Source organism: Pygocentrus nattereri, chromosome 13 (genome assembly GCF_015220715.1).
Source record: "Pygocentrus nattereri isolate fPygNat1 chromosome 13, fPygNat1.pri, whole genome shotgun sequence".
Taxonomy (NCBI): Eukaryota; Metazoa; Chordata; class Actinopteri; order Characiformes; family Serrasalmidae; genus Pygocentrus; species Pygocentrus nattereri.
Window position 1 is genome coordinate 10019090 of NC_051223.1, and position 53799 is coordinate 10072888.

The 53799-nt window shown below is 40.7% G+C and overlaps 2 protein-coding genes across 2 annotated transcripts; both read left to right on the forward strand.

Annotated features, from left to right (window-relative positions):
* The first annotated feature begins 2740 nt into the window (after positions 1-2740).
* On the forward strand, positions 2741-34214 carry si:ch211-180a12.2. Its single transcript, XM_017695026.2, has 13 exons — positions 2741-2891; positions 14091-14387; positions 15880-16179; positions 16854-17159; positions 18348-18458; positions 19364-19525; positions 23172-23462; positions 25222-25272; positions 26161-26418; positions 28710-29072; positions 30034-30303; positions 33032-33289; positions 33962-34214. The coding sequence occupies exons 1-13, from the start codon at positions 2840-2842 to the stop codon at positions 33985-33987; spliced, it is 2745 nt and encodes a 914-aa protein (XP_017550515.1). The 5' UTR covers positions 2741-2839; the 3' UTR covers positions 33988-34214.
* A 293-nt stretch (positions 34215-34507) lies between these two features.
* On the forward strand, positions 34508-53595 carry si:ch211-136m16.8 (titin). Its single transcript, XM_017695140.2, has 7 exons — positions 34508-35139; positions 39342-39788; positions 44130-48851; positions 50569-50776; positions 51900-51994; positions 53156-53247; positions 53387-53595. Exons 2-7 carry the CDS (start codon positions 39732-39734, stop codon positions 53448-53450), a joined length of 5238 nt encoding a protein of 1745 aa, XP_017550629.1. The 5' UTR covers positions 34508-35139; positions 39342-39731; the 3' UTR covers positions 53451-53595.
* The last annotated feature ends 204 nt before the right edge of the window (positions 53596-53799 follow it).

Sequence of the window (53799 nt, forward strand, 5' to 3'; positions counted from 1 at the left end):
CATTTTCCATTCACATTATATCATTTTACATCATCAGCATCCCATATAAACTCAGGAGACTCGTGTAGGTTCTCTGGTGGTTCTGGACGGTAAATAAAATGTCGATATCTGTGATGTAGTCATGGTGAGGTCTGGTTCCTATCACCACCACTGTAAAGACGTCTAATATGAATTTAAAATGAACTGTGTGCGTCTTTATTGGAGCATTCTGTCATAGAACCTATCAACAGTTGTTAAAAAAAGAACCTATTTGTGGATGGTCTATAAATTGCTCAGTTAACCACTGGCAAAATAAACATCGACATAGCTCTCAGCCAAGCCCAGCCTCCAGTCACTCGAAGGGGCAGCGTTGGCCAACATTCCTATCTTATCCATTCTCAAATATTTATATCGAACATCTTGTAAAGCCGACAGTAAAAAGTTTAAAATTTAGTTTTCTGTGTTTTTCTAAACGTCGCTTTGTGCTGAACTTTCTTGTGTGTTAGCACAGGTGCTACCGACGCTACCAGGCCGAGGTCGCTGCCTCATCATTTTTCTAAAACAGTCGATTGTTTGCTGACTGTAACTTTCATATCTGTCCGTGAGCAGCTAATAAAGTTCCTGAATATTTGATGAAACTGTAAATACTTTATGGTGCTGCTGCAGCCTCTCCAGCTGGTTAATGTTCCACCACAATAAGGTCAAAAGCAAGAAACACACACACACACACACACATTTTCTAAGCCGCGATGGACTGGGGACCTGTCCAGGGTGTATCCTGCCTTCCGCCCAATGACCACTGGAATAGGCTCCAGCAACCCCCCGCGACCCTGAGAAGCAAGAAACAGAGGGAGATTATTAAAGGTGTGAAAGTGTGAAGGCACTCCTCCTCCTTTTCCTCCTCCTCCTCCTCCTTCCGCTATTCATAATGGAAGTACAGCTGTTTTCTCTATTCCGCTGAAACTGGACATGTGATTGATCCACATGAGATCAGCAGTGAGCCCCTGATTTCAGCTGGGTCGCTATACAGCATGAATATAAAGTAGCCTAAAACCCTGGACACCAGCCAGGCTGAATTTTAAGTGACCACTGCTCTCCTAATTGTGACTGTGTACATGTCTCTCTCTCTCTTTCTCTCTCTCTCTCTCTCTCTCTCTCTCTCTCACTGTTTCTCTCTCTTTCTCATTGTTTTTATCTCTCTTTCTCTCTCTCTCTTTCTCACTGTTTCTCTCTTTCTCTCTCTCTCTCTCACTGTTTCTCTCTGTTTCTCTCTTTCTTTCTCACTGTTTCTCTCTTTCTCTCTCTCTCTCACTGTTTCTTTCTCTCTCTCACTCTTTCTCACTGTTTCTTTCTCACTGTTTCTCGCTTTCTCTCTTTTTCTCTCTCTTTCTCACTGTTTCTCTTTCTCTCTCTCTCTTTCTCAGTTTCTCTCCCTATCTCTCGCTCTCTCTTTCTCACTTTTTCTCTTTCTTTCTCACTGTTTCTCTCTTTCTCTCTTTCTTTCTCACTGTTTCTCTCTTTCTCTCTTTCTTTCTCACTGTTTCTCTCTTTCTCTTTCTCTCTTTCACTCTCTCTCTCTCTTTGTCACTGTTTCTATTACTGATATTCTCTGTCTTTCTATCAATCGATCTCTGTCTCTTTATCATTCTGTCTCATTCTCGGCCCCTCTTTCTTTGTCCTCTCTTCCTCTCCACTCCTCTTTTCTTTCTCTTTTTCTATCTCTCTTTTTCTATTTCTCTTCTCTTTCTTTTTCTTCTTCTTCTATATTTTCTCTTTGACTTTCTTCTATCTGTCTTTCTCACTTTCTTTAGTTCTTTCTCTTGTCTCTTCTCTCCCTTCTTCCATCTCCTTTTCTTTGTATATATATTTCTCCTGCTCTGTTGTTTCCTTCTATTTTTCTCTTTTCTTGCATTCCTTCTCTCTATCTCTCTCTCTTTCTGTCTCTCTCCTCCTCTATTTTCTCTCTTCTTTCTCTCTATCCTTCTCTCTCCCTGTTTACCCCCTCTTTCTTTCCTCCCTTATCTCTCTTTACCCTTCACTCTCCCTTTTTCTCTTCTATCTCGATTTTTCTCTCTTGATTCACTCTCTTTCTTCCTTCTTGCATTCCTTCCCTTTCTCTTTCCATCTGTATCTTTTTCTTTGTATCTGTATCTCCTTGTCCTTTCTCTTTCTCTCTCTCCATCTTTCTCTTTCTCTCTCCATCTTTCTCTTTCTCTCTCTCTCTATCTTTCTCTTCGTATTTCTGTCTCTCTCTCTCACTCTCTCTCTCTGTCTTTCTCTCTCTCTCTCTCTGTCTTTGTCTCTCTGTCTTTCTCTCTCTCTGTCTCTCTGTTTTTCTCTTTCTCTCTCTCTTCATTTTTCTCTTTTATTTCAATCTCTCCTTCTTCTCACTTCTTGCATTCCTTTTCTCTCTATTTTCTCTCTCCTTCATTTTCTCTCCCTGTTTATCCTTCACTCTCTCTTCTCTCTCCCCACTTATCTCTATTTAGCCTTCACTCTCCTTTATTCTCTTCTCTCTCTCCATTTCTCTTTTTGTCTTTTTTCTCTGTTCTTGCATTCCTTTTCTTGTTCTGTCTCTTTCCCTCTTCTTCTTTCTCTCTCTCCTTCTCTCTTCCCCCTCTGTTTGTGCTTCACTCTCCCTTTTTCTCTCCCCTCTCTCTCTCTCTCTGGTTAAGTGACCATTATGTGTGCAGCTCACTCGTCCCTCTTGTTGGCCTGTTGGGCCGTGTTTCTGATCGCCTGCCTGTTTCGAACCCGCCCACCATGCACTCTGTATATAAGAGTGTGTGCCACTATCTAAGAGTGTGAGAGAAAACAAAAGGGCTTGATAAGGCCTGCCTGCTGAGATCAGTTAAAGACCATGAGGTTTAAAGTCCTGCTCTGTTTGTGTCTCCTGAGCCCAATAAAGCTGGGTGAGTATCGGAATTAAATGCTTTTTTTTTTGTGGTTAAGTGGAAAAGGTGAGACGCTGGTGTGATTATCGGCCTCATCCTCATGCAAGCGCGTCAATAAACCTGTATCTTTATCCTTATTTGAGAGCCAGATTGCATCAGGGTGACGATTGAACGCTAATTCAATCGTCAATAAGGTCAATTGCTGTCAGTGCAGCTGCATTTCAGCACAGATTTCAGCTGTATAATCAGCCATTCTGAGCAGCAGAACCTGCAGAACTGTCAGACGTTTTACTGGCTGTATTTATACTATAGACTGTAGATGTGAGAGAGATACAGCTTTAACTTTACCACTTTCTGTGAGAGCTCGCATTTTGCTGCTGTCAGAACAAAACCTTGTGTCTCTAAAATGACAACTTTACAGGAGAAGGAAAAAAACCTACTCTACTTTTAATGGAAGTCAATGGAACCAGAATTTTTTCCAAGTTATTCTGGGTCATTTCTCTTGATCCGTTCATCATGATATTTACACATTATGTGAAACGAAACACGCATTTTCATCAAATTACATCAAAAAGTGAAAAACAACAGAAATGGAGGTATAAGGTTTTGTTCTGACAGAAGCGATATGTTTGTTTGTTTGTTTGTTTATAACGTTTATGTGGTGTATGAGAGCAGAGATTGTAATCTACTGTGTCTTTCCCTCAGCTGTGCTTACTCTGCATAATCTGAAACCACAACTGAAGAGAAAAACACTGTTCATGCGGAAAGTTCGGACGTCCAGCTCAGTTTACCCTCTGTGAGATGAGAGGGTGCCAACACTTTTGTTCGGGCTAATGTCACTGATTTCTCATGATTTCTGCAAAATTCAGTGTTAAGCTGGGATCTTGTCAAGTGAAATGATCTGAAATCTAGTCGATGATTCTCATATTTGCCATTTTTGAGATGCTTGCTCACTTATAATAAGATTATCTATTTTATTTTTAGATATTTTTCACTTGTTTTCAGTAATTTTATTAAGTAAAATTATCTCAAAATAGTGGCATATAGTTTTGCTGGTTTCAAGCACATTTCTTAAAACAAGCGAAATTATTTGCCAGCATAGTTTGATGATTTAATTAGAAAAAAATGACTTAAAACTAGTAAAAAATGTCTATAAGGTAAATCATTTTAAATTAAGCTTACAATAGTCTCAACAGGAGAAGCATTAGATTTATTGACTGTTTTTAAGATGATTTTGCTTAACAAGATGCCATTTTTTGGTAAACGGAGTGATTCAAAGTGGTTTGGTATGTAATGGTTCAAATTTCTTTACAGTGGTGGTGATGGGAACCAGGGGTCGCCATGACTGCAGCACAAACATAGACATTTTATTTACCATCCAGAACCACCAGTGAACCTACACGAGTCTTCTGAGTTCATATGTTGATGTTGATGATGGAAAATATTGAAAAATAAATCTGAAATAATATGTTTTCTTTGAGGACGACCCCTCCACCACAACTGTACGTTAAAAATACATTTAAGGACCAAAACCTTCTCAAAATTACACAACCATTTCATGTAGGAACTTTCTGTGAGGGAGCTTTTAGAGGTGGACATCTGGTTCCTATCACCACCACTGTGAACAGTTCTGACTGTAAGTTTCTCTAGAACAGAGCATTTCACACCAAACCATTCTGACTCTGTTCACATCTAAACCTCTTAATTAAGCTTAAATTTTGGAAATGAGTGGAATTTCCCTTTGATAAAATAAAGGTAAGATAGGATAAAACTAAGATAATGTTCAACCCCAAACATACATATTAAATATGATCGTGCAGACAGCATATCATAGGAAAACGCTGTATCTCAGAAATCATCAACAGTCTTAACTGCACTTTAATATAAGAAGATTTGTTTTAGATCTGATGTGTCAAACGCAAGGCCTGTGCGCCACGTCAGGCCCGTGGGCCACCTCAGGCCCATGGCTCAGTCCCATTTGGCCCATGAAATTATTTAAATGTTCTATTCTTATTAGCTGCATTACAGTCCCCAGCATGCACTGCAACAGTGTGCATTCTAACCCACTTCCCTCAACAACAACCTAAGGGCCAGCTGAAAAAAGATGGGGTCCAGTTCAAACAAACAGGCAGTTTTAAAAAAACTAAAGCAATTTATTTTTATTTAGATTTATTTTTTAATATGTATTTAGTGCCTAGATTGCTGTCATAGTTTTGCCATATTTTGAATAAACAATGGCCAGTTTGGGTTATGGCAAAAATTTTAAATAAGATAAAAACACATCTGGTCCACAGATCTGCTGAGATTTTTTAATACGGCCCTTTTAGTGGATGATCTGACGCCCCTGTTTCTGCTAGAAGTGTTGATATGACATAAAGGGCAGCTGGAGGTTTTGAATGGACACTGCTCACAAGAGTTGAATCACTTTTGAATCACTTTACTAGGAGCAGTCATGGGCTGGAGGTTAGGGAACCGGCTTTGTGACCGGAAGGTCGCCAGTTTGATCCCCAGAGCTGATGGTACATGACTGAAGTGCCCTTGAGCAAGACACCAAACCCCCAATTGCTCCCTGGGTGTTGTGGATAGGGCTGCCCACTGCTCTGGGAAAGTGTGCCCACTGCCCCTTAGTGTGTTTATTGTTGTGTATGTGGTGTTTCACTGCACGGATGGGTTAAATGTGGACGTGAGATTTTCCTGCTGTGGTACTATAAGGGTCAGTCTTTATACACAGTGGGGTCCAAAAGTCTAAGACTGGACCAAAAATCTGGGATTTTTGCTGAATCCTGGAACTAAAAAACAGAAAGTTTTACATTTTTGACAAATTTTAAAACAAAGAAAAGTTGCAACACCGAAAATGAAGAAATATTTAATATTCTGCACTGTGTAAGCAAATGTGTGAATGTTTAAATGTTATTATTTATGGTAGTACAGCTGTGTGCAAAAGTTTGGGTGCGCAGTTAGATTCCTTGTGCTGTTGATTTTGTGTAAACTGGTGAAAACATCCTCTACAGAGGCACATGCTGCACATTTTAATTACTGTTTATTTGCTGAATTATTACATTTTTTTTATTTGCTGGCCTGTGCAAAAGTTTTGGCACATTTTATATTTCTTGCTTATTTCAGTTTCAGTTTAATTTTTACACTCTAGAATTACACTAGAATTTGTGGGAAAGTGTCACATTTAAGCTTGTTCCCTGTAGAGGACGTTAAATTATTTTCAGTTCCCTGTTGAAAAGGACCATTAGAAACCATGTAAAACCTAGTAGTTTTTCTGTCTAATAGAAACCGGCTCAATAGTTTCCAATAAAGACCAACAGTTTTCTGTGGAAAACTGGGTAAACGGTCAAGCGCACTCTTTAAATAGAGGATTCTTTAAGGGTTCTTTAGTAAAGACAGTAGCTCTATATGTGAAAACAAATAGTGAAATAGTTCTTCGGATTGGTGGAGAATGTGCTCTATGTGCTTCTACATTGAAGCTGTTTGAAAAGGGTCAGTTACTAATTGCCGTAAATTTACAGTACTTTACCAGCAACTCTGCTGCAAAACAGTAAATTACTGTAAATTACATTGTCTGGTATGTTACTATAAACCAGTGCACTACTCTAAATACCCAATATTTTACAGTATCATCCTGTAAAAAAAAAAAAAAACTAATATTTTATTATAAAATAAAAACTGTAAATTTAGATCTCATTAGCCGTTGGTCATCTGTTAAACCATTAGGATCCTTTACATTGTGCTATAAACCCATTAAAAAGCCAAAACACATTACAAAACCTTCAGGAACCAACAGAAAATGGTTTCTATGGTTTCTTTCAGAAGGGTTAGAAAATTGATAACATGTCTAGAACTATTTTTCATGTTAGCCTCCCTGAAAAATAAGGCATTATGGATGTTTTATTAACTTCAAGCAGTCGTTTTAGAACCTTCTGCAGCTCCTTTCATCGTTCTGGACACAGCCAATATTTCTGCATTTGATTTATTTAATTTTACAGCTTCAGGACTTTCATACTAGAATCTTATACATTTATAGCCACCACAGCTGCTTTTATATTACTGAAAACATTGGTTCAAAACTTTTGAACAGTTGGTTCTTCATAGGTTCTTTAGTAAAGGTAACAAAGAACCATGACAACTCAAGTGTTTTTTTAAGATGGAGAAACCATTATAGAGGCTTTCTTTAGAGAACCTTTTAAAACTGGTGCACTCTTAAAATACATGATTCTTCAAGGGTTCTTTAGTAAAGACAATGGTTCTATATAGAATCATGAGCACTCAAAGAACCATTTGCAATAGGGAAATGGTTCTTCAGATTGATGAAGATCTAGATGGTTCTATGTAGCTCCAAAAAGGGTCCTTTTATTGTAACAAGATGAATATTGTAACAATAGCAGAACCTTTCTTTGGTATGATATAGAACCCTTTTCAAAAAGGTTCTTTATAGAACCATCTTTATAGAACCAGCACATTCTTCATCAATCTGAAGAACTACTTCATGATGCAAAGAATCCTTTAATCATGCAATCATGCAAAGTTTTAAAACTGGTGCACTCTTAAAAAAGATGGTTCTTCAATGGTTCTTTAGCAAAGGCAATGGTTCCATATAGAATCATGAGCACTCAAAGAACCATTTGCAGGTTTAAAGTGTTCTTTCCACAGTAAAACGGTTCTTCAGATTGATGGAGCATGTGTATTATGTGATTCTACATAGCATCAAAAGGGTTCTCCAGCAATCTGAAGAACCGTCATGCAAAGAATCTTTAAGCATGCAAATGGTTCTTTGAGTGTTGATGGTTCAATATAGAACCTTGGCCTTTACTAAAGAACCCTTGAAGAACCATCTTTTTAAAAGTGTTTAATACCAAAAAAGGTTTGACTATTGCTACAATTACACAAACCCTTTTTTGATACTGTGTGGAACCCTTTTCTGCTAAGAAAGTGATGTCTAGAACCACATTCTGAACAAAAGCACCTCATTCATAGCAACTTCTGACCATTTATTGTAAGAATTGAAATAATATTAGTGTTTTTGTTACTGTAGTTTCAGTAAACATTGAATACAAAACAACATTCCGGTGCAGAAGAGCCGTAACGTTTGTCTGAGGATTGTTCCACTGGGATCAAATCTCTGCTCGACTGTATGTTGACCTCCTGGATTGGTTAATAAGTCTGCGAATGATCAATTGGCTCTCAGCATTCAACGATACGGTTATCAGGAATTATGTATTAGATAACTGAGTCTTTGGATGTCGCAAATCCAGCCAATCAAGCCACAGCTGAACTGTAAACCTCTCCAAAGGTCTAAGTGTCGACTAGAGCAGCTTTCGGTAGTTGGCAAACAGCCCTGTGTCAAGGAAAACCAGCACAATTTGCTGTATATACTCTGTATAGTGAAGAAATGTGAAAGAATCTATATTTCAACTGATTATCTGAGGTTTCATTCACAATAATGATTAAACATTAGTAATCAAACAGTAGGCCTAGCTGTAGGTCTAACGCCGGACTGGAGGAGCTCCTCCATTAGCTTAATCAATAACCAGGACAATAAATATCTGACGGTCAGATAAAAGAAGACACTGGAACACTTTACACTTGGCCCTATGTGTGAAGCGGTTGTAACCGAGCGCTTCATTATCACAGCAGATGGACAGATAAGAGTAACAGAGGATGGAGAGAGAGATAAAGTGCTTTTAATTCCTATTTTACCGTATGTTGTCTAAACAGCCAGTTTAACTGTCGTAGTACAACAAATAGAATGTTTACTATTTACTACTTTCCATTAAAAAATGTACAGTAACTCAAAACCATCCAGATATAACAATCTTGTTACTTCGGTGCCATTAAAAAGCAGCAAGAACGCTTTAAAAAGCAGTAAAAAAACCCAGGTCCAATAACAACCTGGGAATTCCTGTGTTGTATCAGCGTCAATCAGCAGAAGAACTGATTGTACTGCTCTGTTCCTCTCTTTATTGGCTCTTTTGATCCATAAACAGTAAAGCAGAACTGGAGCTGAACCAAAACAACAGAATGAAATTAAACCCTAAAAAAGAGAATCAGGAACTAAATGCGAACAACTCAAAATTTAAAGTGCACTCTTTAAAAAGATGGTTCTTTAAGGATTCTTTAGTAAACACTATGAACACTCAAAGAACCACTTGCATGCTTAAATGGTTCTCGGTATGGTGAAATGGTTCTTCAGACTGATGGGGAATGTGCTCCATGTGGTTCTACATCTTTTTGCTTTTTGTAAAAAGTCAATTACATTAAATGCTGTAAATTTACAGTACTGTACCAGCAAGTTGTAAATTGCAAGTAAATTACTTTACATTACATTATCTGTTAGGTTACTGTAAACCTGTGCACCACTCTAAATACCCAAATTTTGACAGTATGATCCTGTAAAATAACAAAATAGTGCTTCACTGTAAAATAAATTCTGTACATTTACAGCATTTAGTGATTGCTTGTTGGAGTTTATGTAAAGTAAGTTTATATTTCTACACAGAGAGCTGATATATTATGGAATGCAGGTCATAATGAGTCAAGAATCATTTGCATATACATTTAATGGACAAAAGTATTGGGACACAGCTCTTAATCAATGAATTCAAGTGTTTTATTCAGTCTCATTGCCACAGGTGTATAAAATAAGCACCTAGCCATGCAGCCTGACTTTACACACATTAGTGAAAGAACTGGTCATTCTAAAGAGCTCACTGAATTCGACTGTGGTGCTATAACAGGATGTCACCTTTGCAAAAAGTCAGTTTGTGAAATTTATTCCCTCCCAGATAGTCTGACCTGCTTGACTGCACTGTGGCAGCTATAAAGTTTGGTGGAGGAGGGAAGATGATACGGGGTTGTTTTTCTGGAGTTGGTCTAGAACCCTTGGTTCCAGTGAAGGGAATCTTAATGCTTCAGCACCAAGACATTTTGGACAATTGTACACTTCCAACTTTGTGGGAACAGTTTGGGGAAGAACCTTTCCTGTTCCAGCATGACTGAGCCCCAGAGCACAAAACAAGGTTCATAAAGACCTGACTGGCTGCTATACAGAATCATTTTTAAAAGGGTTCTATATACAATCATCTACAGCACATTCTCCATCAGCCTGAAGAACCATTTCACCATGCAAAGAACTGTTTAATCAATTCTTTGAACATTGATGATTCTATATGGAGCCATTTACTGTACTATAGAACCCTTGAACAAAAAACATCTTCTTAAGAGTGTAGAAATAGTGCAGAATCTTTCTTTGTTTCTTTTTCATTTAACTTAAAAGCACAGTTGCATTTAGTTGTGTAGTGCACATTTCTGCTCTTAGAGCAGAACTGGAAAAAAAAAAGTTTTCTTACCCCTGGAATCCATTCATGGGCTGGAGGTTAGAGAACCAGCCCTGTGACTGGAAGGTTGCCTGTTCGATCCCTTTAGCTGACAGTATGTGACTGAGGTGTCTTTGAACAAGACACCTAACCCCCAACTGCTCCCCGGACATCATGGATAGGGCTGCCCACTGCTCCGGGCAGGTGTGCTCACTGCCCCCTACTGTGTGTGTCTTCTGATGGGTTAAATGAGGAGGTGAAATTTCCCCGTTGTGGGACTAATAAAGGTCACTTAATCTAAAAGTGTGAGAATCATTATAAATATAAATCACTGTACAGTTTTTAATCTTTTTTTTTAACTCACAATTTTCTCTCTCTTCAAACTTATGAAACTTTTGACTATCACTAAAATGTCTTACAGCATTGCTATCTTTTGGCATATTATCCACCAAAATGCTAAACACATACAAATACATTTGCATCCATTTTTTGCTTTATACTTTCCATTACATCCCCCATCCATTTCCATCAGGCACCACTTGGCATGATGAATGGCATCCACTTGTAGTAGAGCAGAGCAATGCAAATGCAGCGTTAGGGTGTAGGGTCCAATACAGTTTTGACTTTATTCCATTTTTAAATGTGATCAGCTAATTATTAGGCCCTTAGTGTGGGCAGATACATTATATTGCCAAAGGTATTCAGTCACCCATCCAAATAACTGAATTCAGGTGTTCCAATCACTTCCATGGCCACAGGTGTATAAAACCAAGCCCCTAGGCCTGCAGACTGCTTCTACAAACATTAGTGAAAGAATGTCCAGTCCAGTTGTGAAATTTCCTCACTACCAAATATTCCACAGTCAACTGTCAGTTGGATTATAACAAAGTGGAAGTGATTGGGAATGACATCAACTAAGCCACGAAGTGGTTGGCCACGTAAAATGACAGAGCATGATCAGCAGATGCTGAGGCACATAGCGCGCAGAGGTCACCAACTTTCTGCAGAGTCAATCGCTACAGACCTCCAAACTTCATGTGGCCTTCAGATCAGCTCAAGAATAACATAGAGAGCTTCATGGAATGGGTTTCCATGGCCGAGCAGCTACATCCAAGCCTTACATCACCAAGCACAATGCAAAGCGTGGAATGCAGTGGTGTAAAGTGCCACTACTGGACTCCAGAGCAGTGGAGACAATTTCTCTGGCGTGACCAATCACGATTGACCGTCTGGCAATCCGATGGACAAGTCTGGGTTTGGCGGGAGAATGGCACTTTTCTGACTGCATTGTGCCCAGTGTAAAGTTTGGTGGAGGGGGGATTATGGTGTGGGGTTGTTTTTCCTGAGTTGGGCTCGGCCCTTAGTTCCAGTGAAAGGAACTCTTAATCCTTCAGCACCAAGAGATTTTGGACAATTTCATGCTCCCAACTTTGTGGGGACAGTTTGGGGATGGCCCCTTCCTGTTCCAACATGACTGCACACCAGTGCACAAAGTAAGGTCCATAAAGACATGGATGAGCCAGTTTGGTGTGGAAGAACTTGACTGGCCTGACCTCAGCCCGATAGAACACCTCTGGGATGAAGACTGCGAGCCAGGCCTTCTCGTCCAACATCAGTGTCTGGCCTCACAAATATGTCAAAAATTCCCATAAACATACTCCTAACCCTTGTGGAAAGCCTTCCCAGAAGAGCTGAAGCTGTTTTAGCTGCAAAGGGTGAGCCGACATCATATTAAATCCTATGGATAAAGAATGGGATGTCACTCAAGTTCATATGCGTGTGAAGCCTGACGAGTGAGTGCTTTTGGGAATATAGTGTACATTAACCATGTTGCACAGATCTACGGTCCGTATATCAGTTGATGTCTAGATGGCCTTTAGCACTTACAGAACATTAGCAATATATTAAATTTGCATTATTTCAGCACAGTTTAATTACATAACCAATTATATTTACATTGGATTTACATTCTGTGAGTCTGCACTTCTGATTTTTGTCTCTTTATTTCAATGTCAGTGACTAATACATAAATGTAAATGGTGTTTTTTCTCCCTGCACATACAACAATAAACTCAAATCATATTCAAATATCTCTACTTCAACTTACAAACACAAGTGTGACTTAGAACCTGCACATTTTACACGATTTCTCTGCTCATTTCATTGAGCTACAAATCAGAAATGATTAATCAACGCATAATAAGTTGTTTCAAGGCGTATACAGGTCCTGTGTTATTATACACTTGATATTAATGTGGCGCCTGTGGCGATTTGCTTGCGTCACCTGCGGCAATCTCAGCTCAGTCAGACGTCAGATAGATAACAAGAGCTCAGGTGGTGTAATGTGGGTGATGGTCATGCAATGAAATGTTATCGTTATGGTCATAAATTATGACACAATACACATTTTTGTGATTATATGACGTTTACGGTCAGTCCTTTTAGACTGAACAGTGGAGTGGGTTATAAAAAGATGTGCAAGGATAAATTAGTGTTACGTCACAACAGCAAAGAATGCACTTGCGGGTGTGCAATGCAGGTGGCGCTGCACTGATACAACAAGGTCTTTCTTAAGATTGGCATAAAGAAATAAAGCAGGTTTTACTGTTGTATTACTAAAGAATGCCTGAATTCTTTCTCCTAAAAGAAGAGGTTAACAGCAGCGTTTCTCTGCGAGAGGTTCTGGTGATGAATGAGACAAGTGTGAGTTCTGCTTCTGAACTGACAGACTGCTGAGAAAGTTCTGTGATCTAGAACATAGAATATTCAGCTCAGACTGGGCTGAAATGAGTCGGACACTAAGGAGTTAATCTATGGGTGATAACATGTTGATCAAAGTGAGGGTTCTTAGTTCTCAGCAGCCGAATTTCAGAAACAGAAGAAAATGGCCCTGCACACGTTTGAAAAGACAGTTCGTCAAGGGTTCTTTAGTAAAGAAAATGGTTCTGTATAGAACCATGAACACTCAAAGAACCCTTTGTATGATTAGAGTCCTTTGTATTGAGAAATATTTGTCAGATTGATGGAGAATGTGCTGTACATGGTTCTATATAGAACCTTTTTTAAAAAGGGTACCAAAAAGGGTTCTTCTTTTCCATCAAACTTGACATCATAACAATAGATTTAGCATTTTTGGTGCTATATACACACTTAGAAATGATGGCTCCTCAGGGGTTGCATAGCAAAGAAAATGGTTCTATAAAGAACCCGTTGCATAATTAAGAGGTTCTTTGCATCAGGAAAGGGTTCATCAGAATGTGCTGTAGATGGTTCTGTGTAGAACCTATTTGAAAAAGTTCTATATAGCACCAAAAAGGTTCTATTCAGGCTTGTTACAATAGAAGAACCCATTTTGGTGCTGTAAAGAACCATTTACAAATAGGTTCTATATAGAAGAATCTACAGCACATTCTCCATCAATTCGAAGAATGCTTTCATGATGCAAAGGGTTCTTAGGGTTGAATCATGCAAAGGGTTCTTTGAGTATATATGGTTCTATATTGGATTTTTTGACTAAAGAACCCTAGAAGAACCATCATTTCTAGGTGTGTAGAACCCTTTTCAAAAAGGTTCTATGTAGAACCATCAATCTGAAGAATACTTTCATGGTACAAAGAAACCTTTAAACATGCAAAGGGCTTTTTGAAAGTTTGTGGTTCTGTGTAGAACCTTTTTCTTTACTAAAGAACCCTTGAAGAACCATTTTTGAAGAGTGTAGCTCTGAAGTATGTGCGATTAAGAGATTTTGTACTAATCCTGAGAGTTGATTATCTGAGTTACTGAAAAAACAGAATTTTATTTCTTTTATTTTATTTGTATTTTTTATTCTAGTTTGCAACTTACAACTAATAATAATCTGATGACCTATGCTAATTTCCCATCCTGCACCTCACAGTCTTTCCAGCAGACATCGTTGTTCCTCTGAGCTCGCCTGCTGTCCTGCCGTGCTCCTTCCATCTTCTCAACACAGTGAACACCACACTCCTCGATGTCACTTGGTCCTTCAAAGGTTCGGTCATTGCATCCAGTAACCACACAGAACGGGGCTTCTACTTAAACACCTCCAGCTTCCACAATGGCTCTTTCCCATTGACCGTGTTAAACGCCACTCCGCACCAGCAGGGGTTGTATGAGTGCAACGTGAGCAGCTCTGGGACTGACTACTCTAGCAGCATTACACTTACTATACTGGGTGAGTTACATTAGTGGTATTCCTGCATGCCAGAGCAAAAGCTGGTTCAGAGTCAGTTTATGACAAGCCTGGCCACTTCTTATTTCCCCTGTTATATAAAAAACACTACTAAACAGCAGAGGGCGCCTGGGAGAGAGTCCTTAATGAATGACAGTAAATGGCTCAATGGCTAAAAACGAAAAGTTAAAATAGGTTCTACTCGCCCAGAACTTTCCTTTAATTTTAGACAGTAGAAGAATGTTTTTCACTAAAAAAGCTAAGAAATCTCACCCGTATATTCACTTTTTTCTACTGCAAATAGGTTTTGGGCAGCAGGACGCTAACATTACTGCTCCTGAGTGCTGATTGGTTGGCGAGCGGAGCAGCTCATTGGATGTTCATGCTCACTAACATAATGAATGTACATGAGGCACCATTTTAAACTCCTGTAACTCGAGTTTAAAATATAACAGCGGTGTTAAAATGTTTTATGCTGTTCGGGAACTGAATGTATTCTTTTACATTAAAAATGTTTCAGCGTTTATAAACTACAATTCTGCTTAAATGCTCCTTATCAACCCATCCATTTTGGACTTGCTCAGGAGCGCCCTCTAGTGTTTGAGAAATCCCGAAGACATTTCAGAGTGGGAATTCTCCTCTCTACATGCTCTCTGGCCAGACGTCCGGTAGTCAAACAGTCTGGTACGTTTCATAGCTCAACGTGCCAGAAAACCACCTGCTTTAACAGGAAAGGGTCGAGGGATGGACATAACCAGTCATCATGGCTTTCATGGTCCGATCACAGCTTTTGTGATGCATGTAGGGGCAGGAAACAAAGTGGTGTGTGCCAGAAAATGTGAGGGTCTCATTTACTGGCTTCTAAAATGAAAACTGATCTTTAAACCATTTTAAAGTGATGTTGTGATCTTTACACAGTGGTTTTTAATTGAAAGACTACATTTTTGCAATTAAACAGGGGGATTATATCAATTTTTAAATAGTTGCATAACTCAGTGTGTGAGATGTAAAAAGAGAGATTCAGAGCGGTTTGGTGTGAAATGGTTCAGACGTCTTTACAGGGGTGGTGATAGGAACCATGACTACAACACAGATATAGACATTTTATTTCCCATCCAGAACCACCAGAGAACCTACACAGTCTTCGGGTAAAATGGTGGTAAATCTGAAAACAATGAGTTTTCTTTGGAGAATATTTTGTCTCACAACAGCCTACAAGTGTTAAAAATTTATTTTAGGCTAAAACTTTCATAAAACCATCATAAAACAATGTTTTTCAGTTTTTGAAATGCCTGTTTCCCTTTACATTGTTTGTAAATTCCATGACGAATGGACTAAAAGACCCAAAATAACTTGGAAAGACGTCTGGTTCCATTGACACGTTAAAAGTAGCGTAGGTTTTTTCGTCTCCTGTAAAGTTACCATTTTGGAGATTTGGAGATTTTCTTCTGAAAACAGCGATATGTATATTCACCCCATCACTCTTCTTTCTCAGCTTCCCCCACCATGTCCATCCCATCTCCAGAGGTGGTGCTGGGTCAGGAGAGTGCAGTAGAGTGCTGGGCAAAAGGCTTTAGCCCTCCCCAAATCATCTTCACCTGGACACGAGAGGGGAAAAAGTTCAGAAACCCTGGAAGGTCTGAAGGGAACCTCACAGAGGATGGACTTTATGAGGCAGTCAGCCGGCTGGTGTTCTTTCCTAAGCTCACAGATCGGAATATTACCTACAGTTGTGTGGTGGAGCATGAAGCTCTGGAGCAACCTCTCGTGAAGGAGTTCAGCATAGGTCTCATCAGTGAGTGTTACTGCTGACTTATTTCACATTCAGGACTGTTTTAAAATGTTTCTCAGGCCATATTGAAACCTATACTACTGTTCAGAAGTTAGGAATCACCATATCTTTGGTTAATAAAAGATTTTTGAGATCTTTGACAGCAACAATTTGTAAAATCCTGTGGTGTGGGCTCACATGTCAGTTTCATCTCTTTTAATGATGCACGAAAACATTACTTGAGCGTAAACAGTATTATTGTGGAGGAAAACCACAGTTAAATTAACAAATTCATTCAATTAATACTTCTTAGTACAATTATTCAGGTGATACAATATTTTAATTTGACAGTACAAGGGCTCCCTGCTCAAAAAGTTTATGTACAGCCCTATTAGGGTGAAAAACTAAATTATAATTAGGTAATGAATAATAATAAGGTCATTTCAGTTGGTGTTTAGCTCTTGAAGCCAAAAATATGGCAAAAAACAATAAAATGGAAAATAAAAAACAATAAATAAAAATTAACAGGATATTATTTACCGTTTAATAACTTTAAAAAAAAAGATTATTCATATGAAAAGTAATTCCAAACTTTAACTGAAATTAAACAGAAACTTCAGCAAAAAAAGTTCTCAGTGCACGAAGTATGAAAAGTTTAGCATTTGTTTTTTTTTTCCATTTTCTCTCTTTTCCTCCAGTCGTCCCTGAGGTCACTCTCTCCATCTTGCCCCCCTCCTCTCGCTCCTCGCCCCTCACCCTCGCCTGTGAACTCAGCGGCTTTTATCCAGAGAATGTGTCTGTGGTTTGGGTCCAGAATGGCACCGTCCTGTCCAAACCTCCTCAGAGCCTTCTGAACAACGACGGAACGTACAGAAGCCGCTGGTTCCACACACTCAGTGCAGAGGAGAGGGAACGTGGCGGAGCCGTGCAGTGTGTGGCTCAGCAGCCTCACGTCTCACGACCGGCGTCCAGCTCTATTGACCTTTCAGCTACTGACCCCCTGGGTACTCTCAGAAATACAGTACACACTGTATATTCACCAAAATATAATTCAGAAAATTATAATCACCTGCCATTTTTTCAGGTTTTGGATGTTTTATTTAATATTTAAATTATTTTTTTTTTAAATCTAATGATGAATAATATAGGTTACTGTAATTGTCTATTTACAGTCATTTTTGGTCAATTTATCTGCCTGAATACTCACCACTGTTTAAGTTAAGATATTTTGGATATTAAATATATTAGAACTTCATTATTGACATTAATAGTTAAGACATTCATGCTAGATTTGAATTTTGTTCAAACTTGATTCTAGATATGAATGTGATTATATATTAATTTAATATATTATATATATATATATATATATATATATATATATATATATATATATATATATATATATCGCTGTTGCCAGAACAAAACCTTATATCTGTCGATTTTCAGTTTTTGAAAATACATGTTGGCCTTTATATTGTGTGTAAATTTCATGAAGGATGGACCAAATTAAATGGGCAAAAATGACTTGGAAAATGTCTGGTTCCATTGACTTACATTGAAATTAATGTAAGTTTATTCCTTCTCCTGTAAAGTTACCGTTTTGGAGATACAAGTTTTTCTTCTGACAGCAGCAATATATAAATTATCATTGTTCTGGATATTCATTTTATTAGAGCTTTATAATTGACATTCTGCAGCTTTTTAAAGTCATTTTAATATCATTTACAGTGCTGTCCATCATTCTGGACACATCTAACATTTAAACTTGTTTAAAAATGTCAAAATAAAAACGATTGTCTCCTTTAACTCTTAATTACACTTATATTAGCTTTAATTATGTATTATTTTGAATCGCTTCCATCCCTCCTGCACCAGTTATTTGAAACATGTGAAGCTGAATCGGACTGGCATATTTGTACAAACCAAATTGGTAATATGTTATTATAAAATCCTGATTCTTTCAAATGGTACAATATATATTACTCATTCTCCTTCTGTCCTTCTTTAAAGAACAATGAGACGACGTGATCCCTCTAAAATGTTTACTGCTTTACTTTTATGATGCAGATCAGCTCTGAATGAGTTCGCGGAAGAGTTTTACGTGAATGTTTCCAGGTCAAATTGTCTCGTAATATTTAATAAGAGATGTTGAAAGAGCTAAGCACGTCTGTATTTGTCACCTCTCTCAGCGCAGGAGCTGGTTCTGAGTAAATCAGCGAAAGCCTCGGTGGCCATGATGATCATCTCGCTGATCCTCGTGCTGCTGCTGTGCTTCGGCTTCTCCTGGAAGAGAAGAGACGGTGAGACACCACTTAAAACACCTGCAGACAAACACTGGTCTTTATATGAGCCATCATATAGATTAAAAGGGTCAAAAGGTCAAAAAAGGCCTGATTGTTCTGAACATTTTGATATAACATGTCGGCATCTTATCATATACAAGTGCCTTTAAAGGCAAGAAAATGCCCTCAGACCCTGGAGGGATAATTGTGTTTGCTCCTTCGTCCACTCTGCTTTTATTAGTAGTAGCATCCCTATAGGCACGTCTGCTATGCAAATAAATTGCCTTGACAGACAGACAGACAGATAGACAGATAGATAGACAGACAGACAGATAGACAGACAGATAGATAGACAGACAGACAGACAGACAGACAGACAGACAGATAGATGGATAGGCGAACAGCATCTATCTGGTTAGCATCTACCAGAAGTGCAAATAGTAGCAAGAGTGCAAGATGGACAGTGCAAATGAGCAATAACAGGCAAAAATATGACACATCTATGTAATATATAACTATAACAGTAACTATAACAGTATATACACAATTACTAATATATCTATGAATGATACAGGGAGATTCACTCAAAAGAGGCCTTGAATATTCTGCTATAGCTCCCGTTAGGACGAAGGGGTTAGGGGGGTGTTGGTCTGCACCCAGAAATTGCAAATGGAGGTTAAACATTGCGATGGTTGTCCAGCGTGTATCTCAACGCTCCGATACAGGGGCATCCCGGCTTGTTTGAAGCTCCATATACTGAGGAGCTCATTGCACATAGTTTGGTTCAGATTGATTTGTCCTAGAGAGAGTTATTACAGAATATTTGGGGCCTCTTTCGAGTGAATCTCCAGCTAATCTCCACTGGTTGTCTCATATCATATCTTCTACTGTATCAAATATTACCTCTCTACCTCTCGCTGCAGAGAAGCAGAAATGCCTGAATGTTTCAGCGATCATCCTGCCCCCACGCTTGGTGGTGGGGCGGAAAGGCCGGGTCTCCATCAGCATCGAGGGCAGAAGAGCAGACCGTGTCCAAACCACCTGGTTCCTCAACGACATCCCTATAGTGGACACTTCTTATACGGGTAATGATCCTCTCCAAGAGACACTATTAATAGTCTGAGCAGTCTGTGCCTGTTTCTGTGATCTGGACAGAACTCAAATTCACCACAGCAAACAAACCACCATCTATTATCAGTTAAAGCTGATACAAACGATCAGACATCCTACACATTTAAAGGGAAATTTGACCATTTCTGCATAATTCAAGCGTTGAGATGTAAACAGAGCGATTCAGAGCGGTTTGGTGTGAAATGGTTCAGATGTCTTTACAGTGGTGGTGATGGGAACCAGGGGTCGCCATGACTACAACACAGATATAGACATTTTATTTACCATCCAGAACCACCAGAGAACCTACATGAGAAAGTTGATGATGGTAAAATATTAATAACTTTGAAAAATTTGCATATTTTGGGTCTATTTTGCAATTGCATGTACCCCTCCACCATGTATGCATGGAAAAAATATATATATTTTAGGCTAAAACTTTCTCAAAATTCTTATAAAACAATCAGACATCAAGCAGTGAATTCATAACCATTTCATGTAGGAACTTTCTGTGAGGGAGCTTTTAGAGGGGGATGTCTGGTTCCTATCACCACCACTGTGAACAACTCAGTTTATGTCTTAACCTCTTAAAACAACCAAGACATGTCCAATAAGCATGGTGCTAACTGCATGCTTAAATCATCACTGCCCTCAAACTGTGTGGAGTTGGATATTATCTCCAATAGATAAGATAAGATGCGTTTATTGTCATTGCAGTTTACAACGAAATTGAGCAGCAATCCAACGGCACTTCCTACATACAAAACAATTTAAACATAAGGCTAAAATAAATAAACATAAGGCTAAAATATATAAAGTGCAGATTTAAGGGAAAAAGAAAAATTTAATTTTAAATATAATTTTTTTTATTTTAAAAAGGACTATAAAACTATATGTTCTAAAACAGTCAATAGACAATAGACAGGTGAGGTAGCAGTTGTAGTTGCACATTCCTTGGACAGCTTATAGCATTACATAATATTGCACATCTAAGACTTATTGCACAGAAAATAATACAGATTGCACTTTCAAGAACAAATGAATAATAAATAGAACAGAGGTGGAGTGGAACTCTGGAACACTGGAACAGTGTAAAGTGTCCTATGAATCAGTGCCTGTAAAGAGCAGTAGTGGAGCACTGGAACAGTGTAAAGTGTCAATAAAATCAGTGCCAGTAAAGAGCAGTAGTGGAGCACTTGAACAGTGTAAAGTGTCAATAAAATCAGTGCCAGTAAAGAGCAGTAGTGGAGCACTGGAACAGTGTAAAGGGTCCTATGAAATTAGTGTCAATAAAGAGCAGTAGTGGTGTTCAGTTGGTTCTACTGAGCACAGTGTTCTATAGAAAGTCTTTGTCAGTGTGTGTGTTTGGAAGTGTTCAGTTCCCGTACGGCTCTGGGGTAAAAGCTGTTTTTGAGTCTGTTTGTCTGGGATGGGATGGACTTAAAGCGTTTACCAGAGGGCAGCAGGTCGAACAGATGATTTCCCGGGTGAAATGTGTCCTTCAGGATGTTGTAGTAATGATCTTCTGGGCCGTGTTTATGACCCCCTGCAGCGCTCCCCTCTCTGCCACTGAGCAGCTGCTGTACCTGCTTGTTGAGATGCAGTATGTCAGCACGCTCTCAATGGTGGAGCGGTAGTAGGACACCAGCAGCTCCTCCTGAAGGTTGTTTTTCCTGAGGATTCTCAGGAAGTAGAGCCTCTGTTGCGCCTTCTTGACCACTGCCATGGTGTTGGTGGTCCAGGAAAGATCCTCAGAAATGTGTGTGCCCAGGAATCTGAAGGAATGGACTCTTTCAACACAGTCCCCATTGATGTACAGTGGTGTGGGGACTGCTCCTTTCTGCCGGAAGTCTATAATGAGTTCTTTTGTTTTTGAGGAGTTTAGGGTGAGGTTATTCCCTGAACACCACTCAGCCAGTCCCTGGACTTCATCCCTGTAGGCGGTCTCCAGAGATGAGTCCAACCACTGTCGTGTCATCCGCAAACCTTACTATGGTGTTGGAGGAGTAGGTGGGAACACAGTCATAGGTGTAAAGAGCATAGAGAAGTGGGCTAAGCACGCACCCCTGTGGTGCTCCGGTGCTGAGTTTGAGGGTGAAGGAATGATGAAAACCCAATCTTACAGACTGGGTGCGGTCGGTCAGAAAGTCTCTGATCCAGAGGTAGGTGGGTTGTGAAAGTCCCAATTCTGTGACTTTGGTCACCAGTCTGTGGGGGATGACTGTGTTAAAAGCCGAGCTGAAGTCTACGAAGAGCATCCTCACATAGCTCCCCTGGTGCTCCAGGTGTGTGAGTGCTGTGTTGAGAGCAGTGGTGGTAGCGTCTCTTGTGTATCTGTTTGCTTTGTAGGCAAACTGGTGTGGATCAAAGGTGGGTGGGAGGATGGCTCTGATGTGATGCAGAACCAGTCTCTCAAAACACTTCATTATGACCGGCGTGAGTGCGACCGGACGATAGTCATTGAGGTTGCTGATGGTAGTCTTTTTTGGTAGTGGGATGATGGTGGCAGACTTCAGACAGGGTGGGATGATGGATTTGGACAGGGACAGATTGAAGATTTTTGTGAAGACACCAGAGAGCTGGTCTGCACATACCTTCAGCACCTTCGTCAGGACCAGCAGCTTTTCTGGGGTTCACTGACCTGAGCACACGTCTCACCTCATGTTCCTGCACAGTGAGGATGTGGTTGTGGGAGAGTGGTGGAGGTCTTGTGTGTGTCTCCGCTGCTTTGGCCTCATAGTGAGCAAAGAAACAGTTAAGTTCCTCTGCCAGTGAGGCGTCGCCTTTAACTGTTGTGCAGCTTCTGGTCTTGTGACTGGTGAGGTGCTGGATGCCCTTCCACACCTGCCGTGGGTCGTTGTTGTTGTAGTGATCCTCAATTTTCCTCTTGTAGGTGGTCTTAGCCTCCTTGATGCCTCTCTTTAGGTTGGTTCTAGCCGTACTGTAGAGGGCTCTGTCACCAGACCTAAAGGCGGCATTCTGCTCATTGAGGAGAATTTGGATCTCCTTTGTCATCCAGGGCTTTTGGTTTGGGTATATTCTGATGTTTTTCTCCACTGTGACATTATCCATGCAGTTTTTGATGTAGCCGAGCACAGCTGATGTGTACTCCTCCAGGTCCTGATCCTCAAAGACCTCCCAGTTGGTCCTTTTGAAGCAGTCCTGCAGCTGTGAGGAAGCTTCTTCAGGCCATGTCTTGATGGTCTTTGTGATGGATTGAAATTTTCTTTTGAGGGGGGTGTATGCAGGAGTTAAAAATATGGAGCAGTGATCTGATTGGCCCAGATGTGGTAATAATGTTGGTTTAAAACTGTTCTTGATGTTTGTGTAGACCTTGTCTAATGTATTTCTCCCTCCTGGTAGCACATTTTATGTGTTGTTGGAATTTGGGAGAACTGATTTGATTAGACTTGATTATGTGGTTTCTGACACTGAATGACTCACTGTTATCCATAAAAAAGTACAGCACCAGTGTCTCACACTGTCTCAGAAGGCTATAAGAGATTACTGACTTTAATAGACTCCACATAGTTTGGGGAAGTGGTGGATGTGCAGTTCCATTGTAACTGGTACTATTGTCGCTTTAATCACAGATAATGAGCGACTCTTTTTCTTCCTTAGGAGAGAAAAGCTCGAGCCCTGTTTACTCGACAGGTCACACTCCCAGGATCTCCCGTGTGTCTCTGTTGTCTGAAAAAGGCCCTCTGCTGTCGGCCACTGCTCCAGGGTATTACAAACTGCACACCCGGCAGCCTCTGCACTCTACGGGACCCATCAAGCAGCTTCTCGCCTCCTTCACCTTCATTCCAAACCTGTCCATCCACAAGGGGGCAGTCTTCAAATGCCAGATATCCTACAAAGGCAAAGACAAGATAGTGATGGAGAAAGTGTCCGATAGGTTTACACTTCTGGGTAAGCCTGTTAAAATTAGAGTGACCCCTGTCTGCCTCCAGCCATTTCAGTATGTCACTGAATATACAGTTCCAGTCAAATGCTCAGTCACATCTGTGTGAAAGAATGAAGAGTCTATGAAAATCTACATACGTGTGTGTGTGTGTGTGTATATATATATATATATATATATATATATATATATATATATAATATGTGTGTGTGTGTGTGTGTGTGTGTGTGTGTGTGTGTGTGTGTGTGTGTGTGTGTGTGTGTGTGTGTCGGAAGAAAACCTTACATAAATGGCAACTTTACAAGAGAAGCAAAAAACATGCTTTACTTTTAATGTAAGTCAATGGAACCAGACATTTTTCCAAGTTGTTTTGGGTCAGTTTCTTTAGTCCATTCATCACAAAATTTACAGACAATATAAAGGCCAACTAGTATTTCCAAATTATTCCAAATATATACACACACACACACACACACACACACATATATATATCACTGCTGTCAGAAGAAAACCTCGTATCTCCACTTTTGACATGTTTAAATCTTTGGAATAATTTCCAAATCTCTCTATGGCGTCTCCAGACTTTGTCACGTCTGTCAAATGTGCCCAGTGTGAACCTGCTTTCATCTGTGAAGAACACAGGGCGCCAGTGGTGAATTTGCCAGTCCTGGTGTTCTCTGGCAAATGCCAAGCATCCTGCACAGTGTTGGGCTGTCAGCACAACCCCCATCTGTGGACGTCAGGCCCTCATACCATCCTCATGGAGTCAGTTTCTAACTGTTTGTGCAGACACATGCACATTTGTGGCCTGCTGGAGGTCATTTTGCAGGGCTCTGGCAGTGCTCCTCCTGTTCCTCCTTGCACAAAGGTGGAGGTAGCGGTCCTGCTGCTGGGTTGTTGCCCTCCTACGGCCTTCTCCACGTCTCCTGGTAGCACCTCCAGCCTCTGGACACTACGCTGACAGACACAGCAAACCTTCTTGCCACAGCTTGCACTGATGTGCCATCCTGGATGAGCTGCACTACCTGAGCCACTTGTGTGGGTTGTAGAGACCGTCTCATGCTACCACGAGTGTGAAAGCACCACCAACATTCAAAAGTGACCAAAACATAGGTTTTGTTAAACAACATAGGTTGTTTGTGTACCTACATAGATAGGTAGGTAGATAGATAGATATAGATATATAAGATTCATTTAATACTGTTTTCTCGGTTATTCATGATTCTTCTAGTGAAAGTAAATAAAAGTCCTGTCTCAGTATTTACATCCTCTCTTTATACATTAAAATTAATCAGGCTTTTTTTGTCACTGTGCCTTTAAAACTGATATATGTAAATGAGCTCCGCTCTGTTCCAGTATCCTGCGTTTTGCCTCATTCACAAAGCAGTCCAGATCCTGACGTCTGTAGGTGGAATATGCTGATATAATAAAATAAATGGGTTTTACACACAGATTAGCTTCTGTATTTGGACTGTATAGATTGGAAATGACACTTTGAAACTTCAGCGATGTTCATATATACATCAAATCCTTTTAATTGAAAAGAAAATTCAGTTTTCCATGATATGGGTTCTTTAAACAAGGTGTCTTGTACTCTGCATACACATGTGGTTGATGCCACCTAAGTATGGACTTTGAGGAGGACAGCAGGGCCTAGGAAGATATTTGGCTTATGAGTAGGTGTCAGACTTCTGACTGGTACTGTATATTCAATGTTTTTCTTTAAATGTGCTGTTATTTATAAGTGTATTTGTTTTGCTTGTTTAGCACCACCTGATGTCTCAGAGATCCAGCTCTCAGAACCCAATGAGGAGACAGGTATCAATCCTACATACCTGTGTGCATACAACACACATGCATACACCAGTCAGGCATAACATTCTGACCACCTCCTTGTTTCTACTCTCATTGTCCCTTTTGTCAGCTCCACTTACTGTATAGGTGCACTTTGTAGTTCTACAGTTACAGACTGTAGTCCAGTCCATCTGTTTCTCTGATACTTTGTTACCCTATTCTTCAGTGGTCAGGACCCCCATGGACTCCCACAGAGCAGGTACTATCTGGGTGGTGGATCATTCTCAGCACTACAGTAACACTGATGTGGTGGTAGTGTGTAGGTGTGTGTTGCACTTTAAACACCTCACTGTCGCTGCTGGACTCGTCCAGGAACCAAAAATTTTCAGCCAACAGTTTCCTGTGGGCAGCATCCAGTGGGCAGCGTCCTGTAGGCAGCATCCTGTGACCACTGATGAAGGACTAGAGGATGACCAACACAAACTGTGCAGCAGCAGATGAGCTGTCATCTCTGACTTTACATCTACAAGGTGGACAAGTGTCTAATAGAGTGGACAGTGAATGGACACAGTGTTTAAAAACTCCAGCAGCACAGCTGTGTCTGATCCACTCACACCATCACCACATCAATGTTACTGTAGTGCTGAGAATGACCCACCATCCACATAGTATCTGCTTTGTGAGGGTCCATGGGGGTCATGACCACTGAAGAACAGGGTAACAAAGTATCAGAGAAACAGATGGACTACATTCACAGTAACTGTAGAACTACAAAGTGCACTTATACAGTAAGTGGAGCTGATAAAATGGATAATGAGCGTAGAAACAAGGAGGTGGTCAGAATGATATGATGTGTAAATCAATCTGCCCACCTCTATTTAAAAGTGTCAGTAATAAGCAGTCCTTCTCCAGGTATCGTCACGCTGACCGTGACAGCCTCTCACTTTCACCCGGACATCATCACCTTCCGCTGGTTCTGTGAGGGGAGTGAGCTGTGCCCCGTTGCTGCCCCCCTGTCCGTGGCTGCTCCGCGCCCTGATGCCCAGGGCTTCTTCTCAGCCATGAGCCAGTGCAGACTGCACAAAGCTGAGCTGGAGCGAGGGGAGACCACCGTCTGGGTCACCGTCCACCACATATCGCTCAAACAGCCAATCACACGAAAGACCAGAGGTGAGAGAGGGCAGGGAAGTAAGAGGACCAGGGCTTGGGGAGTAAATACTGCATTTCATATAAACAGGTGGTCACATAACTAATATTTGGGCAGTCGTGGGCTGGAGGTTAAGGAATCGGCCCTGTGACCAGCTGGTTTGATTCCCTGAGCGACAGTATGTGACTGAGGTGTCCTTGAGCAAAACACCTAACCCCCAACTGCTCCCTGCGTGCTGCAGATAGGGCTACCCACCACTATGGGCAAGTGTACTCACTGCCCCCTAATATGTGTGCTCACTAGTGTGTATGTGGTGTTTCACTGCATGGATGGGTTAAATGCAGAGGTGAAATTTCCCGTTGTGGGACTAATAAGGGTCTCTTAATCTTAATATATTTAAATGATATTAAATGTTTGGTGTCTGAAAATCAAATCTGCTTCTGTTTTTAGCTTTGCTAATGTACTTTAGCCCATATTTATAGATTACTGAATCATACCGTGTCAGAAACCATATAAACAAGTCTATTAGAGACACTGAACAACTTAATAAGGGCAAGAGTTTGATGATTTTGGCCTGTAGGTTGCCTAAAATTAAAGAGCCTATATTATGGAAAAATTATTTTTTTATTTTCTCACACTTTTTTTGAAATAAGAGTTTGGTGTAAACTGTAAATGGTTTCAAAGCACACCATTCACTCCCCAGTCTATAAAGCCCATATATGAAAACTAAACTGCAAAAAAACAGCCTGTGTTGAATTTACTCTTCCTGTGATGTCACAAGAACTTATTTACACACAGCCCCCTATTGGGCCTTCAGCAGTTTAGCCCTGCCCAATCAGTAGTAAGAGTTAAGAGGTTTTTTCTTTCTTTCTTCTAATCAGGCACAATACAGCGCAGCCAATCAGAACAGATGTAATTTACATATATACTTCTTAAAGGCACAGTAACAAACAGCCTGTTTCATTCTAAAGGATAAAGAGAGGTTGGAAACTGGGAAAATGGTCATGTAGAAGAGAATTAGGACCATTTGTGGTACATAAAACCACACAAATGCACTAAATTGATCTCTGGTGAAAATATTAAACTCAAGAAAAATGTAAAATATGGACCCTGTCAATATAAGCTTCTATTATATGTTATCTATATTCACCTTTTAGCTCCAGCGCAAAGCTAAAGAAGCAGACTTTAGACACCAAGCATGTCTAGGCTGATCAACTACATTTAGGGCAAAGGGGTTGTTCTGTCAATCATCTGCAGCCTCAGAGCACCAGCAGCAGATCCAGGCCTGCCGACTCAGGGCCACTCAGGCTTTAGGTTTGTGCCCCCTAGTGGTTAGAAATACAGTTAGAGCAGGTGATTCCAAAAAATAGAGCTATTACTTTCACACCAGTTCCTTTTTTGATGAGGTTAAATCATGAATACACGAGTATCCATTCATTACAGTGGCAGTCATTTCTTTATTTAGTATTTGTAAGCTTCTTTGTTTTTCAAGCCATAAACTTAGAAGTCTAAACTACAAAAAATGTCATCAGCAAAACCTTTTAGTCTGAACAGTGATTGTTTTATATGTATGGAAAATGTTCAAAATAAATACATTATTTAGTTGAAGTTTAGAGGAATGCATTAAAAATTATATTGCCTCATTAAAAGGGAAAATCCACTGATTTTTCTAATTTTCTGTATAATTCAGTGGTTGGGATGTAAACAAAGTGATTCAGAACAGTTTGGTGTGAAATGGTTCAGATGCGTTTGCAGTGGTGATGATAGGAACCAGGGGTCACCATGACTGCAACACATATATTGACAATGTATTTACCATCCAAAACCACCAGTGAGCTTTTATTTTGGTCTTACTACACCCTACATCTTACCTTCATGGATAGCTTTAAAATATACATTTCAGGCCAAAACCCACCATAAAACAGCGTCTCAGTCATCAGGCAGTGAATTCATTACCATTTCATTCATGTAGGATCTTTCTGTGAGGGAGCTTTTAGAGGTGGACGTCTGGTCCCTATCACCACCACTGTGAACAGTTCTGACTTGGTAAGTGTCTAAAATCTAGAACAGAGCGTTTCACACCAAACCACTCTGTTTACATCTAAGCCACTTAATTGTGTATTTTTAAACAAGTTTATAAATGATAAAATATATAATTTTTATAAATTTAGAAATTTTGAAAAATCAGTGGAATTCACCTTTAAGTCAAAAGATACAGTCGTGTACTGGTGGGTGAAAACAAACAGGATGGGTTTGAAGGTTTTTGAAGGTTTGAATACAAAATGATGCATAACTCTTCTCTGCCTTCACTCAGGGTTCATAAAGAAGCCCACTGTGTCAGAAATCAGCTGCAGCCCGTCACCCCCCCAGCAGGGGCTGCTGAGCTTGGCCTGCGACATCACAGCCTTCTACCCTTCTGACGTCTCTGTCAAATGGCTGAAGCGAGGCATGAGTGAGGGTTTAGAGAAGGACATCGAGGAGGCAGCTGAGAAGGAGGAGGGGGTTAAGGGGGTGTCAGAAGTTCGGGGGCCGATCCAGACCCAGCCGAGGACCTTCCGGGCCACAGCTGTCCTGAAGGAGGTGGAGGAGGTGGAGGAGGGTGGAGAGATCGTGTGCAGGGTGGAGCACTGCTCCCTCCAGGAGCCCATTGAGCGAGTCTGGAGGAGAACTTGCTTCGGTAACTCAGCTAGAACCTTCTAGACTCTCCTTATTTTGAATATTTCACACATATTAGAATAATAGTGAAGACTTCAAAACTATAAATTAACCAATGGAATTGATTTGAGTGTTAAAGGAGAACTCCACACAATTTTCAAAATGTTCTTAATATTTTTATTACACACTTTTATAACCTAAGAATTGCATTGAAGTCCATGTAGTTATTGAATAATGAGCCTTAGTTTGTAATAAGACTGGTATTTTAAGGGATTAAAGGGGAAGTCCATCAATTTTTCTGAAATATTTGCACAATTCAGTGTTTCATATGTAAACTACTCAGTATGTTTCTCTACAATCAGCCATTTCAGATCAAACCACCATGATGAATGAGTTTTTAAAAATCGAGTCAAGGCAAATGATGTTAAAGGGGAATTCCACTGATTTCATACATTTCTGCATAATTCATAATTCAAACTCAATTCTTTGAGTCATTTAAAATAGTTTGAACCAGGGCTCACCATGACAACAACACAAATCTAGCCATTTCATTTACTGTCAAAAACCACCAGTGAACCTACACATGTCTTCTGAGTTTTATATGGGGTGTTGATGATGGTAAAATAGTGATTAATGAGAAAAAAATTTTAAAGAAATGGATTTTCAAATATATTTTTGGTCAAAAGTTTCACAAAACTATCACACAACAGCGTCTCAGTCATCAAGCAGCGAATTCATAACCATTTCATGTAGGAACTTTCTGTGAAGGGGCTTTTAGAGGGGGACGTCTGGTTCCTATCACCACCACTGTGAACAATTCAGATTCTTGAACAGAGCATTTCACACCAAACCACTCTTAGCCATTTAATTATGCAGAAATTTTGAAAAGTGGGTGGAATTCCCCTTTAGCTGAATAGACTGTAGCGCACTGAATAGCGTGGGAAGGTCCCTAATTTCTCTCTTTTCTGCTCTCTTTCATCCAGCGGCTCCCTCCATCCCTCCCTCCCTGTCTGTGACCTGGAGGAAAGATGGAGTTGGGGTGTTCTCCTTGCGCCTGTCTGGTGCGGTCCCGCGGCCCAAGCTGGTTTGGGCCGCCGGGGGCTCCACTCTGTCCCAGCTGGTCTCCAGAGAGAGAGAGCAAGTCACTGAGAGTGGGGAGAGAGAGCTGCTGAGCGTGTGCGCTTTGGTGAGGTCCACAAGAGCTCAGGGAAATGAGCAGCAGCCACACAGCCGCAGAAATGCACACCTACGCAGTGAGTACGCCGTCAAAAAGGGGAAAAGTGTGCCAGTTAAACAGCTCACAGGCATGGATCGTTTAACAGCAAGGAAATAAGTGGAGAGTGAGTCTGTAAACAAAACTAAAACCGTCCTGCATTCTCAAGGTTCCTCAGATACCAACAGAGAGAGAACCATCTTAAAGGAACAGTCTGGTGAAAAATCAAATTTACACAACTTTCCCCTGTTGTTAATAAGCTATGAGCAATAGGTAATGAAGAATAGGCTCTAATCTAACACCATCAGTGTGCTGCTACAGAAATCACACAGAGGAAAGCAAATGAGGATATAGGCATGCATTCTGCACTAGAATGAACATTTCTGGCTGAAACCGAAACCAAAGGTCAAGACACACATGACCGAAAACCATGTGTTTTTATTCTTTTGAAAAACTACAAGGACTACAAATTAAATACATTTTTTATTTGTAAAAATTGTATAATAAAAGATGCCCTGCGATGGAACGGCGACCTGTCCAGAGTGTATCCTGCCTTCCGCTTGATGACCGCTGGGACAGGCTCCGTCCCCCTCTCCCTGCCTCCCGCAACCCTGAAGGAGAAGTGGCTCAGAAAATGTGTGTGTGTGTGTGTGTGTGTGTGTGTGTGTGTGTGTGTGTGTGTGTGTGTGTGTGTGTGTGTGTGTAATAAAAGTCTCATTAAAATGATCACAGTATGAAGCTACTGAATGTGCCGTGAAATGGACTGGACAACAGAGAACAGCTGGACAATGAATTCCATTATATTTGAATTATTCTTTGCATTTGTGATTTTTCCCATCGTCTGCGTACCGATGCCGCTGGCATGCTCGCTCTCTGCTTCGGTTCTTTTGCTGTGTTCTGCGTATGGAGTTGTTTTCAGGCTCTATCAGACCTGCAGTGGAGAAGTCAGGTGTCTTGATGCTCCACATGAACAGAGATTATAAATCTCGTGTCTAATGTTTCTCATAGAACACATTAAGTTGCACAGGGCTGATATTTTTATTCTTTTTGTGATCGATTTTTCATTTGGAAAAGTACAGGGAGGAAACATCACACAACATGAGTGAGTCACTCTTTCTCTTTATTCCAGCTTCCATTCTTCTCAGGATCCTTACGTTCAGCTCCTAAAAAAATCTGCAGACACGCCTCCAAAGCTCTGTCTTAGAAGCTGGTTGATGATTTTCTGAAGTAATCAATCCCATTCAGTGGTGTTGAGGTCTGGACTCTGGGGTGGTCAGTCCACCGTTCAGCTTCTTTATTTAATGTCTCCTTTTCTCGGTGAGGTTCTTCTTGATCAGCTACACGTCCTTTCAGACCCACAGCGCTGAGTGGTCTTCTCACAGTGGAAAGATGGGCAGAAACACCTGTGGATGTTTTCAGATCTGAAGCGGCTTGATTTACTCCTCTCTCTCAGAGATGAAAGCTTTTATAGCTGTTTATCTGATGGGGGCAGTTTTGGTGTCTACCAGGTCTTCCAGGTGGTTGTTAGGAGACACATTTTCTCTGTAGCTTTCAATCAGTTTTTGAGCTCCAGTTTTGGAAACTCCTTAATTTCCTTTGATGTTCTCCTTTCATATGCAAGTGGATTGCACTCTTAAAAGATGGTTCTTTAAGGGTTTTAGTAAAGATAGTGTTTATAGAACCATAAACACTCAAAGAACCGTTTGCATGCTTAAAGGGGTCCTGGTGAAGAGGTTCTTTAGATTGATGAAGAATGTCGTATATTGTTCCATATAACAATAAAATAAGCTCTGCTATTGTTACAGTGTCAAATTGCACTAGTAGTTTACATTATTGTTGAATGCGCTGTGTATTGTAGTTTATTGTATTGTATTGCATGGCGCTGCATGGCACAGAGTTCCGTGCTCAACTCTGTTTCTTTTTTCTGGGTATCTACACTGACTTTTGTATAAGTGATACTTTAGTAATCCCACAAACGGGGAAATTCCACCTCTGCATTTAACCCATCCATGCAGTGAAACACCACATGCACACTAGTGAATAGACACACACACTAGGGGGCAGTGAGCACACTTGCCCGGAGTGGTGAGTAGCCCTATCCACGGCAATCGGGGAGCAACTGGGGGTTAGGTGTCTTGCTCAAGGACACCTCAGTCATGTGCTGTCAGCCCAGGGGATTGAACTGGCAACCTTAGGGCCAGTTCCCTAACCTCCAGCCCACAACCGCCTCCTTTTTTTTGTTTGTTCATTTTTTTCCTTTTTTTCTTAAGTTAAGTTTTCTAAAAGTATCTGAGCTCATGACTGTCTTTTTCTCCAACATATTGGTAACTAGCAAATATACTTTCTCTAGATAGACAAAGCACTTCTTGTAAGTCGCTCTGGATAAGAGCGTCTGCTGAATGCTTTTAAATGTAAATGTAAATGTAAACTTGTAACAATAAAAGAACACTTTTTGATGCTATCTAGAAATATTTCCACAAAGGTTCCATACAGAACCATACACAACACATTCTCCATCAATTTGAAGAACAATTTCACCACACACTTAAGCATGCAAAGCATTGTTTCAGTGTTCATGGTTCTATACAGATCCACTGGTTTTACTAAAGAACCTTTAAAGAACCATCTTTTTAAGAGTGCATTTTATCAACATACATAAGCTTGTGCTTGATGACTGTTCTGACTGGAAAATAAAGAAATGAAAGGGGGTCTCTGACTTCACTGTAGTTAGACACGATGAAGTGAAAACTGATTGATGTGTTTTACAGACTCTCAGCTTCCTGTGTGGCAAAATGAAGTAGAGAATGTGAATGAAACAGAGCAGGAGAACCGCACAGAACCGGCACAGCCCTCAGACTCCGTACATGAGGCCAGAACTGCAGTCAGAGAGACAGAACCCGAACCCTCCTACGTAAACACAGTGAACGTGAGGAAAGAGGGAAGACGGGGGGAGAGAGAGCGTCTCTGTGTCGCCGTGGAGATCTTCCATCCTACACTAAGCCTGCCTGCCTACCGCACCTGGACAGGTAACCAAACAGTGTCATTATGTGAGACACCACTTTCATTGGATATTAAAGGGCCCAGGTCATGGAAAACACAAACAATCTGAAGGGAAAGTCCACCAATTTTTCAAAAACTGGTGCATAATTCAGTGTTTGAGATGTAAACAGCAGTTTGGTGTGAAATGGTTCAGATGTCTTTACAGCGGTGGTGATGGGAACCAGACGTCTCCATTACTACAACAGAGATATAGACATTTTATTCATTATTCAGAACCACCAGAGAACTTACACAAGTCTTATGATTTTATATGGAATGTTGATGATGGGAAAATAGCAGTCTTTGGGGACTATTTTGCCTCACAGCGCCCTGCATAATATATATCCCTCCACCACAACTGGATTTTAAAGCCAAAATCTTCTCAAAACATTCAAAAACTGTGTCTCAGACATCAGGCAGTGAATTCATAGCCATTCCATGTAGGAACTTTCTGTGAGGAAGCTTTTAGAGGTGACGTTTGGTTCCTGTTACCACCACTGTAAAGAAATCTGATCGCCAAACCACTCTGAATCACTCTGTTTGCATCTTAATTATTGAGAAATCGATTAAATATCGCTTCCTTAAATGTATATTCCTGCCCCTCTGTCCAGAATTTCCACATTTTCCTTGTGTAAACTGTGCTTTTCTTATTCTTACAGAGCCTGAAGAGGAAGTATCACCATAATGTGTCATCAGTAGGATTTTCCTCCATGTGTTTATTTGTAAAGAAGATAAAATTATTACCTACAACCTATTTTTGTCAAATATTCAACTCTGAGCATCAACGACTTCTTTCATTTTGTCATTCTTAAAGTATATACAGTACTGTGCGAAAGTCTTAGGCACCCAAGACACATTTTCAAAATCTATTTATTTGTGTAGTTTGTGTTTATTTGCTGAGAAGTGTTAATATCTGAATAAACAAAATGTATAGAATATTAATTAATAATGATTTATATATATATTTATACACACACACACACACACACACACACACGTTGTGTGTTTGTTTAACCATTTGCAAGCCTCTCCTCGAGGAAGCCCAGTATTATATGTAGTTAAAAAGCAGCTCCTGGTTTGACCAATCAGTGCTTCAGTAAATTGAGCTCATGGTGTAATTGATATTAACAAGTCTCTGTGGCGGCTGTGAAGGTGTCCAGGAAAAATATGGACCCAAGAAATTCTTGTTACTTTTTATTGTTTTTATGTTTATTTGAATTATGAATACGACTTTATTCTAATGTATATTGTGATAAACTCACTGCTGAGGTCAATTGTTTAAAAATTTGCCTAGATGCCTAAAACATTTGCACAGTAATGTACATTTCACTACTAATGATGTAACTTCTGTTACAGAGGTGCCAGCAATAAGCTGAGCTTATGAAACTTTCTTGACTTAAAGAGTTTAAAGTGCCTAAAGAGTTAAGCATCAAAGAGTTTAAAGCTCACATGCTGAGGAATGTTGAACGCTCAGAGGCTTGGATGTACCACCTGCTGAAGTGTCAGGGCATGTTGAGGGTGTTCATTTGTATCAGAGGTATTTCTGCTGGTCTGCGCTGTTCTTGCTGAGGTTGCTGTACAGTTCTGTGCAGAAGTGAAAAGTTCATTACAATAAAGTTTTTGTAAATTTCAGACAGTCTATTAGAGATTTTGCAGGCATGTGTTTCTCTAACTCCATCTCTACACTCACTGAGCACTTTATTAGGTACATCTACCTTGTGTCTACACTCATTGTCCATCTTATCAGCCCCACTGACCATATAGGAGCACTCTGTAGCTCTACAGTTACAGACTGTAGTCACCCTGGTCTTCAGTGGACAGGACCCCCACAGAGCAGGTATTATTTGGGTGGGGGGGGCATTCTGAGCACTGTAGTGACACTGATGTGATGGTTGTGTGTTAGTGTGTGTTGCGCTGGTGCTGCTGGAGTTCTTAAACACCTGTGTTGCTGCTGGACTGAGAATAGTCCACCAACCAAAAATATCCAGACAACAGTGTCCTGTGGGCAGCGTCCTGTGACCACTGATGAAGGACTAGAGGATGACCAACACAAACTGTGCAGCAGCAGATGAGCTATCGTCTCTGACTTTAGACCTACAAGATGGACCGATAAGGTAGGAGTGTCTAATAGAGTGAACAGTGAGTGGACACAGTGTTTAAAAACTCCAGCAGCACTGCTGTGTCTGATCCACTTGCACCAGCGCACAATGGTTCTTCAAGGGTTCGTTAGTAAAAAAAAAAAAAGGCCTCTGTATAGAACTGTAAACGGTTCTTTGTATCATGAAAGGGCTCTTCAGATTGATGGAGAATGTGCTGCAGATGGTTCTATATAGAACCTTTTTTTATAATGTTTTATATACCACCCAAAAGTGTTCTATTGTTACAACCTTGACATTGTAACAGTAGAAGAACCCTTTTTGGTGCTATTCATGGTTATATATAGAACCATTTTCTTTATGCAAGAACCCTTGAAGAGCCATGTTTTGGTGCACTTAAAATATTTGCGCAATTTTATGTACCAAAATGGTCATACTTCATTTATACATGACCATTTTCCAATCTCTATATCACTGTTTTTATTAATGAGCTCTGTTCTGATTGGCTGTCCTGCGTTGTGCATCATTAAAAAGCACTATGAATGTGAGTGGGCGGGGCTAAACTGCTGTAGGAAGAAAAGGTGGATACATGTAGATTAGTCTGGTTCTCATGACATTACAGAGGTCAAAAAAGGCTGATGTAGTAGTGGGCAATATAGTGGTTGAAATTCTTCTTAAGATACCAGTTTTGACATTACCATTACACCAGTATGCAAATAAATGCAGATAATGCAACACACAAACATCCCTCACCTCTTGTGTTGTAAGTAGCAGTCTAAGGTCAGTTAGTCCAGTTTGTTGTCAAAGGGGCAACATCATCATGATTGTCATGAGTTAATGAGTTAACAGGAGGAAAAGAGAGTGGAAGGAAAAGCCAGTCTCTTGGGGTTAGCTGTTAGCCACTAGTCTAGCTGTGTGCTGTGCTCCTCACTCAGCCAGCTGCTTCAGGCAACGACACGGTCTCGGCCTGCAAACCAAGAGCTAAACAACACCTCAGCTGAAACTGATAGTGTAAACGGCTTTAATATTTACTAAATTTCAGCAGCGTCTGACAGTCATAGATTAAAGCTCAAATGAGACAAATGATGTAAAACAATGTGTTGTTCCTCATTCTAAAAGCACTATAACTATAAGAGGGTGGGGCTAAACTGCTGTGGGAGGAAAAAGTGGATACATGTAGATTAGTCTGGTTCTCATGACATTACCGAATCCAAAACAGTAGTGGGCAATATGTATATTGAATATACAGATACATACTTAGAAATTCTTCTTAAGATATTAGTTTTGTCATTACCGGTATATTAGCATGCAAATCAGCATAAACCAGAATGCTGCACCAGAGAAGCCGCTGTGGGCTTTGCATGCTTTTATCTCATTAGGATTTGAAACCAATACTAACATCTGTCTATACATTGTTCATGTCTATTTTGACTATTATGCCCAATAAAAAATGTTTTAGATTTACTTCAGGTGTTAAATATGGTTCTCATTAAAAGTGAAGGGATGTTCAGAATAGTATGCCATCATTAATCTACACAAAAGGTTACAATGTTTAAGCATAAAAGGTTTTATATGAATAAACATGCATAAACACACTACACTGTGGTACAAACTGAAACTGTCAATAATCTGAATTGTAAATGTTTGCCCAAACCGTCCACTACTAGGCTGATGTGTGCCCTTTCAACACTGCTCTATTTCAAATCCATTGTGCTGGTGTGCAGAGCCAAGGCGATGAAAAGCCTGCCACTGTCCAATTACTTATGAACTGCACTCAGGTTCATACTGTACTACAACAGACTTCGTACAGAACAGAACACAAACCAAAAGACATTTCCTCCCACTTGTGGTGGCCTTGAAAAAGGGCCAAGCCTGAATCAGGTGACAAATAAAAGCACATTATAGTTATATTTGTGGTTTTGTTTGTGCTTTTGGTCATTGTTGCTTATCGGTGATACAAAACATAGCATACAGGAAGTGTCTTTTGTTCCTGTGTGTGTACATGAGAAAGAGAGAGAGAGAGAGAGGTGTGGACAGTGGGTAGTACAGCAGTAGTAAAGAGGCTCGTTTAGGCCTTGTGTTTAAAGTTGGCCAGCATCTAAACTCCACCACAACGGAACAGCAGCCACATATGCACCACTAAAATGCTTAGCACTCTTCAGCAGATGAAACAAGTCTCACCACATGATGATAAAACGCTCACAGGCTTTATCATCACGTGGTGGGACACATTTCATCAGCTGAAGAGTGCTAAGCACGTCTATCATTCAGACTAATTCGTTCAGCCAACGTCCTACATTTTTCTGGTATTTTATCACTTCCACTGAGGTGTTTGTGTGGTTTTATGTACCAAAAAGAATCATAATTAATTTTCACATGACCGTTTTGCAACCTCTATTTATCCCTTGGAAATAAACAGGCCGTTCCTGTTGCTGTGCCTTTAAGACTGAAGTATGCAAACGAGCTCTGTTCTGATTGGCTGTGCCTTATTCAAAAAGCAGTCCAGGCTGAAACACTCCTTATAGCTTCAGCGTGATTATAGTGTCAGGGCTATACTGCATTATATGTAAGTGTGTTGGCTTTTGTGACATCACAAACATGAATTCAAAATGAAGAAAATGAACAGACTGCATATTGAATAGGTCATTTTAAACTACAGTCAAATCGCATTATTATGACCACCAGCTAATATCCAGAGTAACCGCCATGTGCAGCAGGCAGACGGACTGGGAGTGACTCAATAAGGTTCTGGTAGGTTGTCACTGTATCTGGAGCCAGGCTGACTGCAGTGCATCCCAAAGCTGCTAGAGGGGGTGCGGGGGAGGATCCATAGAGCGAACACAATCGAGGTGGTCCCACAGATGCTCAACTGGGTTCAAGTCTGGGGAATTAGGGGGCCAAGACAGTACATGGAAGTCTTGGTCATGCTCTTCCACTCAATGTCAGACATTTCCAGCTGTGTGACGTGTCGCATTGTATTGGTGGAAGAGCCCATCCACCCAGGGAATCCACCAAGACAATCAGCATCTATGGGTGTGTGATCTGCAAGGATGGATTCATACCCAGATCAGCTGAGAGTGCCTTCCCCATGGATGATGCCATAAAACACTCCCCAGACCATAACGCTGCCACCACCAGCTTGTGGACACAAAGTGGTCTTAATGATGTGACTCGACTGAGTATAACAGTGTTTACATACTACAACAAAGTATTAAAAAAAAGTTCGATAAATGCAGTTTTCCATGATATGGGCCCTTTAAGGTGACTAGGTTGATTGTTTAAAGGGCCCATATCACAGCATATATATATACATATATATATATATATATATATATATATATATATATATATATATATATATATATATATATATATATATGCATATACAGTATGATGCAGCCAATCAGAACAGATCTCATTTACACACATCTCTTTTAAAGGGCCCACACCCTACATTTTTCCTGCATTGTTTTTTACTTCCACTTTAGTTTAGTTTAGTTTAAGGGCCCATATCACAGCAAAGTGAAATATTTGCTACACTGCTAAAGTTTCATACTCATTTTTTTTAAATTTATTTTTAAAATAAGTGAGGAGAAATTTTATTTTAAAAAATAAGTGAGGAGAATTCAGTTTTCTATAATACAGATACAGCCCTGTAAAGGCACAGTGTGTCTAATGCCATGACCTAAAGAAAGGCTGGTCAGATAGTAATAAATGCTTGTTTTTGGTGTATAATTGTACACAAATATGACAAACTGACCTCTGAAAAAATGACTGGATGTCCTCCTTTGTGCTAAAACGTACAGTGAGTGTAGAGCAGTGAAGGGAAGTGGGCTAGCTGTGCTATGGCGGGCTGTTTTAGAGAAGTCTCTCAGTGTTTTGTGGTCGGACACTGCAGCTCTAATGGTGTTTAATGAACAAGTCTGACTTTTTCTCACCACAGACCATCACACGTCCTCTGCTGTCGCCATTGGCTGTGATATCGAGGCCTGAAAAAGCTCAAGCTGGCTTCCTATTCGAATTTTCCGTTCCACCTTAATTGTGACTGCAGCGCCATTTAAGGTGGAACGGAGAATTCTAATAAGACGCTGGCCAACGAGAGGCAAACTTCAACTCGTGCTTCTCTTCGGTCTGACTTCACCGTCCCCTTCCTCCTTCAGACGAAAAGTCTTTTGAGCCTCAGGAACCGAGGAGCTGCGACCTGAGCAACACAGAAACGCGCCTCGGCCGGCTTTATGCCTTTTTGCGTGTTTGACTCGACATTGAGGGAAAACCCGCCGGGTCTCTTGTCACCTTTCATCAGCTGCCAAGCTCAGTTTGAGGCTCTGCGGCGATGGAGGGGTCCGAAAGCTCAATGAACCGAATTGGTCGCACCATTTGGACAGTCTGGGTGAGTCAGTGTCCGGTTATTTCACGGTGATTTAGAAGTTATGTTCAAGACTTGACTCATTTCCAAAATGTAAGCTTAATGAAGTGGTTAAGATGTAAACCGAGTCGTTTGGTGTGAAATGCTCTGTTCTAGAGAAACTTACCGAGTCAGAACTGTTCACAGTGGTGGTGATAGGAACCAGACGTCCACCTCTAAAAGCTCCTCACAGAAAGTTCCTACATGACATGGTTATGAATTCATTATTATTATCATTATTATTATTTATTATTTTAGATATGTGTTACATATCATCATTCAGATGTGTGTAGGATCACTGGTGGTTCTGGATAGTAAATAAAATGTCTATATCTGTGTTATAGTCATGGCGACGTCTGGTTCCCATCACCTCCACTGTAAAGAAATCCTACTCACTGTTTCTCTATAGTGAACCATTTCATATCAAACCACTCTGAATGACTTTATATACATATCAGCAACTTTATCATGTGAAAAAATTTAAAAATTGATATAATTCCCCTTAAAACCCCCCAAAGAGTTCCTAAGGGAAGGGAAGCGCCTACTTTTCAGGTGATGTCTATGAGGTTTTCAGTAATCCAGGTTTTTGAAGCGTGTGGGAGTCAAGGCAAATAGAATTAAAGCGTAATTCCACCAATTTTTCAAAATTTCTGCATAATTCAGTGTTTGAGATCTAAACAGTCGTTCAGAGTGGGTTTGGTGTGAAATGGTTGATTGTAGAGACTCTAAAGATTTCTTTACAGTGGTGGTGATGGGAACCAGGGGTCACCATGACCACAACACAAATATAGACATTTTATTTACTATACAGAACCACCAGTGAACCTATGTGAGTTTTTATATGGGATGTTGTTGATGATATTATTGCTTTAGATTATTGCTTATGCCCTGCATGTATCGCTCCACTATGTTTGCATGGATAAAAAAAAAATATTTTAGGCCAAATCCTTTTCATAGCTATCGTAAAACTGTGTCTCAGTCATCAGACAGTGAATTCATAACCATTTCCTGTAGTAACTTTCTGTGAGGGAGCTTTTAGAGGTGGACATCTGGTTCCTATCACCACCACTATAAACAATTGTGACTTGATAAGTTTATCTAGAACAGAGGGTTTCACACCAAACCACAATGAATGGCTCTTTTTACATCTATTTATTATGCTGAGATTTTAAAGTTTCAGTGGAATTCAGTGGAATTTCAAAGAAACCTTAAAATAAGTTAATACTGAAACTTTTACTGTTATCTGAATATGTTAAGACTGCAGTTTTAGGTTCATCTAATTAAGCTTAGACTGCAGGCTTCCTTTTCATAATCCGGGTTGATTGTGTCAATGTTTTGGGGCCTGTCTGATAAAGGTGTTGACACTGCATGCCCTGAAAACACTCACACAATCATCTCAGTTTGTGAAAACGAAGGCCACAGTATGACTCACTGCACATTTTCACAGATTCCGGTCTGTGGAAAAACTGACTAGTCATGAATAACTTGCTTAACGCTGTATAAAAAAAGGCATGTTAGAATATTTCTAGACTGATGTGAGTTTATGGAATAAGAATGGTCACTAAATTGATGGGTACAATATAAAAATATGCATTTACCACAAACTACAGCATTTTAAAATACTTGTGAATCATATTATATGTTATACTTATTAAATGGTATGGAGCACACAATAGCTTTAGGGCTGCATGTTAGGGACATAAAATATGTTGTTTGATAAAGCTGATGGATATATTGATGATATGAGAAGTTCCTCCACATCAAACTCCTCAAACCATGTCTTTATGGAGCTGCTTTGTGCACAGGGGGTCAATCATGCTTGAACAGGAGAGGCTCATCTCCAAACTGCTGACACAAAGCTGGAAGCATATAATTCTGTAAAATATCTTTTGTACGATGTAACATTTAACACTACATTTAACTGCAACTAAGGGGCCCAAACCCTGGAAAACCCAGCTCATTATCCCTTCTCCACCAAACTTTACTGTTGGCACTCTGCATTCCGGTAGGTGGCGTTCTTCATCCGCCAAACCCAGATTCATCTATCAGTTCATCTAACTTCCACTGCTCCAGAGTCCAGTGGCAGCGCTTTCTACCAATCCACAACTGGGCCCACAAGTGGGCCTTGAAACTCCCTCTGCTGGCCCTTAGGCCAGTACTTAGTGGGTGCCAGTTCTCCATACTGGGTCTGTAATGGCACTTTGTCATAAAAATAAAAAAATAATTGACTTAACAATTTAAAAAAAGGCTACAAAATTATTCCAAATGGTAAAGGCCTGTGAAAATGGAGCACAAAAGCTTTTTGCCTCTTGACTAAAAACAAAAAATTCTTCCACCGATGTTTTGACTGTCCACCAACAACACTTTTTTGCTACTGTTCTGTTGATATTTTATGATGCACGTTGCATACACATTGCTATAAATTACCCCAAAATGAAGTATTTGGGAAAAAAAAAAACAAAAAAAAACGTTTTCTTGAGGCCCTTCATAGAGACAAAAACATTGGCCTCGTGGTGGCAAAGATTGAGAACCCATGCTTTACACCACTCCAGCCGACACTTGGCATTGTACATTGTGATCTTAGGCTTGTGTGCAGCTACTTGGCCATGGAGATCCATTTCATGAAGCTCCTGATGCACAGTTCTTGTGTTAATTTGCCTTCAGAGGCAGTCTGTGACTCTTTGAGTGATTCGGCATAACCTTCTCAGGGTGCACTCTTCATGACTTGATGGCTCCACTCTGTGTGGTCTACCGGCTGAGCTGTTGTTGCTCTTAGATGCTTCCATTTCACAGTAACAGCACTTGCAGCTGGCCGGGACAGATCTAGCAGAGTAGAGATTTCAGGAACTGACATGTGGCAAAGGTGGAATGATTAGTCACTGCCAGGGTTTGTCTGAGGAGATTGCATGTGGCTCTGTGCTTGATTTTGAACTGGTTAGCAATGGCTGTAGCTGAAACACCTAAACTCCACATACGTTTGGCTGTGTAATGTACTTACTTATGAACTTTTTTCAAGAACATTTTATGCGCTGAGAGGCTGTCTTTAAAAGCTACAAAAACAAATAAATTTTTTTTTTTTTATGTAGACTCAGACCGATCAGGCATAACATTATGTACACTTCCTTGTTTTTGCGCTCTTGGCCATTTTATCAGCTCCACTTACTATATAGGGGCGCTTTGTAGTTCTACAGTTACAGACTGTAGTGCATCTGTTTCTCTGATACTTTGTTACCCTGTTCTTCAGTGGTCGGGACCCCCATGGACCTTCACAGAGCAGGTACTATTTGGGTGATGGATCATTCTCAGCACTGCAGGTACACTGATGTGGTGGTGGTGTGTTGGTGTGTGTTGGGCTGGTCTAAGTGGATCAGACACAGCAGTGCTGCTGGAGTTTTTAAACACGTCAATGTCCTGTGGGCAGCGTCCAGTGATGAAGAACTAAAGGATGACCAACACAAACTGTGCAGCAGCAGATGAGCTATCGTCTCTGACTTTACATTTACAGGGTGGATTGACAAGGTAGGAGTGTCTAATAGAGTGGACAGTGAATGGACACAGTGTTTGAGAACTCCAGCAGCACTGCTGTGTCTGATCCACCCAGACCAGTGCAACACACACTAACACACCACCACCACACCAGTGTTACTGCAGTGTTAAGAATGATCTACCACCCAAATAGTACCTGCTCTGTGAGGGGTCCATGGGGGTCCTGACTGCAGAAGAACAGGGTAAAAGGGGTTAACAAAGTATCAGAGAAACAGATGGACTACAGTCTGTAACTGTACAAAGTGCACCTATACAGTAAGTGGAGCTGATAAAATGGACAATGAGCATAGAAACAAGGAGGCGCTCACAATGTTATGCCTGCTCGTGTATATTTTAATTCTGTAAAAAGCTCCTCATGGTGATGCAGGTTTGTTGTAACTGTAGCCATTAGTGCTTCATACATTTACACTGAGAGTGAGAATAGTCGTCACAGTTTTTCGGGCTAGTAGTTTAGCATTTAGTGTTTTGGAGTTGTGTATGTTTTGTAACTGGACATTTACCCTACAAGAGACCTGCCCTTTGAATAAACACATGAACGAGAGCTCTGTAGGCACTTTATTATAGCTGCACAAAACTGCACAGGTCATTTTATTATTTGTGCACAGAGGAGTCAGAAGTCCATTGTTCAGTGTAACTGCCTGTTTACTGTGTATATCACTATAAAACTCCTGAATCTTAAATCTAACTTAAGTCTCACAGACAGACACTGACCGACTCTCTTATTTTCTTGCTCTGTGTGTGTGTGTGTGTGTGTGTGTGTGTGTGTGTGTGTGTGTGCAGGGTTTCCTCTCTGGGGCCGTGGGAAGATATCTGCGACCAGAGGTCACAAGCGAAGATGACCACAGCAAACACGTTCAACAGGAAGATGCAGTGGCAAAGAGTTACAAGGAGTTAAAGGAAAATGAAGAAGAGCAAGAACGAAGTGCGGTACAAGCACAGGGCCAGAGTGAGAGACCCCAGAGTGGGGTCAGCGTGCGGACCGCCGCCGCTCAATGGGAAAAGGGGAAGGTACGCAGGGAGCACATGGGCAGACCCACTAGCAGTGGTGTGGTGTGGAGCACTGGGGTTCAGGAGAGACAGTCGGAGGACAAGAAAGCACAGGAGCAGCGGGATAACAAGGACACATCAGAAAACAATGAGGCAGCCAGAACAAATGAGCTTGTTGCAAGCGTTGACCAAGTTTGTCCACCTGTGTCCACTAAGGGCAGCCAAGACTTCAGTGTTTCTGCGAGTGATAAGGATGTAGATGCTAGAAGGAGTGAAAATGAGACTGATGACATGGTAAAGAGCGAACGTGCTAATAGAGAAAGGGAAGCAATGGATGAGTCTGCTGAGAAAGGACATTTTGCAGATATTGTAGAAGTCTCAGTAGAGAAGGAACCCACTGATGACGAGGACACAAACGATGAAGATGATGAATGTACATCACAGATGGCAGATGATTTGGTATCCTCAGCAAGGGAACAAGGAGACCTTTTGAACAAAGAACTCAAAGTGGTGGAAACGACTGAAAACAAGGCCACGGCGACACCAGAAAGGGAAGTGATTGATGTCAACAATGTGAAAACAAAGCAAGATGCTGTGGGAACAGTAAAAGATAGGCAGCATGAGACGTGTCAGCAGTTTATTGAAACTAAAACTGTTGATGTGTGTGAGTCACAGCTGGATGAAGAACAGATTAAATTTACAGAGGAAATAGTTCAGACTAAACATGAACTTTTGGAGGAACCTGTGACAGGACAGATTGAAAATACAGAAACATATGAAGAAGAGCCAGAATCAATCAGCAAAATTATTGAAAAAAAGATCCAAGCAGCACCAGAAAGGGAGCCAATCAATAATATTGAAGAATGTGAAGCGAGGCAGCAGTTAAGTGAGTCCAAAGCAGCTGAAACTCTTGGCATCTCTGCATCAAAGCTGGTTGAAGACCAAACTGAGGGAATTGAGACTGCATATAAATTATTGGATGAGCCTGATGGTCAGCAGTTCAGTGAATCCAAAGCTTTTGACATCTTTGAGTCAAAGCTGGATGAATCCCAGTTTGAGTTTACAGAGGGAACAGTTGAGACTAAGCATGTACCTTTGGAGGAACCTGTGACAGGACAGATTGACCATGTAGAAGTCTATGAAAAAGAACCAGAACCATCCAGCAAAATTATTGAAAAGAAGGTGCTAGAAAGAGAAATGGTTGATGAGGAAGCAAAGCAAGTGGCTGCAGATGGGCAGCATGAACCAGGACAGCAGTTAAGCGAATTCATAGCTTCTGAAATTGCTGACAAACTGGACATCCATGGGTCAATGGTTGAAGCTCAACTTGGAGAAAGAGTGGAGGTTAAACGTGAACCTTTGGCGGAACCTGTGACAAGACAGGTTGAAAATGCAGAGGTTTATGAAGAAGAGCCAGAACCAATTAGCCTAATTATTGAAACGAAGACACCAGAAAGAGAGGTGATCATCGAGGAACCAAAGCAAGAGACTGTGGGGACAGTGCAAGATGGTCAGCAGTTCAGTGAATCCAAAGCTTTTGACATCTTTGGGTCAAACCAGGACAAAGCCCAGATTGAGTTTCCAGAGGGAATAGTCGAGACTAAACATGGACCTTTGGAGGAACCTGTGACAGGACAGACTGAACATGTAGAGGTTTATGAAAAAGAACCAGAACCAGCCCCAGAACGAGAAGCGATAATGGAGGAATCCAGGCAAGGGACGGTGGAAACAGCACCAGATGAAGCGGGTCAGCAGTTTAGTGATTCCAAACCTGCTGAAATTGTTGTCTGTGATTCAAAGCTGGAGGAATTCACTGAGGAAATGGTGGAGACTGAATCTGAATTGTTGGAGGAACATGTAACAGAACAGATGGACAACGCAGAACCTTTTGGACAAGACCTAGAACGCTTTAGTAAACGTATTGAAAACAAGACAACACCAGAAAGAGAAGTAATTGATGCTGTCAATGAGGAAACAAAGCAGGAGACAGTGGGAACGGTAAAGGATGGACAGCATGAAGCAGGTCAGAAGTTCAGTGAATCTGAAGGTTTTGACATCTTTGAGTCAAAGCTGGGTGGACCCCAGATTGAATTTACAGCGGAAACAGTCGAGACAACCCGTGAACCTTTGGAGGAACCTGTGACCGGACTGATTGAACATATAGAAGTTTATGAAAAAGAATCAGAACCAGTCAGCACAATTAATGAAAACAAGGCACCAGAAGGAGAAATGATCAATGTCATCATTGAGGGAACGAAGCAAGTGGCTGCAGATGGGCAGCATGAAGTAGGACTGCAGTTAAGTGAATTCATAGCTTCTGGAATCGCTCACAAACTGGACGTCCAGATTGAATTTACAGAGGAAACAGTCAAGACTAAACATGAACCTTTGGAGGAACCTGTGACAGGACTGATTGAACATGTAGAAGTTTATGAAAAAGAGCCAAAACCAATTAGTGGAATTATTGAAAGAGACGTGATTATCAAGGAACCAAAGCAAGAGACTGTGGGGACAGCACAAGATGGTCAGCAGTTCAGTGAATCCAAAGCTTTTGACATCTTTGAGACAAAGCTGGACGAAACCTACACTGAATTCACAGAGGAAATAGTCGAGACAATACATGAACCTTTGAAGGAACCTGTGACAGGACAGATTGAACATGCAGAAATATATAAAGAGGATTCAGAGCCTATTAGCAAAATTGAAAAGATGGCCCCAGAAAGAGAAGCAGTCATTGCAGAAGCAAAGCATGAGACTGTGGGAACAGCACCAGATGAAGCAGATCAGCAGTTCAGTGAATCCAAAGCTGCTGAAATTGTTGATGTCTACAAGTCAACATTGGATGAATGTACCGAGGAAGTACAATTGTTGGAGGAACCTGTAACAGAACAGATGGAAACTGTGGAACTTTTTGGACAAGACCAAGACATCTGTGAGTCAGAGCCGGAAGCCCAAGTGCAATTTACTGAGGAAATAGTGGTGACTGATTACAAATTATTGGAGGAACCTGTGATGACTCGGATGGAAAATGCTGAAACTGATGAAAAAGGGCTTCAAGCCATCTGCAAAATGGACCTAATGGTGAAAGTGACATCTGGAAATGAGCAAGTGGATGGTGGAACTGATTTCTCAGCATTTATTGTGGAAGCAGATCAATTTAAACACTGTAAAGGGGATATAGAAGAAGAACCAGTCCTGAAAGCAGAAGTGGAGCTTGTAGATGGCACATCGCACAATCTCATTGGATTGCAAGTAGCAGAGTTGGTGATTAAGCAAGGCAGTGAGTCAGTAGATACAGGGCCTGGAAACCAGACTGAAACCACTTCAGAATTTCAACAGGTCAGAGGAGAAGTTGCAGCGGATGATGTGAAGAAATCAGCAGAGAGAAGTTTTGGGCAGCTGACAGTTAGAGAAGCACTGGCTCTGCAGGAAACTATGGGCCAGTCCAACCTTGAAGAAGAATCTACGCAAGAAAAGTCAGAAGCACGAGTCAATGAAATGCAACGAGAAGCAAAATCTTTAGAGCAAGACTATGAAACCTCTGATGTCATGCCGAGGCCTTCGCTACAGGAACTAGACCAACCAGAGGACTCCTTTGCAGCACGTGCTGAGTTGATAACAAACCAGAGTGTGGAAACAAAGGCCAATGTTACTGAACCAAAAGTGGAAGTGCCGGAAACACATATTAAGCTAACAGCTCAGAGTGACCAGGGCACAACAGAAGTGAAATGTGTGCGAGCAAAATCAGAAATCTATGCAAAAACAGAAAGTGAATCCTCTCTGACAGCAGTGGAGGCCTTGGAAACATTCAGAACATCAGCTTCTATTCTGGATGAAGGTCAGGTTCCATTAAACCATGGAGAATGGACCATGCAAGACAGATCTGACGTTGAAACCGAAGTCCTGATTGGATACTCAGGGGCTTCAAGCCTACCAGAGAGTGAACCAATGAATCGGCAAATGTCAGAGATACGAAGGAGCATGCAGAAAGACACTGACGAAGCCCTGGAGATGCAGAGAGATCCCGATGAGGCCAAGATTGGATTGCAGGATGAAATAAAGGCCACGGTGACTTCGCTGGGAGTCGTGGAGGAAATAACAAGTGGGCCGACCCAAAACTTCAAGGAAGCTCAGAGCTTATCAAATGAAGATGTTCAGACCGAAACAAAGGAGAAGGAAAGTGATGTGGAAACGTCAGACTGTACAGCCTTGCAGGTGCACAGTGAGTTTTCTAAGAATACACTGGAGGACAGGAAACATTCACAAGCAGAAACAATGGACATTGAAAGTGAGGCCTGCGGGGAGAACCCTCAGAAATTGAAGAACGTAGAGCTCTTTGCCAAGGAAAAGAGTGGTCAAAAAGCCAATGATGAAGCAGAAGTAGACAGTAATGCGAACATACAGGAAAAAAGCAGACCTGCATTGAAGAGAGGGTCAGAAAAAATGACCAGGGATGTAGAAGATGAATCGTCTAAGTCGAGGAGCTGGGCAACAACTGATCTTTTACTTCAGCAGGTGACTATGTTTAATAACCAGAGCACACCCACCTAATGTTCTCCACCAAATCCAAACATGGGTGTGTGCCTGGGAAGTGTCCAGAACAAGGGTGTAGCGATATTCAGAATCCAATTCAGTGAGATCCAAGGCAGATCTACGAAGGGCCTGAAAATGTGCCTTGCATTCACAGGCTGATGTTAATATGTTCAGAATGTGCACTGCACACATGCATTATACCTCTCTAGTCCCACACATTGGGCCCAGATCTCTCAGATCTCACTCATTACAGAACATCTCCAGCTTAGAACCCATTTAAACAGCGTATTAGTGAATTTATATGTGAGATTGTCACAGATGTGATGTTCACTGTAACACAGGATCGCCATTGTTTTATTGCTTTTACACATGAATTCTGCAAAATAGTTTGTTCTTAAGTAAAGAAAATGGTTCCATATAGAACCATGAACACTCAAAGATCCCTTTACATGATTTGTGTTCTTTGCATCATGAAAGGTTCTTCAGATTGATGGAAAATGTGCACAAATGTGCTGTAGATGGTTCTGTTCCCTTTTTGAAAAGGGTTCTTCTGATGTTACAAGCTTGATAGCGTCACAGTAGAACAACTCTTTTGGGTGCTATATAGAACCCTTTTCAAAAAAAGGTTCTGTATAGAAACCGATATAGCACATTAGTGCACATTTTACATCAGTCCGAAGAACCCTTTCATCATGCAAAGTACGCTGTGTTCCCCATTCACACGGTTTTAAAATGTTCTTTTCTATTGACGCTAATCTAGACCATATAATTCCTGTCTACACTGTTCTAGAAGCATGTTGTTGCATGATTAAAGGGTTCTTTGTCATGAAAATGTTCTTCAGATTGATGGTCTGTGTGTTGTAGCTGGTTCTACACTCTATTTAAAAAAATAAATAAATAAATAAAAACTTTTTCAAAAAAATAGAAAAAACATTTTAGGTGCTATATAGAACCATTTTCTTTACCAAAAAACCCTTGAAGAACCATCTTTTTAAGAGTGCTTCTATATGCACTCTTAAAAAGATGGATCTTCAAGGGTTTTTTGAAGCTTGCTACAACAGAAGAACCTGTTTTGGTGCTATATAGAACCCTTTTCAAAAAGGTCTATATATAACCATATACAGCACGTTCACCATCAAGCAAAAAAACCTTTTGCAAGGAACTCTTTGATCATGCCCCCCAGAAGGGTTCTTCTATTGTTACGATGTCCAGCTTGATACACATAGAAGAACCCGTTTTGGTGCTGTATTGAACTGTTTTCAAAAATGTTCTATATAGAACCATCCAAAGCACATTCTCCATCACTCTGAAGAACCCTTTCACCATGCAAAGAACCGTTAATCATGCAAAGGGTTCTTTGAGTATTCATGGTTCTACATAGAATGATTTTCTTTACTAAAGAACCGTTGAAGAACCATCTTTTTTAAGCATGTGCATAAACTTTTACATTCAGTTTTATTGTACCATATTGGAATCGTTACACCCTTGCTCTAGAATGCCCCACATTTACACTGTTCTAGAATGTCCTCCTCATTTGCCCTGTTCTAGAATGTTCTCCTCTGTTCTCAACATGAGAGTACTGGTGTCTGTGGGGAACGCTGGGCTCGTGTGCCATGGGTTTCACTCTCATTGATCATTATTGGATTTAATGTGAAGTTCAGAACTGACTGCAGTTGTTGTTCCACTTTCCTCACTGAAGGTCTCATCGTTGGACTGCACTGTCCAGAAGTCAAAAATTGCAGTGAAAAACCCCCATGTTCGACCACCCAAAGACCCCCGTACGCTCATAAACATGCCGTCCGTGGAGCCCCTGGCTCCTGCTCGCCCTCCTCAGCCCGGTCCTCTGAGGAGGACTCATGGAGAAGCGGTCGCAACACCGCAGAAGGTCATAGGGTTCAAACTGCCTGGTAGGTTGGAAAACTCTGATGTTCTAATTCAGTAAAAGACAAATTCCAGTTTAAATACTTAGCAATTCTTCTGTTTCAACAAGACACAATAACTAATACTTATTAGTATTTAATATTTATTGATTCTTTTTATTATTAGCAGCCGTGGTGATGCTATACATTCATAAAGTGTTTAGTAAATAGTTTTCAATAGAAATCAAGTAAACAGTACACACTTCAAAAGATGGTTCGTCAAGGGTTCTTTAGTAAAGACAGTGGTTCTATATAGAACCATGAACACTTAACCCTTTTGTGTGATTTAAAGGGTTCTTTGCATCATTAACGTGTTCTTCAGATTGATGGAGCACCTAAAACGATTCTGCTAATGTTACAGGCTTGGCATCGTAACAACAGAAGAACACCATTTTGGTGCAAAATAGAACCCTTTTCACAAAGTTCTATTTATAACCGTCCACAGCAAATTGTCCGTCAGTCTAAAGAACCAGTTTACTCTGCAAGGAACCTTTATTCATGCAGAGGGTTCTTTGAGTGTTCATGGTGTTATACAGAACCATTTTCTTTACTAAAGAAGCCTTGAAGAACCAAAGTTTTCAAGAGTGTAAAATTATTGTGATAGTTCTGCATAGAACCTTTTTGAAAAGGGTTCTTTGAGTGTTATATGAACCATTGCCTTTACAAGAACATTTGAAGAACCATCTTTTTTGTGTTCAAGTATATAGGACCCTTATTGTGATGGATCAATATAGAACTTTTTTTAAAAGGGTTCTAAGTAGCACCAAAAATGTGCTTCTGTTGTTACAGGCTTGACACTGTAACAGTAGCAGAACCCTTTTTGGTGCTATATAGAACCACCCTTTTCAAAAAGGTTCCACAGAGAACCATATACAGCACATCAATCTGAAGAATTGTTTCATGATATTATGGTGTTCTATAGAACCATTTTCTTTAGTAAAGAACCCTTGAAGAAGCATCATTTTTAAGAGTGTAGAATTATAAGAGACTTTTATTGTGATAGCGTTGGCCTTTTTGCTGTACACCTGTGAAAACACTCTGCTGTGGAGGTAGTTTGTGTTTTTCTTGTTCTTTTGTTTATTTGTTTGTTTGTTTGTTTTGTTATGTTCAGGTCTGGGTGCAGGTTTCCCGGCATTGAGGAAAACTGAAGCTGGCAAAAAAATGAGGGATGAGGGGGAAACAGAGAGCCCACTCACCCAGACACAGGCATGCAAACAACAGCAACAACTGGATTTTTCACATAGAATATACAGCTGATAGGTGCACACACTTTTTCACACTGGCCAAAAAGACAAAACGATACACACATATACACCAATCAGGCATAACATTCTGAGCACCTCCTTGTTTCTGCGCTCATTGTTCATTTTATCAGCTCCACTTACTGCATAGCTGCACTTTGTAGTTCTACAGTTACAGACTGTAGTCCATCTGTTTCTCTGATACTTTGTTACCCTGTTCTTCAGTGGTCAGGACCCCCATGGACCCTCACAGAGCAGGTACTATTTGGGTGGTGGGTCATTCTCAGCACTGCAGTAACACTGACGTAATGGTGTTAGTGTGTGTACTGGTCTGAGTGGATCAGACACAGCAGTGCTGCTGGAGTGTGTTATCGATATAACATAATATCTGTAATGATCTACGGCGACCAAATCACAGCCGTGATGTTATTTCTCGGGTTCTACTGCATCAGTAAATAACTGCATTTAAATTGCAATGATGGCCGTTAAAATCACAATTAGATCATCATCATCATCATGATCATTATCATCATTAACCGCTAGTCCAGATAGGGTCGCGGTAGCAGTTGGGAGAGCAGAGAATCCCAGACGACCCTGTCCCCTGCAACTTCCTCCAGCTCATTCCCAGGGATCCCATGCCACTCCCAGGCCAACTTGGAGATATAATTCCTCCAGCGGGTTCTAGGACGACCCTGGCGTCTTGTCCCAGTAGGCCATACCTGGTACACCCCACCGGGAGGCATCCAGGGGGCATCCGGATCAGATGCCCGAACCACCTCAACTGGCTCCTCTCAATGCAGAGGAGTAGCGGCTCTATTCCGAGCTCCTCCCGGATGACCGAGCTCCTCACCCTATCGAATAGAGTGTAGCAGCCACCTTATAAAGATGTATTCATGATCTCACAATTGGATACTTTCCCCAAATCATTCAGCCCTAACAAGATACCATGCGTTTCTCAGTATAGGGTTTCTTGCAGGCCAATTCAAACATTCTCATGGGTCACGCTCTGGGCAGCATATCCACAAAAATCAATTTGACTAGACTGTGTGCGGAAATGTTAACAGACCGCTGCATTTGAATGAGCAGATACTGAGTTACTGATTATGGTCAGTTTCTTCCTTTTCAGAAATCTGACACACAGACAGGACCAAAAGAGGACAGTGTCAAGCAAGAGCAGCCGGCTAACAAACCCAAATGGACTCCACCAAGGCATCCTGGGTACACCCCAATACTTTAAACACATTCATTGTAATCTGTACACGAGTATCTACATGGTTAATTCTGTCGAAACTGCATTGGACCTGTTTATGCAAATTTCACTCAGTCCTGAATGAATGTGTGGTGTCTTTGTGTGTAGGATGGGAAACCCACTGATGATGTCAGAGCTGAGGAGCAAACTCAAAAAGCCTGGAAAAGACTGACAGAGATCAGTGCAAGACAACGTCCCCTCTTCACAAGCGCCCTTCACTATTTTTTTGTTCACTTTTCTTGCTGTTTGATTCCAAAGTGCACCATCTGAGGTGTTTGTTCTTCAAAGTGCAATATAAAAATCTCCTTTTCTTACTATTTTTCAGTTGTGCTGTGTAAAAATTGGTGTTTAAAATTGGGATTTGTTTTTGTATAATATTTTTATCTTAAGGAATAAATGTTCTATTTAAGAAAATAGGCACTTTTCAGTTTTGTTGAAAAGGGGAAGTCCACCAACTCTGCAAACTTTCTGCATAACTCAGTTGTTCAGACTCTTTCAGATCAGTTTGGTGTGAAATGGTT

Excerpts from the sequence above, each read along its gene's own strand:
- si:ch211-180a12.2 (XM_017695026.2), top strand. The coding sequence starts at position 2,840 with ATGAGGTTTAAAGTCCTGCTCTGTTTGTGTCTCCTGAGCCCAATAAAG. Across the intron at positions 26,419-28,709 it reads AATCACACGAAAGACCAGAG|GGTTCATAAAGAAGCCCACT; the intron begins GTGAGAGAGGGC and ends GCCTTCACTCAG. Across the intron at positions 33,290-33,961 it reads TGCCTACCGCACCTGGACAG|AGCCTGAAGAGGAAGTATCA; the intron begins GTAACCAAACAG and ends TTATTCTTACAG.
- si:ch211-136m16.8 (XM_017695140.2), top strand. The coding sequence starts at position 39,732 with ATGGAGGGGTCCGAAAGCTCAATGAACCGAATTGGTCGCACCATTTGG. Across the intron at positions 39,789-44,129 it reads GCACCATTTGGACAGTCTGG|GGTTTCCTCTCTGGGGCCGT; the intron begins GTGAGTCAGTGT and ends GTGTGTGTGCAG. Across the intron at positions 53,248-53,386 it reads ACTCCACCAAGGCATCCTGG|GATGGGAAACCCACTGATGA; the intron begins GTACACCCCAAT and ends CTTTGTGTGTAG.